The 71,721-nt window shown below is 40.0% G+C and overlaps 1 protein-coding gene and 1 long non-coding RNA gene across 3 annotated transcripts; both read left to right on the top strand.

The window, feature by feature from the left end:
- The first annotated feature begins 4,651 nt into the window (after nt 1-4,651).
- On the top strand, nt 4,652-6,518 carry LOC311433943. The gene is made up of 2 exons (XR_014691099.1): nt 4,652-4,776; nt 5,472-6,518. It is a non-coding gene; the product is annotated as an uncharacterized lncRNA (long non-coding RNA).
- A 5,729-nt stretch (nt 6,519-12,247) lies between these two features.
- On the top strand, nt 12,248-65,952 carry SEC63 (SEC63 homolog, protein translocation regulator). Of its 2 annotated transcripts, XM_084513327.1 has the most exons (22): nt 16,115-16,191; nt 21,532-21,665; nt 28,413-28,512; nt 29,119-29,233; nt 32,869-32,981; nt 34,948-35,009; nt 37,178-37,236; nt 37,977-38,027; nt 40,693-40,801; nt 43,269-43,363; nt 46,295-46,427; nt 47,536-47,628; nt 52,894-53,048; nt 54,903-55,050; nt 56,640-56,722; nt 58,345-58,404; nt 58,618-58,776; nt 59,513-59,671; nt 60,608-60,709; nt 64,009-64,107; nt 64,931-65,035; nt 65,530-65,952. In XM_084513327.1, the coding sequence occupies exons 1-22, from the start codon at nt 16,130-16,132 to the stop codon at nt 65,671-65,673; spliced, it is 2,340 nt and encodes a 779-aa protein (XP_084369453.1). In that variant the 5' UTR covers nt 16,115-16,129; the 3' UTR covers nt 65,674-65,952. The 2 variants fall into 2 exon arrangements, with proteins under 2 accessions (XP_084369454.1, XP_084369453.1); XM_084513328.1 differs by lacking the exons at nt 16,115-16,191; nt 21,532-21,665 and adding an exon at nt 12,248-12,512.
- The last annotated feature ends 5,769 nt before the right edge of the window (nt 65,953-71,721 follow it).

Raw genomic sequence — 71,721 nt, 5'->3', positions numbered from 1 at the left:
TTGTATTTTCATTTTCCCTGTCCTGGAAAGAATGCTTTAGACAGTAACATTCCCTTCTTGATGATTAAGAAGCAAGTTGTATTTGTTTGGACATCCATATATTCTCCATAGTTCTAAAAAAAAAAAAAAAAAAAAGAATTTTTGCAGGGATGCTGCTTGCAGTACAATGTTATTTTTCATTTTCTGTGGAAGACTATGATAAGTTGCACATGTATACTTCAGCAGCTTTTTGTGTCTTGGAGTCAAGACTTGGAGCTAAGTATTGCAAAAGTGTGCTGGACTGGGAGCAATTAGTCAAACAGACAAATGAGAAAAAGGTCAAAAGTGTGTTTGCACCGTGCTGGAAGAGGTTTTCAAATGTGGGGTTGTGACTCTGATGCTGGAATGTGCATGTTTCTTTTGGCGAATGCTGCTTTTTTTCCCCTGTTGATCAGAACAGAGAATCGAAAGTGATCTGGCAAAGGGAGAGTCAAGAGATTCAAGGCAGCTGTTTCTGGAGGAGGAAATGGGCTCTAAAAGTCTGCAGCCTCACTTTACATGTCTCCATTGAAAAAAATAGTCTGAAGATGCTTTCAGAATGTCTGCCTGGAAGGGGAGTGCTGGGGTGCAAAGAGAGGGCTGGCAAGTATTGGCAAAGATGCTAGCTTGCCATTAATATGGCAGGTTTTCCTGGAAAAACAGAATCTCAAACTGATAGGGATGGAGCGCCCAGAGGGGAGCATGTGTGCTTGGAAGGGAGAATTTCCTTCAGAACAACTGGTGTAAAGCTGGTCATGGGATGAGTAATGACAGTCATTTATACGAAATATGGCAGTGCCTTTTTTTTTTTCTCAGTTATCAGAGGACACCACAGCACCATTTACTCTCTTGTCCAGGCTGCACAGGTATTTGCCATGATTGCATTTATCAATACACCCCTGTGATTTAGCTGCTTTGCACTACAGGAGACTGTTTCACTAGTACAGAATATGCTTTGTTATCTGTTCCACAGATAAGCAGTATAAAAGGTGTATGTACACACATGAGGGTGTGTTTATATATAAAAGAATATGTATGCTTTATGTGTGAGTTACTTTAGGTCTGCTCATGAGCTCCCACATGTGTTTTATTGAAGACCAAGTGGTCTGTGTGGTCTCCTAAATCATGGCAACAGAAACACTTGGACTGACCTGCCTGGTGTCCAAGCAAATGTCAGGAGAAGGGACAGTGAGAAAGAAGGAATGAGGCAGAAACAAGCAAGAGTGCTCAAGAGAAAGCAGGATCGAATAGTCCTGGGAAAACCTCTGCCCTGCCTTGGCTTGTATAACGGGGACTTATACAACACGTAACCCAATCTGACCCTGACCCTGCCAGTGTTCAGGGACTATATTTTTACTGAGATTAAGCTTTTCTTTTCTTTCTTGGCTTTCAGCTTGCCTTTTGGCTGTCTGGCACGGCCGAGGCTACCTCACCTGTTTGTTCCTATGACACTTGGTGTGTGCCCAGCCACCCCCTGGTGCCCTGCAGCAGCGCTCACCAGGGACAGCCTGGTGATGGCTGCAAACTTGTGCCCCATTTTCTCACAAACAAACCATCCTCCCTAAAGACAGGCCCAGCTCAGGCTGCCCGTGGTGGTGCCCCCCATTTCCAAACCTCTGGGGGGTGAAGATGGCACTGGGCACGTGCAGCCCTGTGCCGTGGTGAGGAGCTCCTGCTGACTGCCTCACCTCCTGCTCCCCTGGCCTCCTGGGGACCATCTTAGAATCGCAGAATCATGAAGGCTGGAAAAGACCTTCAAGATCTCCCTTCCTTCCAGGCCTGTGTGGTCCTCTCTTCGTCTTTAAAGTGGGGATGAGCCTTTTCCCTAGCTAGGACACAGGTCATGGATGTGATGTGGGTCTATACCACTACCTGGACGTTGATTGCCACAGGGTGTTTTTTGGTCTCACCTTTGAGCTTCATGGTTTTAGCTTGCTCTCATCTCAAGCTGCCTGGTTTTACACTTGCAACTTTAAAGCATCTCTCCCTGGGATAGCTGTCCCCAGCTCTGTGGCACCATGGAGGAACAGGTAGGAATTCCGAGGGGAAAAATGCTAAACATTTTCCCCATTACTGACTTAGGAGTTCAAACCCAGCCTTTAAAAATGTGCTAAAATCCACTGACTCAGAGTACTGTACAGCTGTTAGGGTCAATGCAGTGAGTGTCTGGCTGTCCCTGGCTGGTGCTGTAAACCACACCAGCCTCAGCCCCTCTGACTATTTCTCCCGGATTTAAAATCTTCCAGCAACACCTTTCAGGTGTTTTTCTGTGTTCCCAGGTCTTGGTTGCATATCTCCCTGCTCTGAAGCCCATGATCTTCATGGCTTATACCACCGATGCGGTAACATTTGCCATCCCAGGATGGTTTCTTCACCCCATGGTTCTCACTCTGTCTTTAATACTTGCTGTCCTGATTCAGGCAGGTGGGTGCAGATCCCTATGATGCCATCAGATGGGAACTGGGTTCTCATGATAATGAAGAAATGACCACGGCAACCTTCCCAAGGAAGTGTTGCTCAGCCAGCTGAGAGGGAGAGCAGAGACTTGTAATCACTGGGGGCTGAAAGCAAAGAGAAGTCTGTAGCTTTGAAGGGCAAAAGAGACTGTTGGAGGTGAAAGCAGATTTATGTAGACTATCTCCAAAAATGCTGAGCAAAGACAATCTTGCAGCATAATCATTTTAACATTTGGTATTTTGCAGCATGAGCAGATTGTGGATTTGTACGAGGAAGAATTGTTTAACCCTCACCAATACCCAAATGCTTCAGAAAGAGCTTTCCACCTGAACACGGATTCTCTTCCCAGTCACACATCCAGCAGGAACTCCAAGTTCACAGTGACTGACCATGACAAACACTCGAACTTTGCAGGCTGCCAACCCTGCTCCTTCCTGCCCTTGTAGCACGCTGGGACCTACGTCTTCAGTGTTTGAGCTAACTCCTCTGGACCACCTACCACATCTAGAAGGCATCAAAGCTGGGAAAACCTGTGTTTTCTTCTCTAATATGACTCATAATTTATGAATGCTTCAATTCAGGATTTGCGTTTTTTGTTGTTGTTGTTTTTTTTCCCCAGAGGATTATGCTGACTCAGCTGAGAGTGCTGAGTACAGGAACGGTATTGTCCTTTACCTGATCAGGGCAGTAATTAAACTGCATGTTATCTTGATGGTGTGATGCTATGAAACTAATCTTTTTATTCACACTAGAAACTCATTCCAAGGGGACAATAAGCATAAGATAACAGGGACAGGTATCTAAGTGACAGGAAAAAAAATATAAATAAATAAATATATATATTTCTTTTTCTGCTAAGTGCATCTTGATTTCAGAGCACATTACCTAGCTGCTGCACTGTGAGTCAGACAATTCATGAAGTGGGTTGCACAGATTGTCTAATTTACTCACTTCCAGGGTCTGAGGGGGTTGATAAGGGAAAAGAAAAAAAAAATATGTTAGAGATTGTTAGATCTAAGAGATCCCATCTTACTGGTAGGAAAAAAAAAAAAAAATATATATATATATATGCTGCTAAAAGGAGATAAAAAGAGCATAAATTCCAGTCAGATGTGCCTCTCGTGAAAAATGACTAATTAAATGACATCGGTAGCTTAAAAATAGACCTTGCTTTAATGGGAAAATATTTTAGAGGTCATTTAAAGAGAAATCAAAACCCAGGAAAGATGAGCAAGTATGACTGCCTGCCTGGGCTTTGTTATTTCTTGGAAGTAAATCTCATTTTGGGGGCAGTTTCAAGAAGAGTGGCAAAGCCCAGCACACGTACAATAGCCACGCTCACGTGAGCAAGCGCCGTGCGGCCTTACAGAAGGCCCGTGGAGGTCAGAAAACAATGAACTGAGCAGTGGATAAATGAACTGAGCAGTGGGGTGAGGAGTACAGGAGGGCAACCCTGAACCCAGCCCATAGGAGCTGCTGCCCTGGGCCAGCACTGCTCCTGCAGCCTGCCTCCAGTCTGCGCTGCCTTGCGCTCCGTAAATAATCTTTATCAGTTCCTGTGGTCCACCCCAGTCATGGTTTCATAAACCTTGGCCATTTCTCTTCTGCAGTTGCCCCAAATAGATGTTTCTCAGACCACGTGCCCGAACACCTGCAGGATGAGGTTCGGTTTAAATTTAGTTTACGTGCTGAAAACATGAAAAGGATTAATGCAAAGGGGAAGCGTTTGATCTCTTTGACCGAATAACCATATCAAAAGCTCTTTTCAATGCCTTTTGTTGAAACATATAAAAGTCATGAACTCCCAGGCTTCTAGCCAAATACACCCGAGTCTATGGGCCAGGTTGTTGCCCAGCGTAAGCCAGTGTCACTCTGCTGATCTCCAGGGATATGAAGTGACTTTCACCATGTTTGGACCCAGCCTCCGGGGATTAGCAAGGTGCTTGTATGAGCAGTAATGCTGATCAGCCCGCAAAGAAGTGGGACAAACGGGTTTGCAAGCCTGTGAATGTAGCTGAGAGGGAAAGCTAGCTCCTGAAGTAAAATAGATATTATCCCCAAGAGGAACTGACAGATTATCTTTGAGATGATTAACAGGAATAGGATTAAAAGCATTACTTTATTCAAAGCCTCTCTTTGCTCTGAATACTTTGGTGTTGACTTCCTGCTTAGCGCCAGCCGAGGTGGCTCCCCTGTAAAGGAGAAGTTCCCTTTAGCTCTCACTTTGATAGCAGCAAAACTTGATGGCAGAAATTCCTCCCCCTCCTGAGCTGCGCCAGTGGTCTGAAGAGGAAAGAGGAGGTACCTTACCCTATTTTTCCACCCTGTCCTTTACTTCAGAGGTTTTCCACCTTACTTGGAGGGGTTACTGATGGTTCCTGAGCTGGGAACCATGGGGGAGCCACGATGCTGAGGAAATCCCTGCCAAAATGGGAGTGGAGAGCACTGCATGGGATGCTCAGAGCAGGTGTCCCAGCAGCGGTCCAGCTCCCCACAGCTGTGTGCCCACAGCAGGACAGCCAGCACAGTTCCTGGAGTCCATGGAGCTGGAGAAACTTCTCCTGGTGCCCTGTCTGCAGCTGCTTCTGCCCACATTTCACGCAAGCCCATGACAGTGGTGCATGCATCCCTCCTCAGTAGGGTCTCACAAAATTGCAGCCTGTCAGCACGGGATGTGGCCATGGTGCTGGTGAGCCCCGTGCTCCTCTAACACAAGAAGATTTTCTTTCCCCTTGGTACCAAGGAGTTTTATGCTGAACTGACCTGGCAGAATAATTATCCTGGAAGATTAGGAAGGTCAAATATTTCTTAGGATCTCTATCATGTCTGAAATCCCCTTATCCTGCATATGAATTACTTTTTTTTTTTTTTTCTTTTCAAACCGACAAATGCACTGATGCTGAACCCGCTGCTTTCCCTCCCAGCTGTTGCTGCTTAGCTGCTCTCCTCTCTACTTAAAAACTTTTTTTTTTTTTTCTTCTTCTTTTTTATTATAGAGAGAGCCTGAGGGAGGTCAGATGGAGCATAAGTGCTCTGCTTTTTTCTTTCATTAGCACAAGTGATGGCTACCCATGGATTTCAAATTTGTTTCAGCTCTTACTGGGAGCTCTTTGCAACCTGAAGCAGGGATTGATTGTCGGTGAAGAGGCTCTGCAATAACAAAGACAGAAGTCATACAGCAAAGGTCTGACATGTGAGCTGTCAGAGGTGATGCCACCAGCAGCTGACCTATCATAAGACCTCTGGGAAAAGCCACCGGGCGCCGTGCTTGGGAGTTTCTAGTGCCCTGCTCCCTGCTAGTTTGTGCTTGGAAACAGATTGACTAACATAATAGAGTGATTTTGTAATCTGTCATAATACCATAAGCTACAGATCCACAGACTTTGACCCCTCGCAGGTATAATGAGCTCCTTTATTCAGCTGCACATGCTCTCTCGATGGGGGAGGAAGGGGGGGGCTTTTTCTAATTATATATCCAAAGCATATGTTTTGCCCAGAAACAAAGCATTATATTCATTAGCAAAATCCTATAAGCTAGGCTCTTTTTATTAGCCAGTTAACTAATTGACAGTTAAGAACGTGTATTAATATCACGGTGTAACCATGCAGTCACTTAAGCTGACAGCTTTATTAAAATCGTAGCATTGCTCTTCTAAGTTGCTGCAGCAGGAGGCTGTAGCATTTGCATCACAAACCTCAGTGTTCAGAAACGTTGGGTGCAAAAAAAATAAAAAAAATCCATATATCATCACGCAGGCTCAGCCTCGTGGCTGTCATCTCCCTTAATGCTTTGACAGGACCGGCAAGGAGCGCTGAAGGTCCTCAGGTCCTCGCATTGTTCTTTAAAAATCTGCTCAATCAATTTTAAGCAGGTCTCGGGAGCACGCCGAGCAGATGTTGGTGCATTTCCCTTCTCCCTTCCCAATTCAGAAAGGGATCTCACTGGAAGAAATGCCCTGCTTGCACAGCCTCTGCCTTTGGCTTATAGACCATTATCACCCAATGTCGGAGGTGAAAGATGGAGAATACAGTATGAAAACACACAGCGATGTTTTCACAGGTCTTTATTTCATACACCTTGGCAGAAAACAAGGGAAAAATGTTTGCTGAGCTGGTTGGTGAGATCGCTAGGCAGGATACTCCCCTTGCTGATCCTGGAGTGCTGGCCTAGCCTTTCCCATGGCAAAGACATGCATGTGTGGCCCTGCCCTCACTAGATCAGGCTAAATCCCGTTGATTTTACTTTTCTTTCTGCCCCCAATGAGCAGAATAGCAACAGGAGATGCTATTTAGGGCGAGCACGGGGACGGGTTGCCCAGGGAGGTGGTGGAGTCACTGTCCCTGGGGGTGTTCAAGGAGAGGTTGGACGTGGTGCTTGGGGACATGGTTTGGTGGGTGACAAACCTTGCATTGGTGTCCATCAGGCAAGAGTGTCAGTGGGAGTTTTGCCTGATCACTGGCAGCATGATTGAGGTTACTGAGAAATAAATGCAATGTCAGGGAAAGCTCTTCTTAACCATTCAAACAGCATTTCTTAATGAAAAACAGGCACAGCTGTGGTGTTAGGCTGTGCTAAGCTGCTGTAACTTGGGCCAGGCTTGTGGGGTGGGCTATAATATCACACTTGCTGAGCATTTTCTGAGCAGCAGAGGAGTAAACAATACCTCTAATGCGAAACCAGAGGTAAAATGAATTAGGTGATGATAACCCTTTAAGAAAGAAAAGGTATTTTGTGAGTTTCTGTGCAAAGACCTTTTGAGCTCTAAGCTTTATAATCAGCTTGGAAAATAGTTTAACCCACAGGATCTTTGTGACTTACTTCTGTCTTCCCCAGTTTACAAGGTCAACCATCAAAACAAACGTTGTTTGAAGAGCTCCAAATGTCAGGCGGCAAGGACAATTTATAAACCATTTCCCATTTCTAAAGACGATGCCACTGCACCGTTTGTAGGCTATGATTAATACCATGGCATAAAATAGTTAATTTAAACAAAAAAATGGGAAACTCGGAGCAAAAAAAAAGGGGGTGCTTTTCAGATAATCCACTTACTGCGTCTTTGTTGTGCCTATCGTCATAATACCCCTCAGTCCCAGTTGCTGGATTTAGCCACCATGCTTTCTAATTTCCAGAGAGGCAGCAGCAGCACTCCAGCTTTCATCGTTAGTGTTCCCAACAGGAGTGCTCTGTCCTGATGCCTTTGCAGCCCTGCAGCAAAGTCTGCACCTCCGCAAGGGCTGAACCTGGGGGCATGCTCCCCTTGTGAGGCTGGGGAAAGGTAAAGAAAAGGAGGGAGGGGAGAAAAAATAAGAAACGAGAAAGACAGGGATAATAGAAATAGAGGAAGAAGAGAAAGAGGAGTTGGTCTTCGCCTAGGGCCTAGAAAGACTGGAGAGAGACCTCCCTTGGAGAACCTGCATTTTGGACCTAGCTCTGTGGAAAACCCCAACCCCTAATGAACTGCTCAGCGTTCCCATTCCCAGAATTATCCCTCCCACCCTATGGGAAAGAAAAAAGTAGGCCAAAATGCCAACTGAATTGGTTCCTGATATAACTTGTTCCTTCTTCAGATTTTCTTCTGAGGGTAAGACTCCGGGGAATCACAGCCCAAATTTTACAGATGAGCTTATGATGTGCATAAGCTCTTATTTTCCCACTCTTCTGTTTTTTCTGGCACCATACTTTGTTCAGGAGTGTTGTGTGTGTTTTTTTTTTTTTTTTCTGTTTGTTGCTGTTGTTTGGTTTGTTTGTTTGTTTGTTTATTTGTTTTCCTTTTCCCCCTGACATTAATCCCTATAAAACTGAGATATAAGTTCCCAGCAACTTGCTCTAGTAACTTCTGTCCTAAATTTGTCATCTCTCAGTAGGAAATGCCCCCAATTTCCTGCCATCTTTAATTACAGATGTGAACTACAGTCAGACGTGAACCACTGAAAGAAGTTATTCGGCGCACTGCCCATGCAAGCTCCTCTTCTCTGTCCTACAGATCTGCCATCACTGCCCTCCAGTGCTCCTCCACTGCCTCCACCATCCCCTTGCTATCAGCCTGGCCAAATCCTTGCACCTAGTCAGGAGTGGATCTACGGAAGCTTTTGTGGAAATCACTCCAAAATGTTGGGAAGCATGTCAAGGAGAAGGCATTACATGGCTTTTCTCATCTCTCTTTGGAAACAAATCAGGCATCGGGTACACCAGAATGTGATAAACCCAACCAGAGGGAGTCACACACTTGTGGGTGCCCCAAGCAGAGGTTAAAAAATGGGACTTTTCTTCCTCATATGGTCATGTTAGATGCGTTGAACAACTGAACTCCTTTCATTGCCATTGAAATCAACATGTAAATCCAAAGGTGACAGGTCTACTCCAGTCCCAGGGTGGATCACGGGGCCATTTATTTGAATCTGGCTTCTCTGCCAGAAACAAGTGAAATAGCAGCAATAAAAAATGCTAGCCAGATAAGCAATGGTGTTTGCAGGGCAGTGGATGTGGGTGTCCATGCATCCTAGTACATCTAGCTGGAGGCATCTTCCCTCCTGTAGTGTATTGCTCTTCATGAGATCTTTTTTGTTTCACAGGTGTTTAGGCTGGTTGCACACAACCTCTGCTGACTGGAACTAATTGAACCGACCACCTTGTGTCATGAAACATGCACACAGGAAGAATATTTCTAAAACAGCTGGGCCAAATACAAAGGCTCCTGTGTGACATTGCCTGCAGAGTGGAGAAGGCTGAAAGACAAGAAGCAGGGGTCTTGCTTGCATTGCTACTGAACATAGCCTGAGGGGGGCCACAGCTACATGCACAGTGCAGATCCTGCTGCCTGGCTGAAGCCTGTAGCTTTTCCACGGCTACAGGTGCTTTTGAAGCTCTTACAAAGAGCTGTTTTGTTAGTAATGCCCATTTAAATGAGATATGTCATGCAAATCTGTTATCTTCTCTCCTTCCCACCTGAACACACTAAGAGCATTCTTCCTTTCTTGGTTTAATGACCCAGATACGGTAGACTTACATAAAGTCACATTGCATTTTGGTGGAAACCGATATACTCGCAAAACTGGCAAATTGTAATCCATCACCGTCTTATCAGAGGCGTTTGGCAATGGCATGAGCTGGAGAGCTCCCCACGGCTGTGTTTGATTGCCATCTGCCGGCCATTGCCCACCTCTGGAAATTCCTGCTCCGGATTCCCACGGCTGTAGGAAGGCAGTTCACCACCTCACAGAAGTTGAGGAAGGTCATGACATCTGGGATACAAGTTCCTGCAGCTTTAGGCATCTCTGCTAAATTATCGTTTCCATTTCACAGGTTGTAAAATTTTACATTCAGGTTTGAAACTGCTTATTTGTTACACCAGAAATGTTCTAAGTTTCACCATTCCTACTTGCTAAAACAGTCCGACTGTCATCATTGGTGCCTTACTAGATCTGTAGTAGCTGTTCTTATGTAGCGATTATGGGATTTTGTCAAAGCTCTGTCTTTCTCCTGACCTGGCACGTCCTCTTCTTGATTCACTAAACTGTATGGTCCACTCAAGCTGCTCCTGATAAAAGCGCAGGTGTGCTGCTAGGTAACACAAAGGGCAGAAGATTTGTCCAGCTCATCAGAAAATGGACGTGTTTTCAGCATGAATATGCATCAGTTGTTGTGCAGTTTCAGATACCAAGCTTATAATTTTTCTGCCTTCCCACTACCATTTCTCCTTTCTGTGCCTTCTGTGCCTTCTGCGGCCAACCTTGCCAGTAGTTTGGGTCTCTGTTTCGTGTTTAGGAATGAAGGTAGGAGTGAAGGTAGGATGCTTTTTTGTAACTTTCCTTTGATGAAAGCCCCAACCTGCATGCTTGGTAGAGGCAATCAGCAGCTGACTATCTCCCATGACACTGGAAACAACATCAGAGGATATGCAAAAGAGATGCTGGTAACTGTGAAACCATTGTATGAATGACTGTGCACATAACACCATCCCCACAGGTCAATGGCTACCAAACTGTTTGCACCTGAAGCAAAAATCAGACGGATGAGTGTGCTGGGAGGTGCAGGAGGCAGCCCCCATGCCGCTGGGATAATTGCAATAAACCACTGGGCCCCTGTGGAAGGACCCACCACAACTGCGAGTAGATGGCAGGGGTGTGTAACACAAGAATGCACTTTTGTGACTTGACACAATGGGTGTTAAAAGTACTCTGAGAGTGTTTGGGGAAGATCAAATTCTTCTAGTTTAGAAATAGCTACATGTATGTACCGGGGAGTTCCCAAAGTGTTGTTTCTGCTTCCAATAGACTCAGCTGCACTTGAAATGCAAACGGTTGGGGATATTGACAGGCTGTCAGTGGGAAAAGCAACACTAATTCTCCTTTCCCCTTGGAAGTAAGGGATAACCATTACTGTTCATGGGGAAATTGGGTACATAAGGAACAACACTCAAACAGATTGCTAGGGTCTATATAAAATGGCCTCTGCTCGCTGATGTTTAGGGTCTCGGTGACAAATCTCCTAACCAGGGAGCCCAGAGCTGGACAGCAGAAATTATTTTTGCAGTGACCCTGCTAGCTGGAGCAGGCTGACAGGGGAAGAGCAGAGACAGGATGAAGCCTGGAGCAGCATCCAGCATCCCCTCACTACATCAGTTAATGCCAAGGCAGCCCCCCCCCAAGCCAACTTTGCCAGCACCTGACAGAAAATCCATAGCTGGGCTCCATAATAAGGGCGTTAAGAAGCAGTTTCGTGAGCCTGTGAGTGATGCTGGCTTTCCTCCCAACCTGGCTCCTGTGATCGGCTGAACGCATTGACCAAAGATGTGCTGTGGGGCACTTAGACACGCTGTTCCCTGTGCAGATTGTATGGTGTCTAGGTAAGACACCTTGGAGCACCCACAAACCGCCCCCATCCAAAAGGTTAATTCTGTAAAACGTGTAGGAACCTAACTGCCTTTGAGAGCTCTACCCCTTTATCTGAAGAAATGGGCTCTGCAGCTGAACGCAGTGGCAGAAGGAGCATTTCCCCTGCTTACAAAATCAGGCTAAGGTTCTTATTGATTTATTCCTTTTTTATACTGTATGGAAACGTTTCACTGTCTCACTGGGAAATTTAGGGCTAGAAAAGTTCACAGGGAGGTGCGTGCTTTATGTACTCAGCCCAGGGAAGTGGTGGAGTCACCATCCCTGGAGGTCTTTAAAAGACGTTTAGATGTAGAGCTTAGGGATATGGTTTAGTGGGGACTGTTAGCGTTAGGTCAGAGGTTGAACTCGATGATCTTGAGGTCTCTTCCAACCTAGAAATTCTGTGATTCTGTGATTCTGTTATTGTCTGAAATAGCTATTGCAAGCGCTGTGGCTGCTGCAGGAAGTACTCAGTGAGAGGCCACACACACAGCCACAGACATCGCAAGAAATATTTTATTCCTCCTACGATCCCTGCGAGGCTCCGGCAGGGAAACGGCGACCGGGACGCCCCCAGCCCTCCCTCACGGCGCGCGGCCGCCATCTTGTGGCGAGAAGGAGAGAGAGCGCGCGCGCCGGGCGGGGGGGCGTGGCCACCGGCATGAGGGGGGCGTGGCCACGAGCGGGGCGGGCGCGGCCCCCGGGCGGCGGAAGGGCGAGGGGCGAGGCCGTCGCCGGCGGCGAATCACGGCCGGGGCGGGCGCGGCGCGGTGACGTCACAATGGCTATGGTGGCTGCGCAGTGACACGTCTCCTTGCGGCGGGAGGAGAGGGAGAGAGAGGGGGAGAGGGAGAGGAGAGGAGAGGAGAGCGGCGGGGAGCGCGCGCGCGCACGCGGCGCGTGCCCGGCGCCGTCGGCGGGAGCGCGCGCGGCGCTGCCCCCCCCTCAGCTTCGAGGCGGTTGAGGGCGAGGCCGGGCCGGGCCCGGTGGCGGCGGCGGCGGTGTCGCTGCCGCCGTCGTCGTCGTCGTCGTTGTCGTTATGGCGGGGCAGCAGTTCCAGTACGACGACAGCGGCAACACCTTCTTCTACTTCCTCACCAGCTTCGTGGGGCTCATCGTCATCCCCGCCACCTACTACCTGTGGCCCCGCGACCAGCACGCCGGTGAGGGGATGGGGGTGGGGGGTGGGGGCTCTGTGAGGCGTTAACCCCCGTTAACGCCGGTGAGGGGGGGGGGGTGTGGGCCCTGTATCCCGCTCTCCTGGTTGTTTTATTTATTTATTTATTTTTCCTACCGTTGTGTGGTGTTTTTAAAAGGCTCCCGCAGCTCGCTTCGGGCGGCTTTTAGGCACAAAGGGAGGGCCCAACAAAGAGATCCCCTTCCATTGCTTCCTCGGAAGGGGTGTGTAGGAGAAATGAACCCCAAAAGTAAGGTGGTTTGGGTGCTGGCTCGTTGCTGGGGTCCTGCCTCTGCCCCCTGGTTGGGCACCTGTTGGGGAGCCAGCCCTGTCTGTGGGAAAACAAGGCTTCCTTGCCTTGATTTGTGCTGGAAACCAACTGCTGCCAAATGCTGCAGGCATATTGTGGCCTCTCGGTTGCTCCTGAGGAGCAGGAGATCGAAGGTCTGCTTCTGGGTCTGCTCCCCCAAATGCAATACTTCTGTTTAATTATCGTCCTGGTGAAGGGCAGGAGGCAATGGGACGGAAAACCATCTCTCTTTGGTGATGGTGTGCTCGCTCCATGGTTTTTAGCAGCTGCTGCTGCTGGGGAGAGCTGCTTGGACGTAGCGAAGGTGCTGCACAGAGTGGCACGGCCGGCGGTGACACTACTGCTGGCTCCTCTGCTTCAGGGGACGGGCAGCAGCACCAGCCTCCATAGAAATGTTGCCAGACACAGGACCGCTTTCCTAGCGTTGTGTTTGATCCTCATGTATAAAGTTATCCCTACAAAATCCCAGAAAATGGGAACGTAAACTTGGAATACGGCTTTGTACCCAATTTCCAGTTAGGTCTGCTGTTAAATCTGACTTGTTTTCTCCCCTCTGGCCAGCGTTGTCTTGCATGTGCGTGGAGAGCCGACCGCGCATCCTCCTGCAGTTAGCCCTGGCTCCTCGCGAAGCTGTAGCAGAGCGCTCTCTGAAAACACAAGATAAATTTCTTGTTGGTACAGAAATGAGTCAACTAAGTGAAAATCACCAGCCGTGGTAATGAGTGGAAATGAAGGAATGATTTCTGCCTCGTAATTGTCTTAATGGGCTTTAAGATGTGAGCATGGTCCAATTTTTAGCGTATGGCTTCATCCTGTGCCTACGCTCTCCTGCAACAGTTGCGTTTTGTTCCGCGTGGCTCTTTCTGCACAGAAAGTTGGTGTTGTGCAAGATCCCGTCCGGGGCTCCTGGGGCCCTCTCCTGCTTTGTTGGGTTGGTCTCGGTGTGTGCGTACAGCTCGCGTGCCTGGTTCCCGGCAAAATCCCCTGAAAAGGCTTCGCACGGCTCTGTGTGTGTTCAGCCACACCTGTTGCAGCACTGGAAGGGGATACCAGGAATAAATTAAAAGCTTACGATGGTGCAAAATGTTGGTTGTTTAGCTGTGATTTCTTGTTTCCAGAATAACACACAAAACCAAAACACATGTAATTTGGAAGCGAAGAGATCCCATCAGGGTGAACTTAGAAGGAAATCACACAGCTGGCCTCCTCACTTCAAGACCTTTTTGCAAAAAAAAGTTCCTTAAACACAGAATAGGTTTCTTTTGGGGGTAAAAACTAGGTAAGATTGCTTCAGCTGCTGATGGGCCTTTGATTTGTGGGAGCAAACCAGAGCTGGGGAGAAGTAAGAGTGAAACGTTTATGGTGTGGAGGTCAAGCCTTCAGTGCCCGCTGTTTCATCCCACAGATGCACTGCCGTGGATTGCAGATGAGTGATTCCCAGCTGGCTCCAGGTGATGGTTAGCATCACAAGGCTGGGAACTGCTGATCTCCCCCAGCATCTTTGTGTTTGCTCAGTGCTGTGGTTTTGTAGTAAATGCTGACAGAGTAAGTGAAAGGGGGGGGGGGAAAATCAAATGCTTTTTTGCCCTAGTGAAGGCTGGAAAGTAGGAGTATATTATCTCTATTGCCTCATCGCGTAGAGAAAACTCAAAATGTGTTACCTAATCACAACTTTACAGTAGGATAGTGGTTTTTGGCAAGCTGTTAAGATTCTGATCTTTGTTCTTTTTGGAGTAAACTTCTGAAATGTCATTTCGGTGCTCCCCTCTTGAAGAAGAGTGTGACTTCTTGCGTCTCTCACAGACCGGGTAGAACTTGACCCGCTTTGATTTCATAGTTTTCTGAGCCTGTTTTATCAAGGCACTGCAAGAGTCCGTCTGAAGTGTTGCTGCAGCCTGCAGTCGGGATCAATATTTCTTTTTTTTTTTTTTTTGGGGGGGGGGGAAGGGGAGGGTTGTTGCTGTCCTTTGGCCGTCACAGAATGCACTACCCCATAACTTCATTACCTCGGCTTTGATAAACCAAACAAGCAGGTAATTGACTTTGTAAAGCGTATTTGTCCCGATGACTTTATCTTCCCGGTGTTCATTGTGAAGCTAATAAGGCTGCTGTAAAAGGTTAATTGTTTGGCTTTGCAGCTTGGGCTCTAGTTTCCTAACAGCAGGGTAACTTCAGGGGAGCGCTGCTCTGACAGCAGACAACTTGTGCTTCTCCCGGTGTGCCAAGCAGAGCACCTGATCGCTGTGCTGGAAGAAACTCCATTGAGCTGAAGCTGATTTTTGACTTTTTCCCCCCTTGCATTACTTTTTATGAGTATTGGCTTCTGGATAGGGTTGGTTCATGGATGTCTGTGCTGGCACGGGGTGGGAATGGTGCAGCTAAAAGCCTGGGCGGGCACCACGGATGATTTTGGGGATGGTGCTGGCTTCAGGAGACGGCAGCACTGCTGTGATGTTTAGCATTGACTCATATCTTTAAAACAAATGCATGTGTATGTTTGAAAACACCCAGCTCGTGCTTTTTGTGGATTACCTCTGTTTTGGGTAAATATTGGTATAGCTTTAGCATAATTACTGTGAGTAAAACTGTTGCAAGGACTGCTCTTGACTTGGAACCAAATCTGCTGTTGCTAAAAAATTATTCTGGTCCAAATTCACTTCTTAGCCGAGGAGATGTTTTCTGAGACGAGCGTTTTAAAGTTGTTTTTCAAAAGTTTCATCTTGAGGGCTGAAGAAATGATGTTTATTCAGAGCAGTTAGGGACGGATCAGTGCCTTCCAGAGCATCTGCGTGTTGCTGGAATTGCTTTGAATCGGTTTAATTGTAAGGTGGCGTGGATCTAACAGCAGCAGCGGCCAGGAAGGAAATGGAGAGCGAGAGGTGAGTGAATGTAGTCGGATAATGCGTCAGTTGTTGCACAATGCCGACGTGTTTGCTGAACTTGGTGTGCTGCTTGGCTTACACCTGCGCTGCTGAATCGAGGCAGGCAATTACGAAACCCTGCTGAAACAGGTAGGGGTCAGCTGCGATGCATTTTGTGGTTCCTTAACTGCACGTACCTGGGGAGGCTCGTCATTCTGTCCAATTTTTGAGCTGAGTTAGGTATGCATTAAAGAAATTATCCTGCTGTAGAGCACCGGTTATTCACAAAGTGTTACAAAGCTGCTGGGAAGGATAAAGGTCCCTATCCCAAGCCTCTAAGTAAAGGACGAAGTAAAGAGAGAGAGATCTTTGTAGGCAGTACTTGGTACAAGAGTTCAAAGCCTTGAGTGAAAGTCCTGAGGAAGTCCTCCCATGCAGGCTTACTGTGTGTGGAACTTCTCTGCATGCCTTCCCACTGTACTGCTTATTCCCAGGTATGTTTTTGATATGTTTGTATTTTATTTTTAGCCTCAAGGCTCTCTTCGGAGGTCTGTGTTAATCCCCTACTCTAAGATGGAAGTAGAGAAGCGGAGGGAGGCTGCAGTTCCTTGTCTCTTTAAGGACAAACAGTGAGTCTGCAACTTGGGTTTGTCTCGAGCCCACGTAGGGAATGCAGGCAGCGTTCCTTCTGTTTGATTTGTAACAGGGGTAATGAGCACTTGCACCTAGCAGCAGCTGTGGGAGGGGATCTCAGCCCTCCCTGATACTGCTGCTTCTGTTCCAGGGTAGCGCTCCGTGCTGCTCCTAATCTCCCAGAAAGATAAAATAAAAACAAAGTTGGTTGGAGCGGGTTGGCTGTGACCCCCATCCCTGCTCACAGCTCCCTGAAATCTCATTAACCTTCCCTCAGAAGGATTTTTCAGTCAGTGAAACTCAGTTACATGTTTAAGAACGGTTATTACATACAAATTGATTTTTTTTTTCCAGTATTGAGGGATTGAGTGTGCTGTGGTTAAGTTTAAACTATTTCAAGTTCAGAAAAATACAGCTTATTAAGTGACTGTTATGAGGGAGAATAGAGCGTGATGGTGACAATTAATGTTTTGTTAATTTTTACTGTGCCACAGTTTGGAAGCAGGAGTGTTTTTTCAGAAACATTATAAGAAAGGGCAAGCATCATGAGATGGCATTGGTAATGCCTGGCAAGTATCTCACAAAATACATTTTAAAACAAAGCTTTTGGACAGAGTTATCTGAACTGCTCTTTTATTTGGAGGAGAAAATAAAAGGCACGTCTTTTCATAGAAGTTTTTTGAATTACTGTAATTTTATTGTGAGCATTGTAACCTCCTAGCAGTAAAATAAAATTAATAACCCTGTGTTGGAAATTAGTTGAGTGGCTTCGAGACTGTCCAGAGCACTTCATTGTAACAAACTTTTTCTTGCAATATGAAGCTATTACAAGAGCTTTATCTCTTGTGTGTATGTGAAAATAAAGCTGTTTCTATTTTTTTTTTTTTTTTAATTAAACCCGTGGAATGCAAGCCTATGGAAACAGTGTGGTAAAAGTGACATTATGTACCTTGCTGTTCGTGTTCTGTTTTCAGCAGGGATGTTTGCCTGCTCACGTAGACCCTACTGAGCTACAGGGATGTACAGGCGATGTGTGGGAGAATTCGGGTTAGTGCCGTTCAACCTGATGGATCGAACGTTAACATATCATGGTTTAGTTACAGCTTCGTGAGCAGTTAAAGCACTCTTGCAGCAGGGGCAGGAGCTTGAGAGAGGAACAGGATAGAAGACACAGAGTGGGGTCATCACAGACTGCAAGGTGAGGGGTTAGGGCTGCTGGTGGTGGTTCTTTCAAGTCATGCTGGTGAAGAAGGTGCAGTTCTGCTTAGATTTGAACAAGCATAGACCAGGGCTGCCTTGTCCTGTGTTCCCGCTGCCTTCTGCTGAGGGAGCTCGGCTGGAAGCCACCTCACACGCGTGTGCCTCCATCCAAAAACAAGGGAGGCTGTGCTGGTTGGACCATATCAGGATTAGACAGTGCCTGAAGCAGGCCCTTCATTTCCTTCCACAGCAGCAAGATTTCACAGAATCACAGAATTTCTAGGTTGGAAGAGACCTCAAGATCATCGAGTCCAACCTCTGACCTAACGCTAGCAGTCCCCACTAAACCATATCCCTAAGCTCTACATCTAAACGTCTTTTGAAGACTTCCAGGGATGGTGACTCCACCACTTCCCTGGGCAGCCTGTTCCAATGCCTCACAACCCTTTCAGTGAAGAAGTTCTTCCTAACATCTAACCTAAAACTCCCCTGGCTCAACTTAAGCCCATTCCCCCTCGTCCTGTCACCAGGCACGTGGGAGAACAGACCAACCCCCACCTCGCTACAGCCTCCCTTGAGGTACCCATAGAGAGCGATAAGGTCGCCCCTGAGCCTCCTCTTCTCCAGGCTGAACAAGCCCAGCTCCCTCAGCCGCTCCTCGTAGGACTTGTTCTCCAGGCCCCTCACCAGCTTCGTCGCCCTTCTCTGCACCCACTCGAGCACCTCGATGTCCTTCTTGTAGCGAGGGGCCCAAAACTGAACACAGTACTCAAGGTGCGGCCTCACCAGAGCTGAGTACAGGGGGACGATCACCTCCCTAGCCCTGCTGGTCACGCTGTTCCTGATACAAGCCAGGATGCCGTTGGCCTTCTTGGCCACCTGAGCACACTGCTGGCTCATATTCAGCCGACTATCAACCATCACTCCCAGGTCCTTCTCTGCCTGGCAGCTCTCCAGCCACTCATCTCCCAGCCTGTAGCTCTGCTTGGGGTTATTGCACCCCAGGTGCAGGACCCAGCACTTGGCCTTGTTAAACTTCATGCAGTTGACCTCAGCCCATCGGTGCAGCCTATCCAGATCCTCCTGCAGAGCCTTCCTACCCTCAAGCAGATCGACACACGCACCTAACTTGGTGTCATCTGCGAACTTACTGAGGGTGCACTCGATGCCCTCGTCCAGATCATCGATGAAGATATTAAAGAGGACCGGCCCCAGCACCGAGCCCTGGGGGACGCCACTAGTGACTGGCCTCCAACTGGACTTGGCTCCATTCACCACGACTCTTTGGGCCCGGCTATCCAGCCAGTTTCTAACCCAACGAAGCGTGCGCCAGTCCAAGCCAAGAGTAGCCAGTTTCTTGAGGAGACTGCTGTGGGAAACGGTGTCAAAAGCCTTGCTGAAGTCAAGGTAGACCACATCCACAGCCTTTCCCTCGTCCACCCAGCGCGTCACTTTGTCATAGAAGGAGATCAGGTTCGTCAAGCAGGACCTGCCTTTCATAAACCCATGCAGACTGGGCCTGATCACCTGCTTGCCCTGCAAGTGCTGTGTGATGACTCTCAGGAGGATCTGCTCCATGAGCTTCCCTGGCACTGAGGTCAGACTGACAGGCCTGTAGTTTCCTGGGTCTGCCCTCTGGCCCTTCTTGTAGATGGGCGTCACGTTTGCTAGCCGCCAGTCAGCTGGGACCTCCCCCAATCGCCAGGACTGCTGATAAATGATGGACAGTGGCTTGGCCAGCTCCTCTGCCAGTTCTCTCAGTACCCTCGGGTGATTTCTGCCCTCACCGTTTTTTAAATGATCATACGATTTAGAAGACTGAAGAAGTGCTTTCAGATTTTCACCTTTACTTAACATTTCCCTTGTACAGAAAATTACTTCTAAGAATTGTAAATAGAAATATGTTGGTGATGACGCATTTCAGACTCAAAAGGTGCCTTTACCTTGGTCGGCTGGTTCAACTATTTGAAAATAGCATAGTTGCTCACAACAATAAAGTGTGAATAGTGCCTAGAGAATATGCAGGGGTTTTATCCTCACTTGTTTAGTTCTTGTGCATCCTTACAGAAGTTGTTATAGATGTAGATGCGTCCCTGTTGTGTTACCTTGGATGTCTCCCAAGGGTACCAGGACCCTGATGCAGGCTGCAGGTGTGACCGACCAGGTATTCCACTGGTTCAGAGGCTTCTTGGCTGATGGCCCTCCTCAGTTTAGTTCAGCTGGATTTTGAGTCTGAGAGACCAAAGAGAGCAGAGAACGAAGGAGAGGCTGAAAGGGAGTGAAAGGTAACCAAGTTGTCTCTCTCTTTTTTTTTTTTTTTTTTCCACTTAGTGAATTCACTTAGTGAATTGCACAGTTGAATTAGCGAAGCGTAGAAATAGTTAATGTTGCTCCTTACTTAACTTCGCCAGTTTTCTAACATCTGCTGTATTTTTCCTGATAACTTTTTTTTTTTACAGGGATAAGTATATTCATGTCTAATTATGAATTCCTGTTGTTGTTATGATTACAGTTTTTCCCCTAAACTACTGTACAAATTGTAAAGGGAAACAGTTCTAAGGATCTCTATCGCATTCTTGTTCGTGTTGCTTCCATCATGCTTTTTGTAGTACTGAAAATAATGCATCAGTTACAGCTCTAATTATTTTTTGTGAGCTATATTATCTCAACTTTTATGGTCTTTTTCAAAAAGCTATTACCGTATCAGTGTAAAAAAAATAAAAATACATGGCTGAAGGGTATTTTTAAACATCTTTTTTATTGTTTCCTCTCACTAATGAAAAAAAAATACCTTTTTTTTGTCCTCTGCAGGAGCACTGTGACTTCTGCAAAGGCTTGCCAAAAAGTTCAAATATCAACATCAATAGAAACAAAAGAGCAGACATACTGGGTCAGGTCTGATGTCATCCTGACATGATATGGCAAATGAGTATATGCCTTAATGATAAGACAAGCATAGATTGTGCTTCTTTTGCATATTTTTCCAGTTGCCAGTGGTTTTCAGTTCAGTGACTTCTTCAACATAGCATCCTATGGCAAGGAGTTCACCAGCTCTGCTAACCATAATACATAATCACCTTTGTTTTATATCTGTTTCTGATTTTTTTTTAATTTATTTTTTCCTCCTTGGTTGTTGAGCTGGAGGAGGCAGTAAACATTGTCATATCTGTCCTGTCACTTAGGTATTTCACAACCTTCTGTTACCTCTCTTTGCACTTCTCTCTCTCTTCCAGGGTAAAGATTTGTGGCTTGTATTTTGGCTGTAAATCTTACCGTAGTTTCGATGGCGCTTGTTGACCTTAATTGAATGTTTCCTAGTTGTCCCTGTCTGGTAGGCGGGGGCCAGGACTGTGTATCATACTTAAGGTTGTATATGCCCTAAGCTTACGTGGTGAAATAACAATATTTCCTTTGTTTACCCATAACTCAACATTTGCTTTGCTTTTTATCAATAATAAGTGTTCAGCCGACATTGTCATAGAACTGTTTCTCACAATAATAGAGACGTAGTGCTCAGCTTTCATATCCGTATGAAGCTAGGATAGTCCCCAGTGCTCTTTTTCATGTCCTGAATTTCTCGAGTCACTCTGTTGTCCACTTGATATTCACAGCTCTTCAGGATGCCCTTGCTACCCATTCAGAAACTTTATTTTACTTCTCATTCCATTACTCAAGTTGCTTATTAGTGAAACTTTGGTATCACACTTCAAACACTGACTCTTACAGATCGCTTGGTGATTTTTTTTTCCACTGTGAGATCTGTCTGTTCCCTCTGCCTTCTAGCCGCGTACTTAGTTTTGCAATATTTAAGTGGCTTTTCTAAAAGATTTGTAAGTGGAACTTTTCAAAAACTTTTTGGAAACGATAAACTGTATTGCTAGGATCTCCTTTCATATATTTACTTTCTTTAGAGGGCTCAGGTTTGTAAAGTTCAATTTCCCTTCACGAAAGTCTCACTGATTATCCGTGGCTGTATGGTACTTATCTGTCCTTTTTTATAGGTTATTGGAGGTATGCTTCGGAATAAAACTGAATACAGGTGTCTTAGTGGTTGGTGGTGTTCTGAATGACTTGCCTGCATCTGTTGTGGAATGGCTGTGTTCTGTTTTCCTCAGAGGTCCCCCACATCAATTTGGTAAAGTAAAACTAATAATTCAGGAGTGTTGGGCTCCAAGATTTTCACATCCTATTGATTTCATCTAAAATTAACTGTGATTTGTTGTGGGTGTCATTCTGTATTAAAATGGCTAGGTTTTGACTTTTCTCAGCCTCCTGTTGCAGGCTTGCTGATACAGCTCTAGGTATGGCCCCACTGTAAGCTTGATCATTTAGGTGATGTAGATTAAGAGGTTAGTATAGTTAGTCATACTAGTTTTGTCAGCACAATTGAGAAGGTTCAGCTACCTTTTGTCCCGTTTACCCTTAATCTCATTGCTGCCAAACATGCTCTGGAAGTTGGGCTTGCTACTGAGGACTTGGACAGGCCTTTGTTGGTTGTGAACTGCCTGGGGTTTTAAAGGTTAAGAACAAGATGTTACTCAAAGCCTTCTGGTATTTTGATTACTTCTATGAATATTTACTGGACAGGAGCAATCTCTTTGGAAAACAAGTAGGATTAGATTATTCAGCTGTAAACATTTCAGTGAAGAGGCTGACATGGACGTGACGTCTTTATGGATCAACTTGGGGTAACAAGGGCAATTCTCACAATAATAGGTGTTAAAACTAGAGCATCTATTTAGTTCATTGAATTTTTTTGCTTATGTTATCAGTTCAAAGTCTTTCACCAGTGTTTTATTATGTGACTTACCTCCTTGAAACATGACTTCCAGTTTAAAAAAAAAAAATCTTAAAAATTTTAAAAAACTAATATTCATCACCTGTTACTTGAGAAGCAGTTCTGTAATGTAACAAAGTAAATTTGTTCAGAGGTCCCCAGTTCAAGACTTCAGTAAATGAGTTGTCTGTAACGTTGTTTAATTTTCCTGATTGCATAAACTCTTAAGACGTCAGCCTTTGCATGAGTGCATGCATGCATAGCTTGCATTAAGGGCTGGTGAGTAACTGGTGAAAGGAAACAGTAACTTCTTAGTGCACAATCTACAGGATGAAAATTATCAAGCAGCAAACTCAGAAGCTCTCAGAGCAGTGTTTATGCCCAGCCCTGTTACTCTCCAGATTTACTGGAACAGGTCTAATTCCTTGAAGCTCCATACACTTGGTGCATAACCTTGACTCAAGACTTGTATGCTACGTGCATTACATGGATCTCTGTGATGGGTGCAAACTTCTGACGTAGGGATAGGGAGGGGACAACATGCTGAATATAGTGAACATTTTGTGAAAATGTCTTTAAAGTGGTCATGGCACTTTGTAGGCTGCTAAAACTGTCACTCTGTGCTCTTTATTGAAAGGAGTCTTTTCTTGTGCAACCAAGCAGTGTGCTCCTTCAGGTAAATTCTCGGTATTTGGTGTGCAGGATGGTTTTATGGATCTGGTCATGTTGCTTTTTTTCTTGAATGTCTGCTGGAGCTGTATTTTAAACTTCTTGCCTCTGCTTTTCTGACTAGCCTGAAGGTATAAAGGGCATAGGAGGCTTGGACTTCCTTCTCTTCTTCCTGCTGATTGAGGTAGAATGATGGGAAACCTTCTGTTCAGTCTGCTTATTAGCTTTTTGATAGTTTTTGGTTGTCTTAAAAATTGTCAATTCTCGAAGTTATTTGCTCTGCATACAAAATAAGACTATTGGCATTAGTACGTGTGGTATTTTTCCCTAAAAACTAAGCTGTGTTTGTTGCAGCTGAGGCAAGTTTCTGACGGTTAAAACTTCTCTTGTTTACAATTCCAGATGTGTGTTCATCCCTCTCTTCCAGATCTGCACATCTCTAATAAATGTATAACCTTGTCTGATTCCCCAAGAGGACATAGAAGAAGATGAGAAAAATCTCCCTGAAGTATTCTTTAAGCTCGCTTGTTGGAGCCCACAGAACCTTAGACAAAAAGGTTGGGCCTAAAAAAGTGTAATTTGTCAAGCTTGTCTACAGATAAAATGGAGCCTCCTGTATTTTCAAAAGCAATTAAATAAAACTTTTCAAGCACTTTAAATAGTGGAACAGTGAAGACCGCTTCTGCTCCTTCTGTCCTCTTTTGAAGGGAGTAAGATGGGAATTACTTGTGAAGGCTGAGGGGAGGGGAGTGTGTGTGCCAGAAAGGAAGGCTTTTGGGTATGGGTGAGCATCAAAAATGTGCAACCAAGTCGAGCATGGCTGAGTTTTGGCCACCAATGATGTGTAAGCTGTGGAAGGTGTGAATCCAGCCCGTGGGCAGCTTCATTCTGTGTCTGGGTGCCCTGTGCTCCTCGCCCTGCCTCTGATGGGTGAGTGGGATAGGTGCTGGGACTGACACGAGACCTTTCATTTTCCCCTGTCAACTCTGACACGGGGACAGGTAACAGTACCTTGGTACATGGGTTATTGTTGGTGAGATGAGTTCAAAAGCTCATGGATGCATTACGCCTTTGCTTTTCAAGGCTCCCTAATACCTATTTTAGGAGAAATGCACTGTTGTTAGGGATTTTACCCATCAAATGAGAAGTCACTGATCAGAGGAAACTCATGTTTCCCCACTTGTCTCCCTATAATCCCATCTCAAAGGGCAGTGTGTGAAGGGCTCTTAGGCTTCAATGCGGAGCCATGATCTGGAGTGAGAAGAAGCAGAGCTTTTGTCTGCTTTTCAGACCCTGAACCTTTTTCCCTGACAGAGCAAGGATTCCAGAGCTGAGATCCAAATGTGGTACAATTCCTATTGTATGCTGCTCAGGGTAAAGCTTTGCAAGGAATTTATTTATTGGGTAAAAATAAAGGGTATTCCTGCATGCTCGGGGTCTGCAGGGGCACATGCCAGTTCTGTGGCAAGGCAAATCCACTTGTGTGAAAGAGGGATCCTTGGAAGAGGAAGGCAAAACAAAAACCTGGACCTGATTTATCCACAGCTCGCTCATTAGGAATATATTGCTGCTTTTGTTAGGCACAGTAATTATCTGCTATTCAGGCTCTAGCTAGGCTTTCTGTTTTTTTTTCTCGTGCAACCAATTTCTTCCCAACAAGACTTGGTGCAATCTCACAGGTTATCCCTAAATAAATAGGAAGTCTTTTTTTCCTGTGTACAGCACACATCTTTCCTACTCAGGGTGATGTTTCACCGGGAGCTTTCTGCCTAAACCAGGACGGATGCTGTCTATTTTCTCTTCCTCCTCCCAAGGTTTTGAATTCCACAAGTTAATGTGTTAACGATGAATTATGACAGAAGGGAGTGCCTGGGGGTAGTTCCAAATAATGTGAATAGTCTGGACTTCGGCTTCAAATTGAGCAAGTTCTGGTTCTCGTTACCTTCCAGACAGATACCTATAAACAAGCACTCATCTTTCTAATGCCCTGGTACCTTGTGGGGTTGTTAATCAACTGAGACCATTGCAATATGCCAAGATTGGGAAGGAATTCATGATGTAGTTTTGCTCTGATGGAGTTTAATCCATCGTAGTTAGATTTGATCCAGAGTTGTTCCTATCTGTGTGTACAATGCAATCACTGCTTGGCATCACATCTTAATTCTGTGTTCATCTGAAGGGGTCCCCTGCACGGCGTCGCTTTCCCAGAGCATCATTGCCATGGCTCCGTGTCTGACCTGGGTGTCGTGTTTACAGATCCAGAGGGCTTAATTTTTGCTCCTACCGCTCGCCTCGTTTTTCTTTTCCTTGATGCTGTTCACAAAATAGCACTCCTGCAGCTGTGACTGGAAAGTTGCTCCCAAACCTCAGCTCTCAGGTTGCTGCAAAACACCTTTAGTTTCTAGCCTCATTTTCTCTGTGGTCAGTTTTTATTTGACCCAGTGCCAGCTCTAATTTACCTTTTATAACTTCTTCCTTCTTTTTTTCTTTTCCCTTCCTATTTGTTTTGTCTTCCCCCGTGGGCCTTTTGTAAGCTTTTTGGCACGGTAAGGCGAAGGGTGTTGGCTGTGGTTGCAGGGAGGATGCAGACAGGGAAGAAAGGAGAGGATCAGCTGGCACTCGTCAGGGCTGGCCAGCAGGCAGATGTGGGAACTGGGGCACTGTGTCACAGCACGGCACAGATCTTTAAAGACAGGGCAGAGCATCTTGTTAAAAGCCTCCTAGCAGAAACACTGGGAGTCATATCCTCTGAGGCTTTGCTTTATGGGATTAAGGAAAGCAAGCTCTCTTCGTCACCCCTAGGTCCCCTCCGCGTTCTCTTAGCCACTTTCTGTTTCTCCCAGGGCACTGCTAATCCATTTTCACGTTATTTCTAGGGATTTCTCCGAGCAACACAGTCAGTTTAGGGCAGCTACCGAGCAGCAGCGCCCCTCAGCTGTGCTGCAGAAATGCCTGCGGGGCTGTGCTGTGGGTTGGGTCGGGGAGCTGATCTCATCTGATCGGCTTGAATCGAGCAGTTGGCTGCATCTGGCTTCAGCCCAGCACAAGCTTACAGGTAATGTTTGAAGTGAGAGGCTTGTACCAGCACGTCTTGCTTTAGGAGGCTGATACCCGATTTGTTCAAGCATCATAGGTGACTTTAATAAAAACAGTGCTGTGGCTCATAGCTGGCACTGCCTGTTTGAAATCCCCAGGTTGTTTTCCTCCCTGTTTCTGTAGCAGGGCTCTGTAGTCCCCATTACTGAACTGAATTGTCTGGCCAGTCTTTAATGCAGTCATCTAATGATACACCAGATCTATGTGCTGGCAGCGTCCCTTAGCTTTGCATTTAAAAGAAGAAAAGTTTAACTTTTAGAAACAATACACTCATGTCTGGTTGTGGCAAATTTAGTTCTGAACAGTAGAGGTCTCTCACAATTTTTTTCTTAAAAAGAAAAGTAAAATCCGAAGACAAATTACTGAATTAGTTTGCATTCTTCCCTTAGGGAGCAGGTGTTGCATTTTAACCTTGTTTTCATTGCCTTCTGAATCGTCACAGTGCCTTACACAACAGGGAGGTGAAACTGGGTGGGCAGTTGCTGAGCCAAATACTCACCATATCTTTTTTTTTTTTTTTTTTTTTTTTTTTTTTTTTTTTTTTTTTTTAGAAATCTCACATTTAATACCTATTTTAAGTATGTGACCAGTCCTTGCAGATCAGGAAAACTTCAAAGTATCTGTGCAGTTTACCTATTACACAAAAATGTGAGACGAGGTTGGAAGCTTATTTTGAAGCCCTGCAAGACTCGGATCAGAGACGGGGGATTGAATTATCCTCTCTCGTCTCTGTCTCAGGGATGATAGGACAACTAAATTAATCTTCAGAAGGAATCCCATAAAGCTGTTTAGCATCATATTGAGTTTCTGGGAAGACAGGCTCTGTAGAATTAAGGAGTTCAGGAGAAGTTGATAACATTTGTGTGGTTCAGCATCACCGTGTGCTGCTTTGACTTTCTTTGTCTGCTTTACTCGTTTGTAGCTGATCAGGTGTTGTCCATGCTCACGCTCTCTTTCTGCCAAATCAGCCAGAGTTTAAAACATTATCCTGTGCTCATGTCTGATCCAGCTTTAGTTTGAATTTGTGGTTGATCTGATGGTATTGGTGTTTGTGATGGTGTTTCTCTGGCCTCAGACAGTTTGGTGGCTGCGCGTTAAAGTTTCCAGATAATTCATTTGGCTTGTGTGCTTACAGATGCTCGTAGATTGCTGTGCTGTCGCTGTTACTGTGATAGATTACTGTAATCACACACAGACAAACTCAGAATAAATAAACGGAGGTGGTCATTGTCTTCCACCGCCTCCTTTTAGAAATCTGCCAAAAGAAAATGTTTCCATGTATCATAACCAATATCTTAGCTAAGATGAGGCCATCACTTTGTTAAAAGTAGTGTTCAGATTTAAGGCTGATTTAGGATGTGGCTGATGTGACTTAGGATGGTGGCTTTCACACCACTTTTTTCGTGGTGTGAAAGTCTACTTTGACCAAAGCTAGCCTGGTGTTGCTGAACACAGAAATACACCTAAAGTTCTGTCAATGGGAATTGCTTCCATGCCTTGTCGCGGTGCTGACAATGTATATGTCACTAGAAATGCAAAATTGTTTCCAGCTCCATTCTCTCCTGAAAGGAAATGTAAGGAAATCTTGTTGGCTGGCTTGTTTATAACAGATACAGTCTTACTCAGCTACATGGTTTACACAGAAGTTTCAGTTTTTCCTCCCCCTTTCTCCTCAGTAGGAAAAACCTAAATGAAGGCAACTTAGAAAAGGCAAGCATTGCAGAGGAGGAAAATGCATCATAATTAGAATTGAGCAAATAGCTGTTGATCTAGCCTTACTCTTTAGTTGCATAAAAAGTTTTGCGCTATTCTTTTGTACGCAGTAGTTGATGCAGTGAAATGGGAGGCTTGCTGGAGTTGACTATGAAATGGCAGGAGAAAAATTTGCAAATGGCATCAGCAAGCAAAGATGGGGTTCACAAGTGTTGGTTGCTTCATGGCAATGGGAAAATTATAATGGATTCCTTTTGAGGTAGTAAAAAATATTTTGGACTGACTTGTTACACTCATGGGATGTGCACGCTCACAGAAATGGATGAAAAGCATTCTTTCTGCCAGTACTGCTGGTCTTTTTATTAGTCCTCAAACTGGTCTTGCACTGCCTTATCCAGGGTGAAGTGAGCATGTGGGAAGTGCTTTTGTCCCCAAGCCTGTTGGTGTTATAAAGAAGCTTTGGGTGAAGACATGTAGATAAGTGGTTTAACTCTTACTCTGTCCTGTGTGGAGCTGGGAGTTGGAGTCAGTGATCCTTGTGGGTTCCTTCCAACTCAGGATATTCTGTTTTCTAGTTTGCTTTTTGTCAGAGTGATTAATCACAATCCTTCTCATTATTTTTTGCAGAGCAAATTCGATTAAAGAATATAAGAAATGTATATGGAAGATGCTTGTGGTATCGCTTGCGACTGTTAAAACCACAGCAAAACATAATTCCCACTGTAAAGTAAGTATGTTTCGCTTGCATGACTTCCGTTAAAACAATTCCTACACCCTATTTTATAAAGCTATTTTTCTTAATCAAAGCAGCTGGAATTATTTGCACTGTAGTTTTTGTCATAGAAGAGACATTCGCAATTTACTATATTTGAATAATACCTAATAATTCTTATCTAGTAGGGCTTGAAATCAAAATGAATGCTTTATCCTTCATAAAAATGTGTTAAATGAAACCAGTGAACCTCAGCACTAATAAGTATGTAAACAATGCATGCATTTGTTCAAAAAATGCTCTTCCCTCACAGAAATTAGTGGTGCTAGTGATATCTTTTGGTTTAGATATTTGATGTGTAAATATGTATATTCAAATATACAATAGTAATAATTTGTATATTCAAAGCTGAAGAAAAAAGCTGAAAAAAAAGTTGGAAGTCAGGTCAGCTGCCTTATCTGTGCCAAAGGTGGAGTTATAAGTGAAATACTCACACCTGCTTTAAAGAGCTTTTAATATTTCTTGCTGTTTGAATATTTCCTTGTAGACTGATACTTGTAGAGTTATACTAGAGTTATACTAGACTTAATGTACATGTTAAAAATTCTTTCTTCCAAACAGGAAAATAATCCTCCTTGCTGGATGGGCATTATTTTTGTTTCTTGCATACAAGGTTTCCAAAACAGACCGAGAGTATCAAGAATATAACCCGTATGAGGTTCTACATTTGGATCCTGTAAGTAACAGCATCTTTCAGTAGTGTGTGCTACTGCATATTTTGTGTCCAGATGTCAAATCTAAGGCTTATTTTTTTTAACCAAAAGTTAACTCCAGTGAACGCATCTAATGGTTTTGTTCTTTTTTTGGCATCTGAAAATTGTTGCTGTTTGTTGTGAAGTCCATCAGTAGATGTTCTGTGTGTATCTATACTAATGTATGACTTTTGCATCTAACACATTCAACATTCAAATGACTTCCTTAATGCAATGAGGTGGATTTTTCAATAATTTCAAGGCTTACTTTGCTGTTACTTTTCTCCCTTTTTACAGTAAGAAAGATTCTGCCGTGTATGCCCTGTAGAAAATCCTCTCAGTAGCCATTTTCAGGGTGCTGCTGCATAAGCCTTATAAACAAAATGCTGATTAGTTTGTTGTATAGTGATATTTCTCTTGTAAATGGAAGAGTTTGGTGAATGGTATTGGTGATGTGCATTTTGGAGTAGTAAAGGTTACCTTGAGTCTCTGTGAGTAGAGCATTGAAAACCATAAATTCTATGTAGTAATACAAATCAATTAGTTTATTGAACTGAAAAAATATAGCATTGCTATAGAAAGCAGATGTGCAATGCTTTCTTTATATTGAAGCTCTGATTAAAAATGCACGTAAGAAGTGATAAGTCTGGAGGAGACACACAAACCTACTGGGCATGTATTAAACTCCTTGTCTTAACTGCAGTACCTCAAGCAAATTCTCTAGTGATGGTGATTATTTCCTACTCTTTTGAGTATCAACAGAGTCATCTTTTCGGTTCTGAAGCCTGACACCTTACGCTCTCCAGCCTAAGGAACCGCACTCCGAATACAGCTCAGCGCAAGAATAAGGAAGAACTTTGAATGTACCCCTGTTTTGATTACACTTGACACGTATTGTTAGTGTGGGAGAGCTTAATATGAATACGAACGTTTACAAATACAGCTCTTGCAAGTAATGACATGGCTTGTCAGCATCAGGATAGGCATCGCTGGTACTGCTTTCCATGCTAAGAAAGCTGTTGTAGCAGATGCGTAGACCTCAGCCTATTTCTTGCTAGGCTGGTAGAACAAGGCTTGTCTGTCAAGTGCGGAGGCAAGTTATTTAAATTCAGCCTCTGCTCAGTTCTTCTGTGAATTGACTGATTGCTGACTTACCTTTTCTACTGACACACGGGAGCAAGATACATTTTTGCTATTGAATATTATCGGTTGGAACTGTACAGTTTAACTGTTCATATATCTGGGTTAACTTTGGTTAAACAACTCAGGCTAGGGAGTAGGTCACTAGTGGATTTTCTTTTGTTGTCTTTGGAAAATTCCTATGACCCAGAGGGAAAAAAGTGTGTAGGTACTGAATTCTAACCTGATGTTTATTAAGGAAAGTTTGTCAGCGTGCTCAGGACACATGCAAATTAGCCAGGTTGTATTAAAGAAACCAATACAGGAATGCTGAGGGGCCCATAGAAGGAGCGTAAGGACAAGTTGAATTAAAACTAGAGATGTTCCATGGTGGGTGAAGATAAATAGTTGAAGTAGGGGTAGTAGAATCTAAGATTCCAGAGAATGATAGTGTTTGATACTTGTGCTGTCAGAGGATGTCTGTTATATTCCCCTAAAAAACTTCTGCACTGAGCTTAGGTGAAAGTTAACAGCTGCCTTCCGGCACCATTGCAGTGGAACCTTTAAAGTCGCTGCCAGCCCTGTTCACGAATGATACACCTGCTGAAGTGTTGTTAAGTCATGGAAATGTTGTTGCCATTAAAGAAAGGGCAGGAAAAAGAAAAAAAAAAAAAAAACAACTACTACTTTATTTTATTATTTATTTATTTTTTTTCAGAAAAATAATGAAAGAGTTGTAGATGCAAGCATTTGAAAGTTTTGATTCACAATAATTCATTTTCTTTGCGTTCACAGCAAGGCCAAGGTTATTTTTTAATCTTGTATTAGCATACAATGAGGCTTTTCCTCTAAAAGTGAACCACAACATGAACAAAGTCCAGTTAATGCACCTGTACCTTGTTTTATATATCATATCAACACAATAGCTCTTTTTGGAGCACATCACTTACAGTTCATGGATATATAGGGCACTGGGCTGGTATTACCAGTTTATTGAACAAGAGCCCTTACTGCCATTTTGTAGGTGGGATCCAGGGCAGAAAGATCAAGCACAACATTAATAATAATTTCAAATTCCTCAAAGAAGGCAGTCAGGGCCTTAAACTTTACCATAAGCAGGTAATGTAGGAAAGCTCTGTGTTCCAGGCAGGGAGCTGATTGACATGAACTATTCCAGGCTGTTAAGCATTTATATAGGTAAGGTCTAGTCTCTGTAGCCTAGCATTTGAAAATGAAAAGTAAGCAATTAACGATACATGGAAAGCTTATCCTCAGTTTATCTGGCATCACATGCTAGCCTCTGGTAGAGGAAGAAAAACACTGGGATTTATTTATTTTTATGTGCAGGATTCATGTGAGCCATGGAAACCCACCTCTTCCTTCCCAATGAACTGATCTTTTTTGCACTTTCTAGCTTCTGTTGCTCCTCTGTCATTCTTTGTATGGTCTTGAGATGGCTGTTATTACCAGCTCTAATTTATTGTGGATTGAATTCATCCCGGGTGTTAAATAAGGCAGGCATGCTGTTAAAATATAGTGTTGGAAAATGATAGATACTTTACATAAAAAGAGATAAAGTAACACAGTAAACAAAGCCTTAGGGTAGGTTGATTTCTGGCTTAAATGTATTAAACTGTATCATTATTTTAAAGTAACTTCTTGTGTGTTTTCTATATACTTAATGCCAGCCTAATGGACCACCAAGTGTTGAAAAGCCCTGTGGGGTAATGGTTCTGTGAAACTTAGCAGATAACTGAGTAGAAAAAACTTTGTCTGCACTTACATTAGTCAAGAAAATCCACAAAGTTTTAATGAAGTTCACAGTCCAGCCTGAAAGTTGGTGCAGATGGGTGTGGGCTGGTGGCATTTAACGACGTGCTGTAGTAGAATACTTGAGAAAAAGACTAATCCTTAATGTATTCTGTTTATTCAAGAAGTTTGAAATTATTTATGAATAGAATGATTCTGGTCAAAGGCATTCAGAAGTGGCAAGGCAATCCACTGTTCCTAGCGACTGGCAGACTTGTTTCTGCCTAGAAGCTGCAACTGAACATTCATGCTTGATCTATGAACTGTCTGCCTAAATAGAGGACTATTGCAAATGAGAGTTCTTTTGTGTTCTTCATTGTGTTTGGGAAAAGATGAGATTAGTCAAACTGGTGAGAAAACCTTATTTTTTTTTTTCCTATGAATGGACAAACAAGAAATCCATAAGAAAATAATAGCCAACTATCTGAATGTCTTTTTGTTAGACGGTAGTTTCTAACTTGGTTTAAAAGTAAATGGTTACAAAAATGCTGTTAGAAAAATGCTACAATCATGTTTCCATGAGATGCATATGTAGTTTCTTCATCATATGAAGAACATCATTCATATTAGAACATAAATCTTTAAACATGAACAGCTTGGAAAAAATATTGCATAATGTGCTTTGGTATACAGATTATAGAAGGATGGATTTGATTTAAGGTGTTTATAACACAAAACTTTCTCTTTTAAGGGAGCAAGTATATCAGAAATTAAGAAGCAGTACCGTGCACTGTCATTAAAATACCATCCAGATAAAGGAGGAGATGAAGTTATGTTCATGAGGATTGCTAAGGCTTATGCAGCGTAAGTTTCTTTTTTGCCTTTGAAAAAAATTGATATCTTGGGAGGGTTAAACCTGTAAGGTAATAACTGGACTGATTTAAGCAGCCAGAGAAAGTGTGTTTTGATATCTAATAAATAAATAAATCAACATGTGACTCAGTTCATTGCATGCCTGTTGTGTGTACAAGTTAGGAGGGATAATATAATTGTTAGCAGCTGTCAGAATACCGTAAGGTGTTAGTTCTTTGTATTTAACTTGCATGTCAGCTGGGAAAAGTGCTCCCAGCGTGACACATACTAAGTCTTGAAAAAGATGAAAAAGATTAAAAAGATGAAAAAGAACAAGATATGTTACAGTGTTTAAGCAACAAACCCTGGTATGGCCATTCTGAAGCATCACCTAGAGAATAAATGTACTAATTCTAATCCTGTTCCCATCTGGCAGCAGAGGTATTTTTTCTGGTTCTGATTTAGTTTTTTGTTAGCTTGCAGACTTGAATTTTTGACTCAGTGACCGTTTCATGTTATCTGTGTACTTCTTAAAAGAAGATTCAAGGATTCAGCTTTTCCTCCACCGTACTGTTTTCAGTCATACCTTTGTTTGTAGCTTGTTTTTTTTTTGATCTGAGTGAAGGTGTGTAATATTAGATTCTGGAATAAAACAAATCCCCTTTTGCTCAATTTCTCCAAAATAAAAATGTAGATTTTTTGTAATACTGTTTGTACACTTAATCTTGTACAACTTTATATTCTTCTCTACTCTAAATAGTTATCCAAGGATCCAGCAAATTGTAGAATTCTGCTTTAAAGTCAGTTGCTTATGTGGTTGACCTTACTGATTGAGTGTATGGTTGGAGATGAGATGAGAAGTTTGATACTGAGATGATTTGAGTTTGATATTGAGATGAGAAGGAAAGCCAATGCCGTGTTCATTTTGAGCAGTTTTGAAATTATTCTTTCTGCTTACAAATAACTGCATTATTGAGATGCTCCTGTAGAGTATGGCTTTATAAACTCATGAAAAATCTCATCATTATTTTGCAAACTAGCAATCAAACGTTAGGTGAGTGCCGTCTCATACTTAATATACTTGTGCGATAGCTACAACAGAGGCAAATCTTAGAGAATGATAGTGGAGTTCCTTAGCTGTGCTGTCTGGAAAGAATATATAGCTACATATTCAGTAAGTCTGTTTGTTAACAAGCGTGAGACTTTAGAAATGATTAGGAGGAGACTTCTGACTGACTCTCCAGATTTCTTCTGTGGCAAAGTCTTCTGTATGTGTGGTGTTGAATGTGTGGCGTTTTGTGGTGTCGTGTATCCTAAAGCAGAAAGTTCCTACTCCCTTGCAGTAGTAGGGATTGCCTGTTGCCAACAAAATGTCATTATGGAACAGGTATGGAAACTGTAAGATGTAGGAGGTAGTATCTTATTTTTCTCTCTTCTTAGATCTGGAACTACGTAGTTCCAAATGGAAAAAAAAAAAAAAAAAAAAAAAAAAACTAACAAAAATCCCCATAAATGTACTATCAAATGTAAAGTCTAGAATAACAGAATATAAACTTCTAGAAAGAAATTCAGACTTATCAGTTCATCTTGTATGTTTACCTTCTTTCACCCAAAAGATAGCATCTTCAACCTTCATTGTCTTTCAAAGTTTGCTGTACTGTAACCTGGCGTTGAAGGTGCTTTTTGGTGATGGATTGAGCAGTCAGTCTCATGAAAGGGAGATGTGATTGTCTGATTCCTTGCAAGAGTGCATCCTTTTGGTTTCTAATTTCTTTTGCTGTCAGATTGAGAAAAGGGATTTTCCTGTGTATCATGAAGGAATACAACAGAATTGTTTTTATCAGATTTTATGTAAATAATAGTTATTTTAGTCTCTGAAAGATAGTATAGATGCCACATTTTAAAGTTTCTATATGTAAATTATTTTGACAAAATTCCTTTATTTCTGTATTAACTTAATATTTCTTTTTGAAATTAGCTTAACTGATGAAGAATCACGGAAAAATTGGGAAGAATTTGGTAATCCAGATGGACCGCAAGGTAATAATTACGAATAACAGAAAGAAGTTCTGTATTTTCTGTGCATTAAGATATATAATATTTGGCCATTTGAGAAGCTCTCAGATCTTATTTTATGTAGAATATTTTTTCTTTGATTTGAAGATATATCTCATAATTCTTTGCTTGTAAAACTGACTGTGGTGTGTGGATGAGGGAAATGGAAAGTCAGGAAGGAGTTTGCTTTTACATTTTTAACTTTTTTTTAAATGTGGACCTCCACAGATCTCTGGTTGTTGGTGCTGTGTAGTTTGAGGGACTAAGCTGAGCTACGTATCTACATGGAATGAGTTAGGGCTAGCTTGGAAGTCATAAATGGACTTTAACTTGAATTGACCTGAAGCTGGGACTTCAAAACAAGATTTGGCCAAAAGCAGATGAGAGTTTGAAGATCAGAAGATCATTGCATGGTTTGCTCAGAGAGCTGTCACAAATACGAGGGACTCATGAGTACCTCATGAGAGGATTTCTGAAGGGCAAAATGAAGTGATTTTGTAGGGCGGTAGTTCATATAGTTGACTTGCAAGCCTTCTGCTCTTCTGAAACCTTTACCGTCTCTGGTGGAATGAGAGTTCTCTGCTTTTTTAGATCTTGCTTTGTTGTTTGATCTGAATGGTTGGAAGAAGCCTGAATGAAGTTCTCCTTCTCCCATTCTCTGCTCTTGTTCCAGAGGAGCGTGAGGAGCCTTCTCATTTAGTGAAATTAATCTTTTCATTTAGACACCTGTAATGTAAAGGCCTGTATCCAGGTCATGCACTGTAGTTTTTAGTTCTGTGTAGCCCAAGAATGGTGACAGACCCTCTTACAGGTATGTTCTGGGATGGGATGAAGCACATCATTACATGCTTAAAATGAGATGAGGTACATCCCACCCTCTGTGCCCAGCACAGGGGAACAAAAGCAAGCAATATTCGTTCCTTATCCAACTGAATCAGCATGGAGGTTAGAGGCAAGCAAACAAGATTTCCTCATCTTGCTCCTTTACCAAGTAAAATACTAAACGTGCAAAAGAGTATTTAAAAGCATGTGAATGGACCTGAAGAATAAAAATATATGCTTTTAGGAATGTCAGGCAGAAATGTCTCCAGGCTCTCTTCTCCAGCCAGAGCGTTTCCTGTACCATAATGCAGTAAATTCACTTCGATGTTCTGTTGACCTATTAAGCTTGAGGTCAGGTGTCTAACTTGAATTTTGACAAATAGCTTCTAATTTAAGAACTCCATAGAGGTTATGTTAGACTTGTGCATAACAACTGGTTGTCTGAATTGATGACTGTCAGTACCTGTTGGAAAAAGTACCCGTTATTTCTAAGTACATAGGCAATCGTAGTCTGTCCTAACTTTAAGCTAATGCTCTTTATTGGTCCTTACTAGTACAGAGGAAAGGACTCAATTTTTTATATAGTAGATGGTGGACTTTAAAGTTTTATAGGTCCTGCTTCAAAGGTTTGTTGTGTTGTTTTTGGTTTTTTTTTTGTTTGTTTGTGTTTTTTTTTTTTTTTTTTTTAGAACCTCTAGTATTGCATGTCTGAAGGCAATCTATTTAATATTATTCTTTATTCAGTTCTGTGTACTGTAGCTTTTAGGGAATCATGGCTTGTATTTTCTCCAGCCAAACTCCTTCTGATTTTACAAGTGTTGCATTCACTTTCTTACCAGTCACGCAGGAATGTGAACCAGTGGAGGGTTTTGTTTTTACAACGTACAGCTCAAAACACTTTCCTAAAGTTAAAAATAAATAAAACTTTCACTGTAGAATTCATTTGCTTAGTTTTCTTGCAATTCATGTGTTTACTGATCTATGTAAATTTAAACTGCTGAAAGCTCTGTAAGGCAAAGCTCATAAATCTTTCCACCTGTGAAGTCTTCTCTCCTTTTTGATTATATTAATAAATCTTGCATGTCTGTTTCACTGCAGTCTGAGCTAAAAACTTAGGTATTTCAGATGTTGCGTTTAAGTCTTGTCATTTCATTGCATACTTGAGTGTGTTTCTAGTTTGCTTTTTTGATTAACCAAATTTGTTAGAATTTTACTGATTGGAGTGCTATACATGAGGTGTGGTGTTTTGTTTTTTTTTTTGGTTAGACTTAATGTGACTTTAAGAAACTGCTTAATATTTTACAGTAAATTTCTTTTCTCTCATCCTACAGCTACAAGCTTTGGTATAGCTTTGCCAGCTTGGATTGTGGATCAGAAGAATTCGATTTTGGTGAGTCATCTCACTTAGGTTGAGATTTTAAGATGAACATTTAAGTCTTCACCTTAAAACATGTGCCTGTGCTTAATACTTCATGTTTAAGTCAAAGCACATGGTTAATAATACTGCTGCTCTGGTCCAAGTGCATCTCTGAAGCAAGCTCCAGGGGTCAAAAGTATTAGAGTATCTTTCTACTTTTGAAGGCTATATTTATGTGCTTGGAAGCATTTCACTGTAGTGATAATGAAGTGGTACCGTGCTGCTGCTGTGAAGCATGTGTTTGCTGTAGCAAGGAAGCATATAGAACTGTTTGTTTGCTGGATATATGCAGTTCCATGTGGTTTACTAGAGATGCTGTAATCACACAGTGCCTAAATAAATATTATTTGCATTACATTTTCTGTAAGGTGCTTAGTCTACCTGCTTGCTTCTTGTGCAGTAACCTCCTCTGTCCACTGAATCACAATTAGCTGCCAACTCTTCAATAATTATAGAAACCCACCCAAGACAATGCATGGATGATCTAAAAGATCTTGCACTGAACAAATACACTTTATTTAAACTCTATTTAGCTGATTGTATTGCTTGTAAGTTCTTCAGAAATAATGACGAGTACTGTGCAATAAGCTTGTATTAATTTGGAGTAGATCTGTGGTAATACTGCTTGATCATATTTTAGAAGAAAATATTAAACAAGAGCAGTGCTAAGTAACTGAAGTATCTAATGCAGTATGTTTCATAATTTTTTCCAGGTTTTGCTTGTATATGGATTAGCATTTATGGTTATTCTTCCACTTGTGGTGGTAAGTATTATCTGATTAGTATTCTACCCTCTGTAAACAAGCTGTAAACAAAGCTTTCTCAGACTGTAAATGAATTGCTCATTCTTCCCTTTCATGGAGAGGGAGAGTTGTTTTTTTTTTTAACGTGGATGTTCTCTTTTCTTATGGAAAAAGTGTAGTTGCATTACACTTTCCAAAAAACACAGTGCTGGGTTAGAGAGGGGGCTGTTAGGAAAACACTAGATAGCACAAGAGTTAGAGATTCAATCAGGTAACTTGTCTTACACCTTCTGTCATGTGTCACATGAAAATTAATGCCGTGTGATGAACTTGAGAGTATATTCAGTTGTTCAGTAGTGTTACTGTAGAGCCAAGACAGCTGTCTTTAACTGTGGGTACCAGAACAATTGCTGCTTGTGGAATAAGTTGTTTTGTTTAGTTTCTCTTGATTGTCTTTTGTTTCCATAATTTTAATTTTTATTGATCTTCTATACACAATGAAATGTCTGCTCTTGAGATTTCTTTGTGTGAGGAATCAATTGCAAGATGAGTGATATTTCAGGGCTCCAGTTTGCCCTCCAGTACTGCTTTTGAACAATGTCCCTTATCCAGTGATTGTGTATAGTTGGGGCATGGCTTGAAGACAGACTCAGAAAATTGATTCTCATAAACCTTCATGCTCTTGGGAAAAGGACTTTCATTTGAGAAAGCCTCCTGGGATCTCGACAACTGCTTATGTCTCTGTGTACTGAGAGCCAGCCAGGCATTATCACTTGTCTTAGAGAGCCTCTCTGTCTAACTGAAGACCTTGCATAACAAATTCCTGGTGCATGGATTTCAACAACGAGTTGAGTAACAAGTCTAAAATTCAGAGTAAGACCTATGCTTCCTTCTTTCTCTTTGTGTTTCAGTTGGCGTGTGTTTTATTTGTACACGTGTACTTTTAGTGATTTATATCAAGCTTATCATAGCTCAAGTGAAAGTAAACATCCTCTATCAGATGCAGACTTAGGCATTGAAACTTGTCATTGTAAATTTCTTTTATAGTCAGTGAAGAGGAATAGTTATTTGTTATGGAGCAAGTTATTGTATCATTTAATTCTAAGCTAGGCGTATGAGATAATTCATACCTTTGATGGGTCTGTTTCTTTTCTATTAAACAATAAAGAAGCCTAAGTTAACTACAGTGTAGTCATCCAGTATCTGAGGTAGACATCTAAAATTAAGTAAGTCTAGTTCCGTCCTTTGAATCCGGATGGAGAAAAGGGAAATACTGATACACAGTTCTTTGTAGACTTTCATTAACCTAAATAATGTTCTGTATATGTACATGAGGCAAGAGAAACTATCTGTATCTGCAAAAGTAGGTAGGGCAGCCTCTTCCATGTAGATTTGGTCTGTCTGTAGTGTTGCATTTCTTCCTTTTCCAGTACCTATACTTAGACTTTGTCAAACTGAGAGCTATGGGATTATAATATACATTTTTCCACAGAAGAACTTAAATAATAATAAAAAAGAGTTCTGTATTCTTCTGTGCCAGGTTCATCTATTTATGGAAGAATCAAACCTAATTTAAAACAAACTAATTCTTTTTGTGGGGAGCCAGTCCTAGAACATTTTCCAAATAATTAAGTAAATTGCAGAGTTCTTGCTGTGCTAGCAGAATTTACACTATTGCCTATTAAATTAATAATAGTATCCATTGCTTGTTACTTCAGTGCCTGCTGCATTTCGCTCGTGATAAACTTTGTAATAGATGGTGATTTATCTTGAATGTTTTTCCTAAGCTAGTGAGCTTGGTTTGCAAGGGCGATTTAGTGAGCAGACTGCAGTTTAAGAAAGGTGGCATGATAGGTTATAAAATTATAGAGTACAATCACTGTACAGCGAGTTCCATAATTTGAAGTCTCAGTTGTAATGCTAATGAGGGAGTTGTTGGAGTGTTTCTGAAGGTTTGGAAGAATTCTTCAGTCAGCACGAAGGAATAAGGCTTAATTCTGAAAATTTCCAGCAAGGACACTGGGTCACCTTCAGATTCCTCTAGTAGAAGATACACCTGCCCATGGCAAGGAAATTGGAACTAAATGGTCTTTAAATGTCCCTTCCAGCTCAAACTGTTCTATGATTCTAAATTTTCTAAAAAAAACATTTTCTAATTAGTTGACTTAAGGTAAATTTGAAAAACAAAAAACAACAACAAAAACCACACAGTTAAAGAAATCTCTTGTTTTGGTCTTGGTTTGACTTTTTAGCCTGAACTGAGTTTCATTTGGATGGTGTGTTGGGTGGTAAAACACTTCCTATGTAAGGGGTAACTCCAGTGGATTCACTGTTTAGTGGATTCACTAAAACAACACCATAAATAAACAAAACAGGGTGTGCATGCATGCAAGCTTGTGCTGGGAGAGGGTAGATTCTTACAGCAAAAAATCATCTCAATTCTTAGCATCACGTTCTCTCAGACAAATATATTGATGTGTGTTTAAGATTACTGTTGGCAAAGATATTTTTATTGTTCTTTCTGAAATTCATTTGACTTCAACATAAGTAAAGTCATTTGGGGTAAGTAGTTTTTTGAGGTATGGTTTACCTAGTTACGATGAACAAATATGAGGTGATCTTGCATAGGTGTTTTGATACTGATACCATTGTGCTGATGTCATGTTGTTCTTACGAAACATTTCAGGGTTCCTGGTGGTACCGATCGATACGATATAGTGGAGACCAGATTCTCATCCGGACAACTCAAATATATACATACTTTGTCTATAAAACACGGAACATGGACATGAAACGTAAGTGAAAAGTATCTGGACATGCTGTTTTGGTGATGTTAAAATGCTTTGGCTTTATAAGCTTTTGTTATGTTAAAGTGTTGTTTCTGGTTCTGTAAGAATGGTTTTAAAAAACTTCATTTTGTTGCAGGTGAAGAGTACTCTGTAAGAAGACTTATTGGGGGAGGGAGTTGCATAGATCTTTCTGTGATCTATACATATAAAAAAAAAAAAAGAAAAGATTGTACGTGGGGAAAACAGATGCTGACCTGCCTAAAGTCTTGAGTTGCTTTGTGGCTACAGGGAATGCAACCTTTATCTGCATGTTTTCTTCTGTTCCTGTAACAAAATAAGTGTCTTGAATTTTCTAAGGGTTGTCATAAGATTTTTATATTACCAAATAATTTCTAGTTCTCTATTCTTTACTTGTGATGTTATACCTAAATTTCTGTTTAATAGTTTTACTCCCTATCAATTTCTTGTTGTTTAGTTACTTGTTTATAGTTGTTGATGTACTTATTTTTCTTGTCTGCTCACACTTAAGCAAACAAAACCAAACTTTTTCTAGAGAAATATGTAGATGCATTATGTTGGCCTTATCTTGGTCTACAGTATCCTCAAGTTCAGGAATTAGATCCTTCAGCTTGGAAGACGGCATGGGCCCGAAGAATTAGCATGATATTAGTTCTAGATTGGATTTTACTGTATCTTGTACTCGGAGTGATTGAAAAGCAGAATAAAGCAAACAATAAAAATGAAAAAAGTGTCATGTAAAACATCACCTCTTACTCCTTTAAATTGCACTGGTGTTCAGTTATAGATTTACTGAAAGGTTACTGGAAGCATCCGTTCTTGATGCATCCTTTTCCCCTTGAACAGAAAGGCTTCATAGTTAAAGAAGTCTATGAGATAAGAGTACAGAAATACACTAGCATCCTAGTCGCAGCAAAAACAGGTTTACATGTGTGGGATCAATTCAGGTTAGTTTGTTCTCATACTCTATGCTTTTGCCTTTTTCCTCCTCCAGACAGCTGTGTGTGAAAGGATGAAAGGGAGACTAGGTGAGATATCTTGGAAGTTTAGAGAGATTGTTGCAGACCTGTTCTCTTTCTCCAAGCGTGCTGTCAATAATTGGGTTCAATGTGAAATAACCTCAGGTTTGAGGCTTTCATTCTCTCTCCTACAGATCAGTAAAAAGTTACTCCTAAGTTTAAGTGGCCTTATTTAAGGATTTATCATTTTCAGGAAGTCCTGGAGTCAGAGGCAGGTCAGATTTTTTTTTTTTTTTTTTTTCACTGAGGTCTGTTGTACAGCCTGCTTGAAATAGAAGGCACAACTGAGATAGCTTAGACAAATCACACAGTGATCAGGTAAGGCCTTTGCTTGGTCGTGAATTTCACGCTGGTGAGGTACCAGCCCCAAAACTTGGGGCTTAAGCCTGGGATAATGTAATCAAACTGAGCTAGGGAAATGGTGAGACAGATCTGCAAGATCAAATTTCAAGACAAACGAGTTTTTAAGACCCTTTTTGCCTTAGGATCTGTAATTATGAAGCTTAAATAATAGGAAAGTCTGAAATAGTCTGAATCTCTTTGTTATGCTCTGCTCAGGAAGTAAACAGATAATTGAGAACAGAAATGGAAATTGCTCAGGGAACTTGATTAATTGTTGGTAGGTGGAATTTGCTGAGTACTGAAAAGAGGCAGAGCAGCTCTGACTTGCTCAGAAAAGAACTTACTCAAAATACAAGATGAAGCTTGAGTAACTATAGCTGAAAAAGTTACTTTAATTGGAAGAAATGATGGGGTGAGTTTTCTCACTTCCTATAGCAGAGCGGACACATTCACGAGCAGAAAGCTGGCTAAAACATCCCAGGTGGTAGATTTTTAATCTTAATTAGATGACAAAAGGTATTTCAAGGTAGTATGGATTTTCCTAATCACATTTCCTGCTAGCAAAAGAGCTGTCTATCTTCATGGGATTTGTTTGCAGGGGTACTTATTGAACTGCTCTTCTAATCATTAAAAGAAAAAAAAAATGGTGAATTTTTAATGTCAGCTGAACAGAAAATTGAGTTGAAATTTTCTCTCCCATCTCTCCTACAATACGCATATTGAGGGGCAGCCTCAGGCATATGAATTCAGAGGTGAATGGTTTTGTGAGCATGCAGTAGCAGTCAAACTGCTGTGTGGTGACGTCTGCCAATCCTAAATAAACCAAACTATGGTTTTGTGAAGACATTCAGAGTGCTTAATGCCATGCAAAAAGGAATCTTGAGCTATTTCAGTTATCTTGTGCCAAGCATCATGTTCACAGTAGCTTTGTACTGTAGCAATAGCAACTCATCCCCTAAATAGAGAATATGAATGTGCATGCTTGTTGGGGGAAGAGTGGAGGTAAGTTTTGTGGCTGAGATTTGTGAAGAAATCGTTTGGTGGCATAGAATATTGAAGACTGTTTGTTTGTATGTCTCCCATTATCTTTGCAGGGCTTATCATGGTTTTAGCAGGGGCATCTGAATTTGATCCTCAGTACAATAAAGATGCTACGAGCAGACCAGCAGACAACATTCAGATACCACAGGTTAGTTATATTGAGAGGTGTTTTATAAACAACTGGCTGTTTCAAGGGAGGGGGTGATGACCAGCTGACAGAACTCAATCCCTTGAGGCATTAATTTTGTTGAGATTGTGTCTTTTCAGAAACAGGAATTAAAAGCTAAACTTGATTTAGATTTTTTTAAAAAAGATACAACAACAGAAGATACAACGTTAAACAGATTCTATTTCAAGCATAAGCAGTTAGTATAAAACAGATATATATATAAATCTGTTTAGTGAGCTACATAGGGATCTAATGTATCAGTCCTTGTAGATTTTGAGTGTCAGTATTAGGAGGCAATTGCCATTTGATAAAGCTTGTTAGCTATAACCAGTTGTATCAGTAGCACAGATCTGGTTAAATATGTTAATATTGAAATAAGATTGTCTTGTCTGAGCTAAGAATATCTTTAAATGTTGTAACGATTCTTTCATGAATTTCAGATCTCTGGTTGCCTTTTTTCATTTTCACTGTGTGTTTCCAACAGAGATACAGTAATATATACTGCAACAAATAATTATAGCTAGCAGAGTTTTAGGAAGACTTATTTATCGGAAACTGATGTTTTGGTTTGAAGCACCGTGTACAACATGCTCTATATGAAAAATATTCTGAGTTAACAAAATGAGGGGGAGCAGTCCCACCGATTTAAACTCTGCCTGCATGCAATTGGATTTTCAAGTCATAAGCCTGTTTTCATGTCCTAAACATTAAGATAGGCTAAGATATCTCCTTCATTAATTGTCTTCATCTCTTACAAATTCTTCCTCTTCGTGTAGGCTTTGAGAAAGACCTAGAACTGTGGTTAGGTGGCTTTCTTTCTGCAGGCATTGTGCTCAGGAGCACGTGGCTGGGAAAGAACACCTTGATCATCAGGTTTCCTGTGCTACTGCAAGCATTGGCATTGTGCAAGCCCTTTACATTTAGGCATTTTTCCTTTAAAAGGCAGTCAAGCGTCCTGTTCCAGAACTTGCTGTTCTAGTAGTTAGGAATCTTGTTTGTGACCAATTTATATCCGTGGTTTTTGTCATCATTATTCTTGAGTTTGTTTTTCTTGCTCTGTATACCCTTAATGCATGTATAGACAGAAGCATTAACCCATTTGTTTTCTTTTTGCCTTTATTTTGCTAAACTAAGAAAGCTGCTATCTTTTCTCTTTCCTAAAAGGCTCATCATTTCCCTCATCCTGCTACATGCTAAACGAGTTACTGTTCCCTGTTCTTATATTTCTAAATTTAACATTATTTTTTACTTTGGCCAGAGCTGTCCATAATATTCCACTGTTAAGTCTCAGCGTTGCATTAGTGGCATTCCCTGTATTTCTGCAAGGAATGGCTGTAAGTGTGCTGTTGCCCACAAGTGTTTCATATGGGTGACAATGTAATCTTGAAGCCTCAGTTCTTGTTATGCAAGTGTGTGGTGGTTTTACCCTGCTGGTCAGCTGAACTCTCCCATAGCTGCTCCCCCTTCTTGAAGGAAGAGGAGGGGAGAATACGATGGAAAGGGCTCAAGGGTTGAGATGAGAAGAGGGTCTGCAGGCCTGATTCTCGCTCCTCTTTCCCAGCTGCTGTTGCACAGCAACTTCTTCTGTTTCTTCAATCTGCTCTCCCAGAGACCCAACCAACATTGCTCCCTGGCTTGGCTCTGGCCAGCAGCAGGTCCCTTTTGAAGCTGTCAGGAGCTGGCTCTGATGTAACGTGGCAGCTCCTGGGCTCTGTTCACAGAGGCCACCCCTGCAGCCCCCCTGCTACCAAACCCTTGCCACATAAACCCATTACAAATTGTGACCTTGCTTTTTATACTGCTGGATCTTCCATTTCTAAAGCTCCAGTCATCAGTTTCATCCATGTTATTTTTTTTAGTATCTGACAATACAAGTCGCTGAAGCATAAATACAGTAAGGTATTGCTAATGATTTTTGTTAATGCACCTTGCTTTTTGTGCCGTGATCATTGTTCAAAATTTTATTTCACCTTTTTATCATAAACCTAATACTGATAATTTTTATGAAAGATTTCTTATCAGAGCTTTATTCTTCTTGGTTTGGTGTTACACCATGATTTGTTTGCTAGGAACTTTTTATTACAAGATCTTTTTTTCAAGTGTAGGGAAAGACTGATCCAAAGTTAGTGTATCCTGCTTGTTGATATCCTTCCTTCTCCTTGTGGACAGAGATTTTTGGAACTTTAGTCCTTCCTTAGGTGACTTGTTGACCTAAACAGTGAAGCTTCTTGATTCTTATAAACTATGAAGTTCTGTTACTCAGGTTTTCAGCCTCTCTCTCCAGGGTTTTCAACAAACTCAGGTGAGAGACCTGTTTGAACTGTGCATCTTGGTCTGGTCAAGATCAAGTTAGGTCACCCTGAATAAAGAACACCATGTCTTTTCCAAGTTGGTGCTGTTTTTGTAAACTTAAAATACTTGATAGCCTACGAGAGAATTTAGGCTTAAAAACCACCTTCTTGTGATATTTGAGTCTATATCTGAGGAAGCTGGCTTGATCTTAAATGAAAATTCAAGGTGATGCTGTTGCTAGTGCATGTTGTGTATAGTATAAATACCTCAGCAATACAGCTGAATCTGGTAAACCTTGGCAATAATGACAGATTCTTCAAATATTTAGCTATCAATATAAATTTAATCACACCTCACTGATTGCAAGTTTCTTGCGTGCAAATCTTCCCTTCACCTCCTTCCACAGTTGAAAAAACACAGTGAAAGATACCTCTTGGCTTGGTGGAGCTATATTAAAAATAAAATGGCCATGTTCATCTCTACAGAACGTTCCAGGGAAAAGTTACTTAAAGGCTTGCATAAATGAATGTAACCTTTTTTCTTTAAAAAACTGTTATCCTCACATTTGTTTCTCCTTGGAGCCAAAATAGCCATTTGTGTTTAATTATTTTATTTTAGCTAATCAGAGAAATTGGTGGCATAAACTTAAAGAAGAATGAGCCTCCACTCACCTGCCCTTACAGCCTGAAAGCCAGAGTTCTGTTGTTGACTCATCTTGCAAGGATGAAAGTCCCTGAGAGCCTTGAAGAAGGTAACAACTTTTCTTCCTAATCAGACACTGTTGAAACAGAGCAACAAATTGCATGCTACAGTACTCATAAGTATAGTTTTTATCCATTAAAGAGTTGCATTGGATCTCTGTTGAATAATCTCTATACAGAACACTTAGCTTTTCAATTTGAATGACTCTTTGAAAACATTTACTTAGCATTTTATCATTCTCTTCATAGCCCTGTAATACTAGTATTGTAGTTGTTAATGCTTTTTGCTCGCAAATGTAATTTCAGAGTGTTTTTTCTTTGTAATACACCTCACATGTTTAACTTTTTAGTCTATTTCCTTCTCAGCATAAAGAAATTTAAGACAAGCATAATACTGCTCTCTTAACGTTTCCGTTCATGTTTTTTTTTTTTGATTTCCACCCTAATGCTATGTAAAGCAAAGGAGATTAAATTAGAACTTTTAAAATATCAGTTACATATGAGCTTCAGTTATGTATTTTGCAATTCTTCATAACTGAATGTTCAGACAGAAATGTTTCTAAATGCCGTTCTTAAGTTTCATCCATGGCTTCTTAGGCTGACCAGTGAACTTGGTGTTCCATATTTTAACACTTAAAATAAAAAAACAGCTTTGGTTTACGTTTTTGAAAGCAACTGGAAAATCAGATGAATTTAAATCTCCACTAAAAGTCCTTCCTTTCCTTGCTACTGAGTTATTGTTTGTACTTACATAAATCTTTATAACTAGGGAGTACTTTACAAATTGTATTTTTTTCCTCCCACGTTGGTGCTTCACTTAAATCCCTCTGTTAAAAACCTGTGATTACCTAAAGAATAACACTGTTTTAGTAAGCGTGATAAATTGCTTGGACATCTGGTATTAGATTGATTTAAAAAGTACTTTGAAGTGAAAGCTGTTTGTCTTGTGTACAAAACTTTTATTCCCTCTTAGCACTTTCTCTTTCCTGTTTTGTTAGGGAATCCTATAGACATGCTTCAGTGATAATGAAGTGGTAGTTTCAGTAATACAGGAATGAATAGAAATGAAGGCTATACTGTTAAATGAACAGTTCATGTAAACTATTCCCTTTTTTCCTGATAGGATGCAGCATAATTGCAGCAAGTTTTGTCTTGCAGATCAGCAGTTTATCCTGAAAAAGAGTCCGGCACTACTTCAAGAAATGATTAATGTGATCTGCCAACTAATAATAATGGCTCGAAGCCGTGAAGGTAAGGAAAGAAACAGTATAATTAAAACTAGTAAATATCATCTTTCATTGCATTACTTCAAAAAAGGCTGTGGTTCTTCTGGAAAACTTTATCTGTGATATTTAGAAATGCTTAAATGCGCTTTCGCTCTTCTTACTGTAGTGAGAGAGTTCTCCACTTTCAGGATTGAAATGGTGCTACTGCCAAGTCCTGCTCCGAAATCTTGAGAATCTATGTTCAGCTTTTAATTTTTGCTGTTAAAATTTTCTCTTTAAATGCTCTGAAAAACATTTTCTTAAAGATCTGGTCCATTTTTGACAGCAAAGCACTTAATATAAGATAAATTGAAACTTGTGTTGATCCATCTTTTAATTGCACTCTTTTCTAGTTCATCCCTTCCTGTTATGAGTGTCACTTGTTTTAACTCATTTCTTTGCTATCATTTCTTCTTTTGTGTGTATTGTTCAAATTTCTCCATTTCTGGTACCAGCATTGTTTAGCCTGCTGTGTATGGTTTTTTTTCCTGGTTTTGTAATGGCAGGTACTTCACTGTAATTGCTGCAAAAAATATAATTTATTTGAAATATAATACTTGAGCTTTTTCATTTTTATTATAAGGCATTAAGCTTGAGAGGGTTGTTTGTGGAGTAAAGACTTGAGTCTTATTCCTCTATCACAACAAATATAAGCAGGGCATACTTAAACCAAACTGGTGACTATTTTGTTAGCTGTCAAATAACACTTATTGGCTGTTCTTTACTAGACCCAAACCCCTTTAACAAGCATTATAGCCTCCTAACAAGAATAGTTTTGAGGAGGATCTTCCTCAGCCCTATTGCATGTAGTGCTGGAAATGGTGCTCTGTAACCTGGTAAAATAAGAGAGAGGACACAAATAGATAAAGCTGTTGCTTGCTGTTTGACTGTCATACTTGGAAAAAAAAGCAACAAATAAGTTATTTCACTTCCAGTCCTTATCTTTACCAGTCTCTGAGACTGCTGGGGAGTAAACTCAAAACCTAGAAAGAAACAACAGATGTAATTTTCATTGTATAGGTTATTGTAGCATTATATTTCCTAATGAGAGTCATTAGGAGCTCAGCTGTATGTAGATAGATGCTGGGTATGTTTTTGTGTGTGTTCTCTGGACTAGCACCACAACCATACTGTAAAGGAATCTCAAACACATATTTAGCATGGGGAAACCAATGCTTTCAAGCTCTATTTGTTTAATAGCTTAATAATGTATTTCATAAAAAGCTAAGTAGCTGTTTTGGAAATATTTTTTCAAAGTTTTGCTAGCTCAGCCAGGCTGAGTCAACATACTCTAGCTAATTAGAAAAAGCACTTGTATGAAAACATTTTTTTTCCTTATAAGCCCTTGCGTGTGCCAAATGGAAGTATTTATTCTTTTGCTATTTAGTTGCTTAGCAAATTTAAAATGTTGGCTCTATTTTTAATGACAGCACACATGTAGAGTTTTACTCCCTGCTGACTTTCTCATTGGGAACAAACTGGAAATTGAAAAGCTGTTGTTGTTTATTTTCTGAAGATATGAGTAATATAAAAGATATTGCAATTTTTGAAAGACTTTTTTTCATTAAAGTATGTATTTGTCATCTTAATGTAATGTACCTTAAAACTTAAATGATGGAAGTTTCTGGTTAGCAATAGGTGTCCAGCAGCCCTAATATTTGAAAATTCAGAGGTGAAGGCATGGGGTTAATTTTATCCGAAGAAACATTTTGTGGATAAATCATATGTTGTGAAAGCTAAATTGATGCCTGGATGAGGAGTCTTGTTTTGTGCTATGTTCATTTGTCTTTCAAATATCCTGAAATATTAGAATATTATCCTGAAATATCCTGAAAACTAATAATGTTGTAGCAGTAATAGTAAAATCTGTGCATAAATGCTTACAGAATTTTTGAAAGCATACTTCTTTGTAATCAAGTCTTCTGAAGAAAAGCACCCTGAAAATTAATCTTCAGAAACTTGACACTTTAGTTTTCAAGATAACTTTTTTAAAATTTCCATGCAGCATTCATCTTGATCCCGTGTCAGCTGTTCTTGAAGGAGGTGCAGGAAAGCATGACAGATCCTAAGGACAGCACATTATGGAGGGAAATTTATGAAGTTCCCCTGTCTGAGCCCCTAACAGGGACAAGCAACCTTCCCCTGTGAATAGCAACTGCTGTGTATCACCATGAAAGCCATGGACACTACCATTCTTACCAAGCCCTATTAGAAATAATCCATCGTAAAAGATTGAATATATGTCTTAATTTTTAACAGAGCTATCGTTCTTTGCAAATAAGTGTGAGTTTATTATTTGTTATTTGCAAATAAGCTTGAATTTGCTTTCATAAAAGCAAAATGAATGTTATTTTCATTTCAGCCCACTCTGAGTTTTACTCGCTGCTATGATTTTTCCAGCCTGGTGAAAAAATGTGTCAGTTGTGAATTACCTGCAGATAAAATGTCTTGTATGCTCTTGCCAATTTCTGCATAGCTTGCGAGACTTTATTTTACACTCTGCTCCCTGAAAATATGCCTTGCTCTGTGGCATCCCTTGTTTGCATCCATTATTTGGTGGTGACAACTGGTAGTTTAGGCCTGCTGATTATCAGCGATCTTGATGGCTTCCTTGAGATCATCCTTTAAGTGGAAAGCTGTCCTGTCAAGTGCGGTATGTGTTGTCAAAAACATGATATGCTCGCTCGCTCTATATATATATGCTCAGGGTAGGTTTCATAATTCAGACTGGGAAATGCAATGTGACTTCGAGGTTGTGGTTTGACCCATTCCCTCTCAAGCAGCTGTTATTTGCATTTAAATTTGTGATCGACTCGTTTCATGTCATATGTTTTGGATGTCCTTGTGTTTCATAGATGAAAGGTCATCTTATCTTGTGCACTTTGACAAGCAGAAGCTGTCAAAATATGTGCAGTTATGGCATTCATTTTATGTGGAGGGCAGTTGGGTATTGTTAAAAGCTACACTGTTCTCAAATTCCCTCTCTGGGGGATAGTCCTGTGTTATTTTCAGGAAACCAAAGTAATGTTGTCCAACTTGGTTAAGACATTTTCTACTGTCATGTGGATGATGAGTTCATGCTTTGAGCAACAGGAATTTCAGCTCTGACTAGTGCTCTGTGGTCTCAGAGCTCTAGGTGAATTTCCTGTGAAAGCCAGTTTGTCAGAGAATATTTAGGATTTTTTTTTATTAAGTTTGCAGTGTGACTTTGCTTAGAAGCAGACAAAAAAATTAGAGATGAGGTGGTAGATAGGTAAGACAGAAATGAAATCTAATGCTACTTAGTTGGAAGGTTAGTCAACCCATTACTATTTTTTGAAAGCTAGAATTTGCATCTTGGTTACTTGTCAGTATTTCTAGCCAGATGGTTCCCTTCCTAATCTATCTGATGTTATTTTTCTCTCCGCTTTGCATGTAATATTCGTGCTATTTATTAATATATTGCATTAAAAAAGAAAAAGTTCTGTTGTATAATTTGTTCTGATAGCTGACTGTATTTATAGCTTGGTGTAATTCATGAAGAAACAGGCCATAAGGGGGGAGAGGGGCAAGTGGAGCACAGGAGATGGAGTGACCTTTCAGATGCATTTAAATACAGTATTAGCTGCCTATAAATGTGCAGAAAGGTATATAAATGAAGGAGAAAACATACTGAAGACACCAAGTTTGTTTTCTTCAGTCATATGTGTTACCTTTTCATATTTCCTCTGTAAAAGGTTTTAAAATTAATGTAAACTCACTTTGTATCAAGATTATTGGCCACTGGCACTTAGCAAAAACCACAAAGTGTTTTATTTTTTGTATCTTTTTGGTGAGGTGCAGGCTATAGCCTGTCTGCCCTCTGATCCAGGTGCAAGTAAACCTGTTGATATCCACATCTATGATTGCCCTGGCACCGTGGTAAACTTGATCACACAGCCCTAGCAGTGTGGGTGTATTTCCTCTTACCTTCCATCTAGTTAGTGAAAGATGCCTGTGTGCCCCTGTTGTAGCATCTCAGACATACCAGTAACAGTCAAATCCATCTGCACCAAATATTCATATTCGTGTATGTTGGTATTTGTATGTGCACAAATAGTTATATATTCCTATGCCGAATATGAGAATAAATATAAAAATAGCTGTGCCAGTCAAGATAATCAAAAGTTGATTGTTTCTGGGGAAAGTTTAGGAAAACGCATGCATGGATTTATAGATAAGCTGACAGGCTTTCTAAGTTATGCCCTTTCTGTAATGCTTGTTTAAAACTGCCTTCAGCTCTTTTCATATGCCACATATGAGTTCAGAAAAGAATCGAGTAGCTTAACTGCCTTTTGTCTCTCTGAAGATCATCTAACTTATTTTTCTGTTTCACTGGAAAGCGTGTATAGAGCAACCTGAACGTTGCCAATTTCAGACTTGCAACAGCTCATGAGCTGCTGGAGTCTGAAATGAGTTTCCTAAACAGGGTTTTGTGAAATCTTATTTATGAATTGACAGTTGTCAAATACAGTAGTAGAACAGTATGTGGAAACCTGTCTGCCTTGCTGTTCTTTTTTTCTTTGCAGACATGATGAAGAGTATTAAATGGCTTTTTTTTCCTTTTGCTGGGCTCTGGTTAAGATTTTCTCCTTGTGTATCTTCTCTTTGTATCTTCTCTTCTTACTGCCTTCCAACATAATATGCTCTGCTTAGCTCCAGTTATACCTACATTTTTTTCTTGTGTGTGCTAGGCTGCTACTTTTACATTTATCTCTCAAGATGATCCTAAAACCCTTTTTAAATCTTGGAAATAATGTGTTGCAAAAGATTAATGTTTAATGATAATCTATATTTAACGATATCCTTACTAACCAGAACTAAATGATTTAAACATGCACACATATATAGTATCCAAATGTAAAACAAGCTGTTTCTGATGCTTTTTTTTTTTTTTTTTTTTCCTCAGAAACTTTGTGGTAGTGCTACTCTCTGTAATGGTAGCATGGATTTGTGCTGTTGTTCCCTGAGACTGTTAGATGGAAGTCTTTCCGTTCCTTAGTGTTCAACTGTGGTAGCTTAAATAGGGGGGAGGAAAATGTTTGCTGAACTATGTGACTGCAAGGACAGTAAAAAGGCTGCCTGACTAATTATGCTGAAAGCTTCAAAAGCTTTCTTGCTTGGCTTACTGAAAACAAGGTTGCCTGTAGTCTGTAACTCAAATATACGTTGGAAAAGTGTGAAAGGGGGAAAAAAAAATTAAAATGATGTGGTATATTCCTTTCTCCCCAAGAAAGGGAGTTCCGTGCTCCATCTTTGGGATCTTTGGAAAATTGCATGAAGCTTTCCCAGATGACTGTCCAAGGGCTTCAGCAGTTCAAGTCTCCACTTCTGCAGCTGCCTCACATTGAAGAGGACAATCTTAGGCGAGTCTCCAATCATAAAAAGGTATAAGACTAGGAATGATGCTTGTTAACTTATTAAAACATTTTTTTGATTAACCTGTTGGTCTATAAGGAAGCAAAGTCACGAATTAACTGCAAGAAAAAAGAAAACATCAGTATTTGTGTGTGTGTGTATATATATATATATAAATAAGATGTGCATATATAGGAGTATGAGAAATTCAGTGCAATATACCCTAGATTTGTGTGCTTTTTGTATTTTTAAATTCCATCTCTGATAGGAGGTAGGAATGAAGATCAGAGATCTGTTAAGTATAAAAGGCACGTTGACCTCAGAAACAGAAGAAACAGTTTCTTTCTTATTGCAGAGTATTATCTTCTGTTGAATGCAACATGTTTTCACAGTACAGCTGGAATATAATATTTTTTTGCTTGTTTTGCTCTGTCATCTAGTTTGATTAAAAAAAAAAAAAGCAATTCGATGATAGTACAAAGGACTTCATAAAAGGAAAAAAAAATTACTGTGTTTAAGTATTTCAGGTTTTGTGATCCTTTATGTATGAAAGAGGATGCATTTAAAAACAAACAAAACAAAAGTAAGCTATTGCTGTGTAGTTGTTGCTGGATAAGTATTGATATTTGTAGAATTTAAGGACAAAAAAGGTTGTGTGACTATGTTGTCTGAATACCTGCATACATTTCTTTACGCCTGTTGCACTGACTTCTGCTGTGTTCAAACCTGCTTATTTGTTTGACTGTAGCATATCTTCCACAAATTCCTGGTTAGAAACAAGCAGTTATATTCTAATAGAGGCTGTTGACTTTTATGATAGTCTTATGACAATGGCTAATTGTGTTTAAAATGTTATTTTTATGTAATGTAAGCTTTGTTTAGCTGCATTAGGTAGTTTAACAGCATTAGGTAGTGTTTAAGTGCTTCTTTATTAGTGTAGAGATAACGAATTCTTGAGTGCCACATTTTTCTTTTGATTTACTTTGAAGATGCTCATTCACTGGCATTAAATAGTCTGTTCCTTGGGATCAAGTAGAAGAACAATTCTCTTACAAGTATTGTTAAATGCTTATTTTTCTTAATTGAGTTGCAGTCTATAGGGAGCATGCAATAAAGTACACACAATTCTGAATATAGTTTTGATATGTATAGTGTTCCTAAGAAAACAAGACTTTGACTATTTTGTAATCCCATTCATCTTTTCCCTGAAAGAGAGGAGGCCAATTTGTTAGGCTTATTTGTACAGGATTCCCATGCAATTCATTTATAATATAGTCCCCTAGATGGGGACGTAATCAGCCTGCCTGGAGTCATGATCAACCTGCCTAGATACATTAAGTTGATTTTAATAAAATACATACTTTCCTAATGGTCTGAGGCAATTTAGTGTTCAGACAAATCTCTGTTTCTGTCCTTGCCCCTGTGCTCTGCAAATCTTTAAAAGGAATAATTTTAGATTTCTTTGCAATTCAATATAACAACTAAGTACAAGTTACTTAGCTTTTTCCTGCTAGCATAAATCTCAAAGCACTGAAGTAGTCCAGTTAAACAAAGAACTCAATTAGTGGGGTTTCTCGACTCATCTTTCTGAAAGAGCTGAGCTGAAATAATACTTTTGTAACAAATCTATTCAGTTTCTAAGGGATCACATCCTATGAAACACACCAATGTTCAGACCAGTGTCATTAGGTTAGAATGGAACCTCTTTGTTTTATCGCTTAGCAAAACTTGCAAGTTTTCAAAAATGTGGCTTTCTTATAAGATCAAATCAAATGTTGTGTATATATTAGTAATGTGGGGACACAAGTGATGTATTAGCAAGAGTTTTTGTGGACTGTGTTCTCTGCTACCATGTGGTTTCTTTTTTTTTTTTTTTAAATTCAGTATAAAATCAAAACTATTCAGGATTTGGTGAGTTTGAAAGGTTCTGATCGTCGGAATTTACTGCATTTCCTTGAAGATAAGAAATATGATGAAGTTATGGCTGTCCTTGGTAGCTTTCCACATGTCACTATGGATATAAAACCACAGGGTAAGTCGGAGGTCTTTCTGTTCTGTATATGTCAGTCTTATGACATTTTGGTAGTTTGTTGGCAGTAGTCTTTTAGAGGACTCTGAAACACAACTCACTATTATTTATGTGGCTTGGAAATGACATTTTTTGATTGGCAGACTCTTGTACGTGAGATTAATAGTCTGAGAAGATAAAATACATTAAAACATTTCACCAATTCCCAAGTCAGCAATACTTTCTCCTACAGGAGCTTATCTGGTATTTCATCAGTTGGTTTAATATTTCATGAGTAATATGGAATTCTGGTTGAAATGCCACTTTTATTAGCTATCTTAAAAAGTTGTCCTTATACCTGAATTTATGTTCGGCTTATTCTAGTATGGAGTGACTGATGACTAAATATTCATGGGTTTCTTTGTGATAATCTTTTGCACGTTTTTTTTATATGGCAGAATTTGTCCATGCTGTGCTTAAATTTTGCATGCACTGTTTCAACGAGAGTATAATTGTGTTAATCTCTAAGTTTAGGTACATTATTAATCAGTCCCTGTTAGGTAGCTGTTTAGTGGAAAGTGGATTGGTTCTTCAGTCTCCTTTCCTGTGTAGAAGATCAGTGCTAGTAAATCTGAAATATATGAAAGGTTGTTCTAATACTTATTTATGTTGTTACTGCAGTGGCAATGATAAAATTCAAAATGTGATGCATTTGGTTGGGTAGCCTAACTTTTAACTTGTCATATGCATAGTCCTCTCTGAGAACAAAATGTTAATGAAAATGCCTGTTAAGGAAACAAATGTTTGTTAACCTTGGTATTTCCAAATATTTACTTTTTTTTTTTTTTTTTTTAAAGCAAGCGAACAACAACAGAAACCCCACTGCTTTATTGTACTGAAGTTATATGAAACATAATATTGTATGAAATATATATATGTTAAACTAGTAAATAGCAAAACTGCCTTCCTGGGGCAGGGTGGGGTGTAAATCAAAGTTCCACACTGGGATATAACTCTCTTCTTCCTCAACCTGGAACGTTATCCAGTTCATAGACCGAAGAGATAAACTCTTCAATGGCCTTCCTGTGGGTTTTCCGTTTGATGTTTTAGTTAAAGTAATCATTTCTGTTCTTTTATTTTCCTTTGCCTTCTACTTAAAAAAGAATTAAATGCATGATTGTTAAAGTGGCATAGAAATTGAGTTGTTAATCATATGAAAGTCAGGGAAATCAAAGTTACGATTCCCAGAACAAATATAACAAGGTCCCTTTGGTCATATGTGGTATTTCATGTTTCTGAAGTTTTATGCTTTAATATATATAATGCACAATATAATAGAATTATGGTTCCCACAGAAGCAATAACTTTGAATTTCCTAACTTCCATGCAATTAAAATTTCAAACTCAATGTTGCTATTTTATAGTTTTCTGAATTATCAGCCCTCATCCTGACAGTGTATTTGATGTTGTAAGAGACTTATTTAATAATATTTTGAGATTGCTTCTGTTATGTCTAAATATAAGCATACAAATTCAGCTTTTTAACAGAACATATTTAATGGAGAAAAAATGCTTTGCAGAAGTGTAATAGATGTATTGCTCTTTTATTCCAGTTTTGGATGATGAAGACAGCAACAATATTACAGTGGGTTCTCTTGTCACTGTTCTGGTCACACTGACGAGACAAACAATGGCAGTAAGTATTAACAATACTTATTCTTTAAAGTTAACTGCGATTATGTGCCTATCAACAAGCATTTATGCTTTGGGAGCCAGCATGGTGTTTTGTAAATGTAACTATAAAATAAAGATTTTTAAATTGAGAACTTGTGCTCTTGATCCTCTCTGTATTTCTGTTTCTGAATGAGTCAGTTTTCTTGGGGTCAGATTGAAGTTGAGTCAGACCCATTGCAGCTCTGTAGGAAGCAATGAAAGAATATGGCAGGTGATACTGCCCTGAGGTTTGTAAGTAAGAGTGAAAGACATTCAGAAACTTAGTTCCTGAGCTAGGATGAAGTATTTGCTCAAATACTTAAGGTAGTGTTTGGAACTGATTTCACTTTGTGGGCTCATAATGTTACAAATCCATTGATTTTTTTGGACACTTAAGAAACTCAGTCCAGCAGAGTATAGCATATACATAGCTTAATATAAAAGAGATACACCTGTGCCATAGGAAGTAGACCGACTGGGTAGCAACATGATGTAACCAAAATAATACTACACCCTAGGAGTTAAATTTCCGACTTGTGCTTATTTTTTATCTTAAAATGCAGTAGTAACTTTCTTTGAATGAAAAATGTAGTACACAAACTAAATAAACTTTTACCCAACAGAGTCTCCAGTATAATTTTTTACATCTATACTATTCAGATAATTGTCTAAGTAAATTGAAGGCCTGAATTAAGCCACTAATGTAGGGCATACAGGCAGGAGTGTAACAGGTGGGGACCAGACTACACACTGAAGGCAGTTAAACACAAAGCAGTCTGTATGTGCAACTACCGAGTGTTCATGTTGTGGAATTTCAGAATGCAGCGTCTCGATGATAACTGAGGATGCAGTAAGTAGAAAATAAAAGCACCATCACCTGCTGGAGAAAGCTGAAAATTGTGAGCAAATTTAACTGTACTTCAAAATTAATTAAGAGGTCTGACAGTGCATAGAAAACTCATATAAGGTGCTTTCTACATGGGACTCTACTAGGTGGTCTGACCTTGATATACGTGGTCTAAACATCTCTTATTTGCCATCATTCTGTAAGACATAATCCCTATAACTGTTTTTATGTTTTTAATGGCACATAGTATGCTTTGATGAAAGAAAGACAGAAATGGAAAACTCCCATTTATATAGAAATGTTCTAGTGAACAGAATACTAACTTTGTGTTTGTGTCTCAACGTTTCGTATATCTAGTTTGATTGCTTTCCTGTGTCCCTGATTAGCAGTGCAGCTGTTAGTTTTTAATGTTCTGGCAATTGGAACAGAATTTGCATTTTACTACTGCTTGCTTTTGTGATAAAGGATTTCTTTTTTATAAAACAAGCAGGTTCTTTGGAACAAGATGGCCAGTTGTTACTAAATTTCCTTTTAATGTTAGTGATGGAAAAATCCTAGACCAAATGTTTGAAATACTCTAATTTTGATGTGTTAATCCCCTGTTGCATTTGTCAGTGCAAAAAAATTTTTTTTGGAATAAAACCTTCAGAACGGATTTAGCTATATTTAGTTAAGTTCAAATATAAATGCAACTCTTTAATCATTTGCTCGTTTGGTACAGAGAGGCATTAACAGTTCTCACATCTTTCTCTAATCAGGAAGTGTTTGAAAAGGAACAGTCTATATGTTCAGCAGAAGAGCAACCAGCAGAAGAGGGGGTAAGTTGAGAACAAATGTTCCTCTTGCTAGCCGAAGAGAACTTTTGAGTTACTAAATTTGCCCTTCTCAAGCACCTTCTTCAGAAACACTTACTAAGTGTCTCTTGAACTCTGCTTTCTAACTTTGGTTCTCAGCTTTAAAATGCTTGAAGTAGAGTGGATACCTGAAGTTTGATGAACAGAATAAATATTTTAAATACTATTTTCTTACAGCAAGGAGACAGCAACAAAGCGAAGAGCAAAGGATGGCAGCAAAAGAATAAAGGAACCAAGAAAGCTTCAAAATCAAAGAAAAAGAAGCCGTTGAAAAAGAAACCTGTGCCGCCTTCATTGCAGCCACCAAAACAGCAGAAGCAAAAACAAGCTAATGGGGTAGCTCATAGATTCATTGATACTTTAGTTTTATGTTCTGTTTATCATTCTTAATCTGATATTTTTTGTTTTGTTTGTTTTTACATTTCATTCAGTGCTTCTGTAAAGCATGTTTCCTAAAATATTCTTTTTCTTGAGATTAAAAAATTATGGATAAAATTATCAGTGAACTCTACCCTAGTGGGGTTCTTGTGGCCCACTGAAAATTATGCCTAACTAGTTTAGAAGTCTGGCTTCATATTCCTTTTTTAATGGTTTTGTTATGCTGCCATCTGGGATATGGATTGTTCTATACCTTATACTTTTTCTTTAAGGGCAAAAAATTAGTAAGATGAAGTTTTCTTCTGGTAAATTAAACAGGTTTAGTACCTTTATGCACCTACTGCATGGTGTTTTCTCCATTTCGTGGGTCATGCTGTAGGTATTTCCTCTCTAATTTTTGTATGACTTCTCTGAAATGCATCCCTGGAATCAAACACCCTTTTCTCCTATTTGTGTCACGGATACCATATGGGGAAGGAAAATTGCTTCCCTGCTCCTCTTAGGACGTGAGGTGAAGAAGACTGATCTTCTTTGTAGATGTATTCCGCCACACAGGAAGAGCGTAGATCAAAATAGGAAATGAGAGTTAAAATAAGAAATGAGACCTTAAAACAAGTGCTGAAAATGTTGCATACCACAATAATGCAGACAAACTAAGTTAGAGGTGGGTCGTTTTGTTTTTTCCCCTCACTAGGAAGTAGTTGCGAAGGAAGAAGAAGAAGAGATCTCTGATAAAGGAAGTGAATCTGAAGAAGAAGAAACAAACAGGGACTCTCAAAGTGAAAAAGATGATGGAAGTGACAGAGACTCTGACAGAGAACAAGATGAGAAACAAAACAAAGACGATGAAGCTGTAAGTCTTGCTTTTTCTTGAAGGGTAATGTTGCCTCTGGGCTTGAGAGAAAATGCATTTTAATCCTCTAGCATCCCCTCAGGCTAGGCAACACTAGGATAAAGAAGTAATATTGGTACACCAGAGGTTTTCAGGCCTCATTCTGGCATAAGAGCTCTGTCATTGCAAGTCTGTTTTAGAAAGAGTAGAGAAAGGTCTTTGCAATGTAGACAAAGCATAAAAATGAAAAGAGAAAAATAGCTTAACTTCAGGGAGTGATTGCAATGTTTCTTTCAGCTTAATTTGATTACTATCTGCTGCAGATTATCATATAATGCCTCTCCTTTGAACTTTGTTCTTTATATACAGTACCTATTGTATACTGTACAATGCATACTATAAGCATGTTGTAGTTGGAGGAACTGTTACATGTACTTAATATGAAAACTCTACTGTTGATTACTCAGTCATTTGAAACTGGGGATTAAGAGGTTGCAATTGAGAATGAAGCACTGTGGTTGTAGATGACTTCTGCACCACAGTGGAAGACTTAAGAGAGGCAGCTGGAAGTCCAATACAGGGTGAGAATAATCTTCTGACTGGGTGGGGAAAAAAGCTTTTAATCAAGACACTTACAGATTAGATGAGTGTTTATAGGTGGTGCAATAGTAGGGAGTTCTGAATTTGCAGACTGATCTTGCAGATCTGGTTTGTTTTTTTTTTTTTAATACCTACATTAGTGATTTCATTAGCTTTAGTATTTGATATATAAATATATATTTTTAGCTTTTAATTGTACTGTATAATTTAATCTTTGTGTGCCTTTCCCATTTATAAAACATAGTGCAGTATAGTGTAAGAGCTTGTCATAGGTATCTTTTTCATAGGCTAAAATTTTTCTTCTTTCGGTCAAGAGATGGCTAGTGCACAGTAACTCGTTAAATTTGTCTTTGACAGGAGTGGCAAGAATTACAGCAAAGTATACAGAGAAAGGAACGAGCTCTTCTTGAAACCAAGTCGAAGATAACACATCCCGTTTACAGTCTCTTTTTTCCAGAGGTCAGTAATAGAAAACATAGTTGTGACACATGAGAATTAATATAATAAAAAATAATCACTCTATATAGTTTTCCTGTAAATACTGGACTTAAAAAATATTCTAATACTTGAAGAAATTGCTAATCTTTACCTGAAAATGTCTTGCTTTCTAAAGACCCCTTCCCTGGAACTGGCATAAGCCAATCATGGAGCAGTCTTTTCTATACAGCTTAAAGATATAAGGTCAGCTGTGAGGAGGTATCAGAGAGAGAAGAAGAGGATGCATTTAAGAAGGGTGTCTCGGTACTGTAGGTAGGTTGGGGTGTGTCTACAGCAGCCTTTGGCTTTGCAAGTTCTATCAGTTGTTACTTATGCAAACTGCTGACGAGTTTGCAGGTGTCTGAAAACCCATTACAACAATGCAACCATGAAAAGGATGGCATTTCTCAAAGTGTGGGTTTTGTGTTCTGAGCAAGTGAGAAAGCTCAGTGGGAGATGATCAGATTGGAACCAGAAAGGAGGAATATTTGGCCATGCTTTCTTTCCGGGCTGGTGGTTCAGAGGGTTCCCTTTAGCTTCCTAATCAGACAGCAGGGAAGCAATTTAGGGTGTCTTCTCCTGCATTGTGCTGGCTCCAGTAACAGGGAGCAGAAGCAAGGCTTATGCTTCCTTTTCTGGATTAAAGGAGGTGACTGAGATGGGGAAGAACATGCTGCCTCATGACATCTAGCTTTGTATGAGATTATTGTAATGCTGCATTTTCCTGACATTGTTAGGCAACTTCTCATCTCTGAATACAAATTCTGACTGTGTACCAGTATAACAGAAAAAGTTGTACTGGTATTTTGCTCTTGTATCTGCCTTAGATCACGTCAGATGCACAGCAGAGTTGTTGCTTGTTGCTGCAAAGGCAGCTGGCTTCGGTCATCAATTTAACCTCAAATAGCGTATACTATGCACTGTGCTACAGGGGTGCTAACTACTAGTTGTTTTTTTTTTTTTTACTGCACCAAAGGTTCCTTCAGAGACTTTGCTTATGCTCCCAAGTAATAAGCTGCTGTGTGTAACAAAGCTGTTGATAGATTTGATGATAAAATCAAAATGCGGTACCATGGTTAAAAAAGGAAATACAGCTCCGAACCAAATATTTGAAGGAAATGCATGGTATTGTAGTTGTAAATTTTCTGTTTTCTCCGCACTGATTTCCCAAAAGTTGAATGCAGCTGCAGTTGGAGCATATTCAGAGTTGATTTGCAGAATCTGAAAGAAAAAACCTGAAGAACAAAACTCTGGTTTATTTTTTCCTCTGTGATTTATGGTATACTTAATCACAGTTGTTGCCAGCTCAGAGATGCAGAGTTACGGATGAAGTGTTGTATTAATCTTTATATTTCCAGGGTTTATGGATGTTTGAGTGTTGCTGAGCCTCATTGGGACTGCCTCCTGAGGACCAGTATGTGCTTTCATCAAAGTTTTTAGGCAGTTGATTACTCTGCCAGTGATGCATCTTTAATCTATGCAGGTTCCTAAATAATTATCTTCTGCTTCCGCAACCGTAGATCCAGAAACTGCACAGATTGTAGTTTTGACATTTTTAGGTAGAAACTAGCCCTGGTATTCCAATTTCATGAACATACTGGTTCCCTGGCATGCCAAACCTTGCACCCATCTGTTAAAGGGCGCTTTGCCCATTTGCCTGTTAGCTTGCCAGACTCTCACAGGCACAAACTGTAAATTCCACCCAATAAGAGAGCGGAAAATGACACTCCTGCACAGTTGTCCTTTCTATAAAAAATTACTTTGCGTTCAGGTTCTTCACTTCCAAAGAGTTTACTCTATAGATTTCTTCGAGCACTAGAGTAATGAATGATATTTCTTTCCCCACTTGGTTGGGTGTTATTTTTACCAGTTTTTGTGAAAATTCAGTTGACAGTTCTGTACTTTCCTCTAAGGAGAAAAAAAAAAAAAAAGGATTCCTTGCCATTAAGTGTGATGGAAACATACACAGCATATAGTAAGTCAGCACACAACGTCAAAACTAACATCTTGGTACAGAAGATGATCTTTTCTGTTATGGTTAGAGGCCTCACAGGCTCAAAATGGAAGTAGCCATGTCTGTAATGGTTCTACCTTCTTTAGTTCTTGTTCCTCAGTACTTCTGTGGAACACAGTGCTTCTACTGTTTATCTTTCTATTCCTAGAGCCCCCTTGGGATTGACATTGTATTTTCTGTTAAAACAATTTATGCCTTGTAATCACGTGGAACAGTTATTCATAAATAAAATCACTTGGAGGAGCTGCAAAAAGGACTTTTGGTTCTACAAATTCTGGCCTTAAATTGTATGTGAATAGGTGTGTTTTCTGTTCTTGGTGTCTGTTCTAAACGTGAAGAAATGCTGTTGCTTTACCGTGATGCAGTTGCTTGTACTTTCATACACTGCAGTGAACACATTGAGTTAATTTTGTACTTCTCAGCTGTGGGACTGAACAGTGCTGATCAGGGTCTCTTGGATGCTGGTGTGTGTGTTTTGATGTTATAAATCTGTAGTTTGCTAGGTGAATATTCCAGTAAGATAGTGATAATCCTTACTAGCATAACAACTAGTCACTTTAAAAGAGGAAAAAAGTTATTTAGCATTTGTGACTTTTTACATGTGTTACTTAAATTTTAGGTTAGCAAACCCTGGTTCAGAAGTGTTCAAGAAGAAAAAGAGAACAATTAGGATTTTAGACTAGTCTACACTTTTTTTAGTCTACTATTTCAGTAGATTTAAAAAAAATAATAATAAAATAAAAATCTTCAAATTCTATATGTTAACAAATTCTATACATTAACAGTATTTGATTCCCACCTGTGGAATTTGGAAGGGGCTCAGAGGTTTACTGGGAAGAGTACTTTGTCTTTCAGCATGCTTTGCTGTGTATGCCGACCTTTTCATTCAGGCTGGGTTTCTGTCAAAGGACCTAAGGTAGTATTAGATGGAGTTGGGGAATGTTGTACGTGCATGAACTTGCTCATTAATCCTCAGTGTACACAGTTCTTCAGAATGGTTCCATGTTGATACAGTAAATCGGGCTGGCTATGAATGAATGAAACCTTTAGAGGCCAACAGTTACTTGTGATAACCTGTTTTCTTTCAGTGCGTGGCATATACTATTTATTTTGTTAATACATAAATAAGAATTATATAAAAAAAAAAATCCCTTGTATCTGTATTATAAGGACCAATGAATCATAATTAACTGCTGTAAACAGTACAAATATCTCTTTGTGGCTTTAACATTCCTGTTTTTTAATATTTCATTTTATTTTTTGAAAGGAAAAACAAGAATGGTGGTGGTTATATATTGCTGATCGAAAGGAGCAGATGCTAATATGTATGCCATATCATGTTTGTACACTAAAAGATAAAGAAGAGGTAAAGTAGTGGAAAAATTTACTTTTTCATTATTGCAAAGCTGTCCTAAAGTGTATTATGGTATGCAAATACATTTAATTCATTTCATTTTTTTTCATACTTGATTCTTAAAAAGGGAAACAAATTTTAGTGTCCTGATAGAAGTATGCAAGAGCCTTTTAACCGTGAAAGTTGTTAATGGAAAAAAGAAAAAATAATTTAAGCCTTTCAACTTCCTTACCAGATCATAATTTTTTCCTGATATCAAAAGCTGATTAAACCAATATTCATACAAAATAATCATTCTTAAAGTTATACAAATATGTGAGAAATACTAAGTGTTCTTTTTCTGTAAAACATTAGCCTTGGCTCATCTGAGCCTTTCCAAGACTGTAACCTTTCAGCTGTGTTCTTTGTGTTTCTGAAAACTGTAGATTTGATGTATTTGTTCTTTCAAAATAAATTTTATGTTCCATTTCAAATAACAGTAAACTAACACTTTCAGCAGACCAAATATTCTTCTAAATCCACACAGGTTAGAGTTAGGAACCATACAACAGGAGGAAATTGTATGCTAAAAAATGTAAAGCTACTTTGGTCTAAATCAGGGAAAAAAAATGTGACTATGAATATTAATCTTTCTTGGAAGGTATTGTGCTTGGGTATTCTTTGTATTTCTGCAGATACTCTATCATATAGGAATTCTCAAATATAGGTCACTTTAAAAATAATATCTATATTATTCAGTAATAATATATTTATTGCTCATTAGAGTACTTGGTTAATTGTTCTAATATGTCATTTCAAAGGTGTAAGAACTCATGGAGTGAATTCTCTTTTGCAGGTAGAGCTGAAATTCCCAGCACCGGGCAAGCCTGGAAACTATCAGTACACAGTTTATTTAAGATCAGATTCATATATGGGTTTGGACCGGATTAAACCATTGAAGGTGATGAATGTATTGTGTTTTTGTATTATATTAAAAAGTACTTCATATAGCTATTAAAATCCTCAAAGCCTCGTTATCTACAAGAATTCAAGATGTCCTAATTTTAAAATAGTTGCAAAGAGTGGCTTTCAAGTGGGTTCTGCCTAATCCCAGTAGTAGCGGTTTTATGATGGATTTAAATGGGACTAAAGGTTGCGATGCTTTCCAGTGTGTGCATTTTTTAATCTATATTTTCTTTAAAAAAAAAAAAAAAAAAAAAAAATTGCAGTGTAATTTGCGCGGTCTTTGTATCTTGAGTTCTGCCATGCAATTTCTCTTAGTCCTAAAAACATCTAGTTAATGGGAACGTGCCATATTTCTGGAAGCAGAATTTTAACTGTCAATTTTGTGTGGCATGTCCTTTTTGGTTTTGTTTTGTTTTCTCAAATGGGTGTGTATTTTTTGTAACGCTTTTCTCCTCTTTTCTTCCTTTCTTTCTCTTCATCCAATTACAGCTGGAAGTTCATGAAGCAAAACCAGTGCCAGAAAATCATCCTCAATGGGATACAGCAATAGAAGGTGATGAGGACCAGGAAGACAGCGAGGGCTTTGAAGACAGTTTTGAGGAGGAGGAAGAAGAGGAAGAAGATGATGATTAAACAATACTGTTAATTGACTACAATATCTGCACACACTGCAAACTCTTGGTCTGACTGTGGAACTGTACAATAATCGAGAAACACAGTACAGAAGCTTTGAGAAGGCTGAGTTTAATTTTTCTTTACGAATTAAGAGTGCATTATGTAACTTCTCAGTGGAGGTGAAACAAATCTGTTGCCATTGATACAACCTTGGAATATGCTTATGGCTCATTATAGCCTTCAAGTGCAGGATGGTGCATTTGTTTCAATTGAAAATAAAAGCTTTTTTATTATAAATGTCTGAAAGTGTGGGCTATATATCGTCTGATCAGTTTAGGGTCAAATTTAAATAAAAGGTACTATTAGCTAGGAGCCAACTTTAAACAAATTTTTCTGCATTAGGAATTTATTTTAGAAGACATTTCAGTATAGTCGACGTTATGAATCGTTGTTGGTTGAAACAACATCTGCTCAACTTTCAAACTTGGTTCTGTGGTATTCTTTCAATATTTTGCTGTGATACTGCTCACATCATTCATAGCTTTAAAAATCTGTTTTACTTAACTTGATTACTCTATATTGACTTCATACCCATTGCCACATTCCATATATTCTGGAGGGCTGCTTTTTTAGAACTGTTGCCTTTTAATGCCCAAGATTATTATGGAAATCAAACTTTTTTGACTCTGCCGTAGGAAATAGTAATGGCTTAAAACATTTTTAAGCCTTTATTTCACCAGATCAGCAGAAGATCTGAGTCTTTTGATAAACAAAATGACTGAAAGCAACTTTGGGACCATGTGTTAGATAAGTTAGTGGCTTTTGCTAAATACCTTTGTAAAAGGTACATGCTGAAAGCTGAAGTGCATTCTTAAATCTGAATCTACCTGACACGATCAGAAACATTTTAAGAAGTAAAATGCAACGTGCAAAGAGTGCACGTTTTGTATCAGTTTTCAATTCCCACCGATAAACTGGATATTTTGATGCCTGTTTGCATTTGTAAATGTGCATCTCTTAGAGGTCTTTTTCTATTTTCAGTCTCCTTCAGGTGTGTAAACAAGGCAGTGATTCTACCCAACCCCTGCTTGGAAAAAATAGTCTGATTGGGCAATAAGTTCAGGGAAGAGAGAATCAAGGCTGTTGGTTTATTGTGTGAGTTGTCAAAATCCACAGACAGATTCTTCTTCTCAGCTATGGAAATGTGATGCTGTAAGACGTGGGGCAAGTTGTCGGGCGGAGAAATTTCCATCCTATGAAAATCACCCAAAGCCAGATCAGCTGTGCACTAATTTGTGACCTTGTTTATTAAAAAGGGATGTCACTTTAAATGCAAATTTACATTGATATATTCTTTGTAATTGCAGTAGTTGCAAATAAAATTTGAAAATGTTCTACATGAGATTATGGTATTTTTCAAAGTACTTCTGAAGTGCATATCATGCAGGAAAAACTTGTAAAACATCAGAAAACATGAGCAGTGTCAGATGGTGAAAATAAAGTATGGAGACCAGGTTTAAATTAAACAGCTTATACACTTGACACCTTTAACTCCATTTTTCATTTGCAAAATGCAGTAAAGAATTAAAAACATAACAAACACAACACTAGGTGTATTTGAAAGTCTTTCTAGCCAAATATTACACTGATGAGAGAAATGCTTGAGAAAGAGGTGTTAGGCTCGCTGTTATCAAGTATGCAAAATTAATGTAAAACTTGCATTGTTCTGCCAGAACAACTCGTAGCAAATTTGCAGTGGTTAAAAATTGGAGAGTGATTATAGTTAGGAGTCAAAACTGATAACAGAAAACTGATAACAGCATGGGAGGAGGTGGGTGTTCTGACTACTGGTTCCTAAATTTTACTATTAGAAGTCAAGCTGTATACTTGCAAGAGATGAATGCATTGAAGTCGTTTAAAAAAAAAAAAAGTCTTTGGTCTGTACAGTGAATTATTTTCTTCTTAAAGATTAAAGCTGACAGCTGGGATTACACTGGAAGTCTGAAAACCATGGATAATTATTGAACTAACAAAGGCTAAATCTAATACTCCAAATGTGGGCCTGCTGCATAGCCAAGGTAACTTAATAGAAGATGCAAGGAAAGGAAGTGCAGTGGTATTGGAAATCTAGTTCATAACGTGAAGGCAGGCTGGTGCTTTCTCTCCTAAAAGTATTAACTCTATGGCTGTGCATCAGTTTGCATCATCTTCTAAGAGGGGTGTGAGGAGGTATTTAAGAGCTTCATGCGGATATAAATGCCCACTGCAGATGCACAGCTCCGAGTGTTATGTTACTGCATTGTTAGTTGGTCCCTCGTGTGGTCTGACCATTAATAACAAGCTTTGACTAACAATTTCACTTGTTAATCAAAGATTGAGTAACTCTCTCTTAAATAAGTTACTGGTATAGGTAAAACTTTTAGCAGGAAGAAGCAATGTTTTGCATTTACTGTTGTCTGTCTTGCTTTTTGAGAGGATTTAGGAATGAATCGAACAAATTTTTACGCTCTTCTGAAACTCTGGACTAGTAACTTGAAGAGTAAAGTTAAAAAAGCAGTAGAAATAAAATTTCTGCTGCTGTACCCCTGTGCACTAGTGTCCTATGCATAATTTAGAAGTACCTACTTTTATTTCTGTGTAAACAGACTTGCTTTCTCCCTTCTGCTGTCATACTCCATTTTTTTTTTTTTTTTTGCTTTCTGTTGGAGATTGGAGCAGGTACCCATGCAGCTGGACCATCCAGCTGGGCCGAGATGCTGCAAATCACTTCCAGGCTCTCAGAAGCCATTTCCCTAGGTCTGTGCTTGGATTTGGCTGCAGGAGGCAGGAGGGTGATGCAGCACAGCTGGCCCTGCTGCTTCTGGCCTCGCTTAAACACTGATATGGGATGCGGTGGTAACTTGTGGTTGGCAAATATAAGTACTGTGAAATACATCTAGGGTAGGTCAATGCCGCTTCTTGAAATAACAGGATACATCTGAAGTAGATATGTGTAAATAAAAGGAATAGATTTTCAAAGATTTTTGTTTTGTAATGGTCCCACCTCCCAAAATGTTGTCAGTGGTTGGTTGATGCTTTTGCTAGTCTGCTGCACGATGACTAGAAAGTTATGGTCATGCAAAAATGTGGTAAATGCTTTCAAAATTGCAAATGTCTTGTAACTGGAGGGAAAAAATCTTTAAGGTGTACAAGAAGAAAAGATGCTTCTATTCAAAATTGCATAATTCCAGTAATTCCAGCTCTTCCTCCAGCAGGGGGAAGCAGGGGCATAAATTTCTTCAGGAAACATTGGGATTGTTCCAGTTGACACCTAGTTTGTTTTTAGCTCCAGGTTTGGGTTTGTTTTCCCCCTTTCTGGAGGAGGAAGGCATAGACAGAGGTTTCCTTTATCTGTTTCCTGCATTTTAAACTATTGTTTGCTCAAAACTAACATTTTCTTCTATTTTTATGCCTATTTTTTTCCCAAACTCCTTGCTGACTATTCATTTAAAGACTACTGAAGGAAACCCTTTATAAGATAGGAATGACTATAGGATTATTTAAAAATAAAACCTATATTGGAAGTTGAGTGTATGCTTAAATTCCTTTTTATTTAGTAATTTAAGCATCTGCTTTATTGCCAGTGTTATGTTGGGACCTTGGCAAGTTGGGAAACAAACACGTGCATGAGGTATCTTTGGGTGATTCCTGCTTGGTATTGAACTCTAGATATAATACCAAAATCGTTCCCATTGCACATCTGTGTGACTTTCATGGCTTGCAGTTTATTTCATATCAGTGTGTAAAGTTATTTTAACATGCAACTTGAGCCCCCACAGAAGCTATTTAGTTGGTAGAAATAATTTTCTGCCAAAGTCATTTAGCTTTGTCACTCAGTCAAATAGTGGAACAGTTAACCACCAATGAAACTTATAATAAATCTAATTAGCATAATAGATTGTAAGGCTAATTATAATATTCTAAAGCCAAATTACATACATTCTACTTAATGTGTGTTGAATCAAGAAGCACTTTCAACTTCTCAGTGTGTATAACCCTTCCACATGTATGCTTTAAGAATTAAACAGGGAAGTTACATCACCTGCATAGGATTTAATGGTACAAAGGAGACTTCATGGACGACCTTGAGAAATTGTTTTTAATTCATCCACCTTCATTTTGAAGTAAGTTGAGTGCTTTCCTTTTCATGCAAGCAATGTAAATAGCTTTGCAGACAAAGCTGGAGATGTTTATATGTTCTGGAGAGAAAACCTTAAAAAAACAACAACAACAACAAAAAAACCATGTAAAAGGTAAATTTTCAGGAGTTATATTTTATTTTCACCCTGAAGAATCAATATGACCCACAGAGTGGTGACTTCTGGGAACTGGTTGGTATGATCACAGTTGGGAACAGAAAACTTTGTTTACATCTAATGCTGATGTTAAATATTGGATGAAATGGGTACCACAGGTTTAATGGTTTGGGTCACAGGTGTGGGAACCCCTGAGCTGGTGTTCTGCTGAAGGCAGACAAGGCAGAGCACTGACTGTAAGGGCAATCTAGGGACAGTTGAGCTGTGAGATCTACATCTTTGTGATATTTCTTTTCCTCCCATTGGAAAAGTGTAAGGGTTTATCCAGTATTTGTTATCAAATAATACTTTTGGTATTGCTGAGCCTTGATGGCTGTACTTGTCCATCCCAGTCTCTCTGGTGGACACACAGACCAAATGTAGACAGGGATCAGAATGAGACAATCATCACTTAATGCCAGTCTGATGTTTCCCACAGCTGGGAAATAGGATAGCAATAGCAACGGGAATGTTTTCCTTGTATTTCCAAATGCCGAGATGCCTGGATTTATTTGTGTGCCATTCTCCCACCGATGTGCTTCAGGAGAGTGGAAGGCCAGCAGCATATTGGTTATTGGGTGTTTTGTTTTTTCCTTCACAGCACATGATCGTTTCTCCGTGCCGTGATCACAGCTACAGAATTCGTGCTTCCTAATATATGCATGTGCAGTAAATTAAACCCAAATTGAATGACCAATTTCCTTACAGCTGAAGCTCCATTAATTATTATGTGTAAATCACATTAGACGAGATTAGGCTATAATGGCTGTAAAATAGATGCTGCCCATGGCAGGGTGGCGAGATTCCGAGGCCCAGGTGACAATCAGTTGGGTTGCCTGAAATGAAAAGATGGAATGTGATAGTCCTTGCTTCGTTTTGCACTTGGGGGATTGATCTGCTTGAGTTGCCTGGCTGTGTTGTCCCTCCAAATGAATTCAGATGCACAAGAACCTCTTGGTCCTACGCAGAACACACAGGCAGCAGCTTCCCGTCACCCTGCTCCTGTCGTGAGACGATTCGAACAACCTCATTTATGTCTTTAGCTCCTCTTTAAATGTCACGTGGCAGAAGTGACTGCTGGGCGCAGGTGCTTCTTCCTGAAGTTATGAAGATTTACTCTTCGCAGTTAACTTCCTTATGTAAGGTTTTATCTGGTTGTATCTTTTTATGGTTCCCTCCTGATGTAGATTTGTTAGGTTGGTTTGATCTCTTCTTTTCCTTTTCCTTTGCAGCAGGGACTGAATGGTTCATTCAAATGATGAAAAGCTGCCCCATTATATTTTACATTCAAATTCACATTTAATATATAGTATGAATGCTAAAAATTACTGGTGATTTAAAATACAGAGACTTCTCTACACAGGCTCTTCCTTTGCTGGCAAAAAACTGCCTTTAACGCATCTGGCCCATATCTCAGCCTTGTGGCAGGGCGTGAGGCATCCATCTCCCCTGCTGGAGCAGCCAGCCCTGCCTGGTGCCTCTCTGTCCTTCTCCTTTAGAAGGACCTTGGTGGAGATGCCTCGAACAAAGTCCATGAGACATCACCAGGGCATCCACACCAGCAGCTGCAGGTCAGAGAGCTGCTCACATGCTACCCAGCGAGCCCTACCCAGCACAGCAGTGTCCATGCTGGCTGCTAAAAGCCAATTAAAACAAAAAAATAGAGCTGTGTTGTTCAAACTCCGGCATCTCTTAAAAGGGAAGCACAGCCCCCTTGGTCAAATGTGAGCCT

This window comes from Aythya ferina, assembly GCF_964211825.1.
Source record: "Aythya ferina genome assembly, chromosome: 3".
NCBI lineage: Eukaryota > Metazoa > Chordata > Aves > Anseriformes > Anatidae > Aythya > Aythya ferina.
This window is presented reverse-complemented; position numbering and strand designations above follow the sequence as displayed.

Bases quoted from the DNA above. Each gene is read 5' to 3' on its own strand.
- SEC63 (XM_084513327.1), top strand. From the start codon at position 16,130: ATGCAGGCTTACTGTGTGTGGAACTTCTCTGCATGCCTTCCCACTGTA. The intron at 40,802-43,268 runs GTAAGTGAAAAG...TTATCTTTGCAG, and splicing joins ACGGAACATGGACATGAAAC to GGCTTATCATGGTTTTAGCA. The intron at 59,672-60,607 runs GTAAGTCTTGCT...TGTCTTTGACAG, and splicing joins AAAACAAAGACGATGAAGCT to GAGTGGCAAGAATTACAGCA.